At 32.7% G+C, this 71,237-nt stretch overlaps 7 protein-coding genes across 9 annotated transcripts in view; 2 read left to right on the top strand and 5 right to left on the bottom strand.

Annotated features, from left to right (window-relative positions):
- LOC130636582 (nicotinamide N-methyltransferase-like) overlaps positions 1–4,540 on the top strand; it is a 7,041-nt gene extending 2,501 nt beyond the window's left edge. Inside the window, exons 2-4 of one of the 2 annotated variants that reach the window (XM_057446343.1) lie at positions 2,264–2,554; positions 3,079–3,204; positions 4,284–4,540. In XM_057446343.1, the coding sequence (XP_057302326.1) occupies positions 2,264–2,554; positions 3,079–3,204; positions 4,284–4,469 (603 nt within the window). In that variant the 3' untranslated portion in view covers positions 4,470–4,540. Of the gene's footprint in view, positions 1–2,263; positions 2,555–3,078; positions 3,412–4,283 lie in introns of both variants that reach the window. The other variant, XM_057446342.1, reaches the window with a different exon arrangement.
- A 3,589-nt stretch (positions 4,541–8,129) lies between these two features.
- LOC130636579 (leucine-rich repeat-containing protein 40-like) lies at positions 8,130–10,676 on the top strand. Its single transcript, XM_057446340.1, has one exon. It carries the CDS (start codon positions 8,307–8,309, stop codon positions 10,176–10,178), a length of 1,872 nt encoding a protein of 623 aa, XP_057302323.1. The 5' UTR covers positions 8,130–8,306; the 3' UTR covers positions 10,179–10,676.
- Positions 10,677–13,055: 2,379 nt separating this feature from the next.
- Positions 13,056–20,072, bottom strand: LOC130636578 (neurocalcin-delta-like). 2 transcript variants are annotated; one of them, XM_057446338.1, is made up of 3 exons: positions 19,846–20,072; positions 13,913–14,166; positions 13,056–13,581 (listed from the first exon to the last, which is right to left on the bottom strand). In XM_057446338.1, exons 1-3 carry the CDS (start codon positions 19,929–19,931, stop codon positions 13,271–13,273), a joined length of 651 nt encoding a protein of 216 aa, XP_057302321.1. In that variant the 5' UTR covers positions 19,932–20,072; the 3' UTR covers positions 13,056–13,270. The 2 variants fall into 2 exon arrangements, with proteins under 2 accessions (XP_057302321.1, XP_057302322.1); XM_057446339.1 differs by lacking the exon at positions 19,846–20,072 and adding an exon at positions 18,555–18,792.
- Positions 20,073–27,558: 7,486 nt separating this feature from the next.
- On the bottom strand, positions 27,559–51,594 carry LOC130637008 (uncharacterized). Its single transcript, XM_057446862.1, has 28 exons — positions 51,287–51,594; positions 50,014–50,358; positions 47,676–49,328; positions 45,791–45,916; positions 45,463–45,671; positions 44,980–45,130; positions 44,422–44,850; positions 43,348–43,623; positions 43,008–43,265; positions 42,717–42,887; positions 42,286–42,615; positions 41,747–42,085; positions 41,452–41,610; positions 41,190–41,330; positions 40,777–41,067; positions 40,289–40,705; positions 39,569–39,889; positions 38,429–38,842; positions 36,231–36,293; positions 34,587–34,895; positions 33,300–33,617; positions 32,055–32,156; positions 31,407–31,643; positions 31,133–31,262; positions 30,658–30,860; positions 30,280–30,370; positions 29,872–29,943; positions 27,559–27,857 (listed from the first exon to the last, which is right to left on the bottom strand). The coding sequence occupies exons 1-27, from the start codon at positions 51,363–51,365 to the stop codon at positions 29,880–29,882; spliced, it is 7,626 nt and encodes a 2,541-aa protein (XP_057302845.1). The 5' UTR covers positions 51,366–51,594; the 3' UTR covers positions 27,559–27,857; positions 29,872–29,879.
- Positions 51,595–54,215: 2,621 nt separating this feature from the next.
- Positions 54,216–56,023, bottom strand: LOC130635472 (venom protein 164-like). Its single transcript, XM_057444807.1, has 3 exons — positions 55,828–56,023; positions 55,282–55,398; positions 54,216–54,372 (listed from the first exon to the last, which is right to left on the bottom strand). The coding sequence occupies exons 1-3, from the start codon at positions 55,894–55,896 to the stop codon at positions 54,253–54,255; spliced, it is 306 nt and encodes a 101-aa protein (XP_057300790.1). The 5' UTR covers positions 55,897–56,023; the 3' UTR covers positions 54,216–54,252.
- Positions 56,024–56,372: 349 nt separating this feature from the next.
- On the bottom strand, positions 56,373–63,617 carry LOC130636576 (contactin-2-like). Its single transcript, XM_057446336.1, has 8 exons — positions 62,183–63,617; positions 60,909–61,196; positions 60,171–60,503; positions 59,607–59,709; positions 59,261–59,454; positions 58,806–58,944; positions 58,302–58,432; positions 56,373–57,080 (listed from the first exon to the last, which is right to left on the bottom strand). The coding sequence occupies exons 1-8, from the start codon at positions 62,226–62,228 to the stop codon at positions 56,944–56,946; spliced, it is 1,371 nt and encodes a 456-aa protein (XP_057302319.1). The 5' UTR covers positions 62,229–63,617; the 3' UTR covers positions 56,373–56,943.
- Positions 63,618–63,827: 210 nt separating this feature from the next.
- On the bottom strand, positions 63,828–68,253 carry LOC130636577 (NF-kappa-B inhibitor epsilon-like). Its single transcript, XM_057446337.1, has 6 exons — positions 67,556–68,253; positions 66,589–66,697; positions 65,852–66,065; positions 65,671–65,759; positions 65,353–65,601; positions 63,828–65,177 (listed from the first exon to the last, which is right to left on the bottom strand). The coding sequence occupies exons 1-6, from the start codon at positions 68,008–68,010 to the stop codon at positions 65,109–65,111; spliced, it is 1,185 nt and encodes a 394-aa protein (XP_057302320.1). The 5' UTR covers positions 68,011–68,253; the 3' UTR covers positions 63,828–65,108.
- Positions 68,254–71,237: the final 2,984 nt, after the last annotated feature.

Raw genomic sequence — 71,237 nt, 5'->3', positions numbered from 1 at the left:
CCAGGAGCTAATATTGGAGTGCATTTGCTTTTTTCAGCAGAAACAATGATGGTTAAATAATTATTTGTTTATCGTTTGTCCAAAGTGATGATTCCCCTTCAGCAGTGACTGGTGAGTGCAAGTGTTTGCACAAAAGGAAAGAAAATAACGAGTAGAAATATCTATAAAGTTTAACGTTTATGTGTCGAACTGTTCTTTAACACAGAAAAAAAGACTGTAATTTTTATGCAGTTGCTTTTGTAATGTTTTAGAACACCAATTTTTGTGCACCACAAAGACGATGTAATCACGACAAAATATATGTTCACAAATAACATCAAAACCAATTTTTTTATTGTCATACAATTTTCTCACCTGTTGTTTTCTACTTCCATCTGGAACATATGGCACTAATTATCAACCTACAACAGTTGAACCCAGACCCCTTTATCAATTTGTCAACAATTATTGTCGCATCTGCTGTCTATTGCTTTAAATGCAAAATCTTATGTGGAGAAAATGTGCGAGAATTTCTCGGGTATTAGTCAAATTCGCGAAGGTTAATGTTCCCGACATTTTCCAATAAAATCGATTCGCCAAAGTTTATGTTCGCCAAATTCTACTAATTTATGATGAGAAAAAAAGAGTTATACGATGAGAACCAGTAATGAGTGACAAAAACTGAGCGACAATAAGAGACAACAGCTAAGCAAAATATGTAACTACAACTGAACAACAATGAGTGACAACGATACCACATAGGTGACAACGGAACCACAATGAGTGACAACGGAACCACAATGAATGACAACTGAACGAAAATGAGTGACAACTGATCAACGATATGAGTGACAACACCAAAACGACGATAACTGATAACAACGATCCAATATGACGAGTTCAATTATCCCTTCTTTGCGAGGAACCTGGGCGACAGGTTCATTCCCAAATAGATGCTTGCACTCTTCAGCTAGCATTTTTTGTTCCAACTATGTTAACATCAATACATAGACAAAAAAGTTTACAGTTGCAGAATATCACAAAACCACTACTATTCCTCCCTGTCAAAAAAATCTAGAAAGTCCTTCAGATACAGTTGAGCATGAAGCTGTAGTGTGTAATGTTATAGCCGCCATTATGTATGAACACCAAACAAGTGTTCTTTTTAGAGGTTGCCAAATTTAAGTGCATCTGTGAAGGAATTTTGCGTTTTTGTTCATTTCGCCAAATTTTCAGGGTACTTAATTCTTTAACAAATTTCCTTTTAAAATCACTTCCCTCGAAGTATTTTATAACGCTTTTCACTTACTGCCACTCGTTGCCACTCCTGCTGTGACTTGTTCTCATTATGTCTAGTCTGTGTCATTATAAAAAGTATGTCTCATCCGAGTTTAGCTTAAGAAATGATTACATAATTCCAGTTATTTAAGACAAATTCCAAACTTCTTTGTTAAAAATCTCGCCCTACTCATGTCATTCAGGCCAGTTGAGGTAAATATTTTGGTTAGTGACTTGCCTTTATCACGCTTTAGTGGGTATAGTTTTTTAATGTAACTGTTAATAAACTGGCTAATCGAGGTGAAATATGTGCTTGTGCTTAATTAGGAAGCTTAACCAATTACCTACCAGCATCTGGCTATGTGGTATTGTCTATCATTTTGGAGAAGCTATATTTCAAAATATAGATCAGTTTAGATCAGTTTTTCTAAAAGTAGAATGAATTCCCTACAAGATCAAGTGGTTTAGGGCCGTCCTATCTAAATGCGATAACTTTCCGGTAAAGAAAGTGTTAGAATCGCGATACGAAATATATGCATTAAAAATTCCAAATTTTTAACGCCTCCCCTATACATAATTGTTTACAACACTTCAATTCATGATACGTTGCGGTAACAAACAACAGATATAAAATTTAATCCACCCTCGTTCCCAGGGATTTTTGTTGTCTTCCCACATACCATAAAGGCAAAATCCCTGTAAACGAAGGTGAAATTCAATTCAATCGATTTGATTTTATAACCTGTTAGTGCTAACAAAAAAGTGTTATGACTATGAGTATCTAAAAGCAATACTTTTGCGACACACCAGTAAACATTATAAAATCTGAGGCTTTGTCGGCGCATCCTGACAACAAAATCTTAACAAGGCATATGAAAAGAAAAAAAAGGAAAGTTATAGATAATTCCATGGGAACGCCATATCAGTGAGAAATTATGGTGCTAATCAGGATATTTTTACGCCTATAAATATTAAATTTATTTTCTTATTTTTCTTTTATCTTTAGCATTTCAATATGTCTGCTGAGCAAGAGCTGCAAACCTACAAAAATCAATTTAACGTCGAATTAGACGGTATTGAGTTTTTAAAAACGTACTACGATCCGTCGGATAAGCCGACGTACGAGATCAACACACAACATATGAACGACGCCATTGATGTATTAAAACGTCGTGCGGTTCACGGTGGTAGAGTATTAGAAATTGGATGCGGTCCGAATATAATGAATAGCTTGGTAACATGTAGTTTTTTTGATGAAATTTATTTATCGGATTTTAATCTCGGAATGTTGAAACCGGTATGATATAGTTTTATTTTCATTGTTTATAAATAGAGATATAATATAATTATACATAGAGATATCTTTTATTATATCTCTATGGTTTGTATAAGTTTGAGTTATAAACGTTTTGGTGTGTTTCCCGCGGATATCCAAAAGCAGTTTTCCGAACAAAAACATGCTTTTTGTGAAAAAAGTGCTTTTTCGTTTCAACATAATTATTCTGAACTTTTGGGCGAAACTCTTATTGATATATTCCTAGCACAGAAGATCTGACCATGCAAACTGATGTAAAAATCATAATACAAATTACAATACAATATTAAAAAAACGACGTGGACCAAATTCACCCCCCCCCAGCGAGTATTTTAAATATTCTTCTTCTTTGTTGAGTGTAAAAAGGTTTAACAACCTCATTCCTAGTTCCTGTTTAACACTGAAAAGAAAAGAAGCTTGGGGTTGAGGGTCTTGCAATTTCCCAAACGTAATGTTTACCGAGTAGTAAATTGGATTTTTATAACTTTTCTTTTTATTACTACTAGCTAGAAGACTGGGTGAAAGGTAATGTGGTTGGTTTTGACAATTCGTATATGGTCAACTACATAGCGAAGAAGATGAATATTTCGCCGAATGAATTAGAGAAACAAACTCGACTGAAGATAAAAAAGGTACTTCGAAGTGACATCCACCTTGAACAACCCGTTCAAAGTGGACACTTTTTCGATGGAATTATCACGAGGTTTTGTGTTGATTCGTGTTCACCCAATCTTTCATCATACAACAAAGCTATTAAAAATATCACCAATTGCTTAAAAAATGAGGGATATTTTCTACAGATGGGGTTTTTCGATCATGACAGTGAAGGACACACAAAGGTATTCGCGTTTATTTTTGTTAACTATTTTTTGTGGGCCAACTAATGATAGATAAACATAATCAAGGAAACAAAAAAAAAACGCTAAAAGAAATCGCTGTGATCTGCTGGTCTGTGGTGTCATCGTATAGCGTTTCAATGTTATACGTCGCGCATGCCGGGGATTATAAGGTATAAAATATTCCTTTCAGCTTTAAAGTGAACTATTCCTTTTTGCTTAGGCGCTTTGTTTGATTCAGCTGTTGCTGGGCTTGCTTGATTTCAGTAACTCAAATAATTAATTAAAGTTAATTCACTATACCCACTTTTCAAAACCCTCATTCATAAGAATGTCAATACGAAAATGGGGAAAGTTATTCTTAGTTAATATTTGTGCTAAAAATATTAACAATATAATAATAGCCGTCGTCTGTCTGTCTCTACGCAGACCCCCAGCCAAGTTAGAAAATGATGTTACGGAAACACGAATATCAAATGCGATATATTTTTATCCACTTTGTTGCGACAGGTGAATTTGAAGGACGGGCGAACGTGGATTTTTCCACGGGCTAACGACTAGTCTATATTATAATACACGTATACGTCTGTCCGTCCGTGTGTCTGTCACACAAAATGGTAGCTTAGTTGCGCAGGTAGCGGCGACACGCACGCAATGTGGTATAGAAAGGACGGGAAAATCCGTGGATTTTTCCACGGGCTAACGACTAGTAGCAGTAATTTGTTGTATTAGACATGACCAATTTTCATTATTTCTTTTATGCGAAATTGAATCTAGTAAACCATGCAGATTAAAATCTGAGTTGCCATAAAAAACAGCAAAAGGAAAACTTAAGTAAAACAAAATAGATGTTAATATATTTCTATTAAATTCAGGGATACTGGGACATAGGATCTCTACGCGTGGAAGACTTGAGACTAACAAAATCTCAAGTTCGACTGGCTGTAGAGGATGCTGGAATGAAGATTGTCGAATGGAAAGAGCGTATCCATCAACAATCAACAGAATGCGATTTTAAAAACACTTCTTCCTATACTCTTCTTGCCCAAAGAGTGAAGTAGATCTTAGATTATGAATGTATTATTTATTTTTTAATTTTATTTTAATTTAAACAATCAACACTTTCCTTGTATTTATAATTTTGTTTCAGCTAAGGTTAAATTTGCTCAAAATTAATTCTAAAACTTCGCTGACAACTTATGCTGAGAAGGTGCAGGCCTATATTTTTACTGTAGTTGTTGTCCAATTTTAAATCTTCCACAAGAACTTATCCATAAAATTAAAAATGTCGGGAAACTGTTCTTACTAAGATAGGATAGGCTGTATTCTGTATTGGAACCATTTTTGTGAAAAAGGAATTTTTTCGAATAATATAATTCAAAAGATGAGAAGCGTAATCTCAAAATTAGCATTAATTACTTTAGCACTCCCCATCTAAGCCATGACCCCTGCTGGAAATAATAGACAGGGTATACCCCCCGATATTTGTGAGGCCATCCATAAAATATGCACAGCTAAAGTATACCTGTGCTAAGTGCTCCACCCTGGTGTTTATCTGGTTTTAATGGCGGGTAGCCAAGTTAATTAAATTTTCTACTTGCTTTGTCCACTAGTTAGTTATACTAAACTAAACCACAACAACAGTTTAGTTTTGTACCAGCAGATCTGGATCTGGTCTTTTACTCAAGCATCTTTAACCCTATTCGGTCCGGGGTTTTTCGAACATACTATGACGGCGGATTCCGCCCCCCCCCCCCCCCCCCCTCAATAACTTTTCATAAGATTGTTCAAATTGAATCAAACTTGGCACACTTATAGTACGTCATAAAAGGAACAGAATGGTGTCAATAAATTTTTGCTTACGTCAGCACATTTTCTGTGACGTCATCAGAAGCTTGAAAATTGTTAAAAATGCCACTATCTGCTTAAAATATAATTACTTTTGTTCTGGAGCGAATTTTTACATTCTGTTTGAAGTTTCTGAAAGCTAAATAAATTTTTTTTAACATATCTTCCGGTTTTTACATGGATCGAATAAAAAATTGCCAAAAATTGCCCGAAAATCCGTTTTTTTTCCGATTTTCGGGTAAAATCCGACAAAATCGGGAAATCGGATTAGTCACGTGTCAAAATTATTTAAAATGATTCTTCTTGATGAAAAAAAGTTGTGTTGCAAGTTTCAAGTTCTAAGGATAATCCTAACAGGAGTTATTATATTTTCCCCATTATAAGGATTTCATAGAGATTTTAGGGGTAGTTTCGAGTAATGGTCAATATCAAAGCCTCTGAAAGGTATGGGACCTAAAAATTTAGCATGCAGGTGTCTAATAGATAAATGTTGAAACTCAGTAAGTATCATAGCTATATAAGAAAGCAATCAGGAGTTATTAAAAAAAAAACGTAAGGGGGGGGGGGGGGGGGGCGAAATCCGCCCCCCGGACCGAATAGGGTTAAATTTCAATTTAGCGGTGTTCGCGGTTGTTAATCTCCTCCTTTAACTCTGGAATATCGAATACACATTCATGGTAATGTTTTAAACGTTAATATGGTTATCCTGGATATATATGTAACAGAATAATTTCCTCTTTCAGCTACATATTTGCTGCGAGTATTCTCGTCAAAACTTTGAACAGTTCTGACACAAACTGACCCACGTTAAAAAGTACAGACCAGCAAGAAGTTCCAACAGTTCCCTGTGACCAGATTTTTTTAAGTAAATTATCAATAAAAAAGGTTGGCAAAAAAAAAGTCGGTTAAAAATTTGGTGAAATGCACTTTTTACAGACAAAATGTTGCCAAGATTTTTGTGAAAATTAATGGAAAGCAAAAAACACATGCAAAGGAGTTCAGAGAATTCTCCTCTTTATACAACAATCTCAACTATAAATGTAAACTGAAAATATCCAACCTTTGTATCCTCTTATTTTTTAAGGTACATTGATTCTAAAAAAGCAAGAATCGGCAAGAAAAAAGCTCCTGAAAAAAAAATATGTTATGATTCCATTATTCATGGATGTTTTTTTGATTCATCAAATTTGAAAACACTACAACACAGTTAACCTTTATTTCTGCTTGGTATGAAAATGCTATCACGGTTTTTACTAAGCACGTATTCGGATTTTTTGATTCTCGTTCTCCGATTTTTCTAGATTTTTTGTTAAACAAACAAAAAAACCCCGGAATGAAAGAGTGCGTTTAAATATAGAAACTTATAAGATAACTTACGCATGCTGCAAAATGTTTGCTGTTTATACGCTCTATAAGCGAATGCATATTGTATATATGTTTTCCAAAGGCTTATTTTTTCACAATATTATAGTAGCTAGGCATCCTCGTTCCTATAGTTTGTTGCCTATGCCAAAGCCGCCCGTCTTGATGTCAAAAAGGCAAAAAACCCTGGGGACGAGGTTGAGTATCTAGGGCGCATATATCAAAAAGTAAAAAGAAAGCTCTGGGGGTCAAGATTTTACTGTAGGAACTTTTTATAAGATCTTATTTAAACTGTCTATTGGAGGGGAAAAAAGTTCTCTCCATATTTTTCATGGATTTCGCTTGCGAACTGGAACCTGTTCCCACCCTGCAACCCTTTATATATTTATACTAGAAAGCTGAATCATTTTAAAATGAGATTATCTTATCGGTTAAAAATATGTTGGACTTATATTTCGTCAGTTAAAATATTTTGTCGGTCAAAAACTTCGTAACGTGGCCTAAATTTTGTCACTTTTAACCGACGAAATGTTTTAACCAATTGGAAAAAAAAAATTTTTTTTAATTATTTGCTTTAACGTCTTCCCTCACCATTTTCGCTGTTAATTCGTTATTGGTATGTATTTTAGCATCCTCTTCCACTCTCTCAATGTGATGTCGAGATCAATATCGCACTCTTCATCTCTGATGAACTCACGTCATCGTGAAATATTGCCGTAAAGTCAGATGAATAAAAATCTTAGAGACATGAAAAGTTCAACAGTAATAGAACCTCAAGCTCTCCAGAGGGAATAGGCGAAAGCTTGTAATTGACTGATTTGAGAACACCAGTGACACTTCCTTCTTCCTCTTTGATAAAGAAGTGGATATTTCTCTTGGTACACGCTTAACAGTTTTTCAGCCAACAAAATAATCATGCAATTTTTTCTAAGAAAACTAAATATCTTTACTTGAAATGGAAAATCTGATTTTTGTTTTATTATATTTCATCTTCCCTGTCGCAAATCTCACTTAAAATCGCTAATAGTAATATACTAATTTTCATTAAAAAACAATTTAGGTAAAAATTTCGTCAGTTAAAAATATTCGCCAGATAAAAATTTTCGTTGGACTTTTATTTCGTCGGTTAAAATTTTCTTCACCTGTCAAATATTTCGTCACTACTTTCAACCGACATATTTTAAACCAATAATAAAGATAAATCTACAAAAAAATGTAGAAAATTAAAGTTTAAAAAATTAAACAACACAGGTTACTTTATCTTATATAATAAGCATCGTGATTACCACAAATAAAACCAGATATATAGAACTAGCATAAAAGAATAAGGATTGGTGTTCTAGCTTTCCTTAGCTTTACGTCTGGGTCTCTGCAAATGAATTCCTCTGAAGTGAACTTGGAAGAGGATTCCGTAGACGCGAGCCCCGCTATGTAAACGCAGAAGTTTGGGAAATGAAATAAAGAACAAGCGTGTACGGCTTCGGTCTCGTTTATTTTTCAGGGCAGTCGAGGCAAGTAATTCGAAACAGATGCTGGCGCCAATGTTGTTTTTGTTTGGGTGTAGTTCTGGCAATGTCTAGTGCTTACACTTCTTATTTTATTGCTGTCTTAATCAAGTTTGCACTCAACATACAAAACACTTAACATACAGTTTTGTATATATCTATGTTTTCCTGCTAAATTCGAAAATGAACAAAAGACGTATGAACAAAGCTTTTTCAAAAACATTTGGTGGTGAATTTGGCCAGCAGCAAGCTGGTGGAAACGACATTCCTTATGCTCTGCTGAAAGGGGCTCGTCACAATGGACAATTAAATTTATCAAATCGATCTTTAACGTCAGTACCAGAAAAAGTTTGGAAAATAAATACTGAAATTCCAGAGGAAGCTAAAGTTGCTTCTCTAGGGGATTCTGATGAGAGATGGTGGGATCAAGTTGATTTACGGAAGCTTATTTTAGCGTCAAATCAGCTTACAGAAATACCAGATGACGTGAAACTATTGCCAGCACTTACAGTGCTTGACGCTCATGATAATCTCATCAAAACCTTATCAGAAGAGCTCGGAAATCTTACAGAATTAGTAAAATTGCATTTAAGTCACAATAAGATTTCCCAATTTCCTTCAACTTTTTGTAATATTGCAAGTTTAAAGGCCTTATTATTAACTTCTAATGAGATTTCACAGTTACCAGAGGACATAGGATATTTATGCAACATAGAAGAGCTTGATTTAATGCAAAACCAATTAACTATGCTGCCAGAGAGTTTTGGTAACTTAAAACTCCTAAAAAAGTTAAATCTATCAAAAAATCAAATTGAAAGTTTGCCGATTGGTTTTGAAAATTTGACATGCCTTATTGATTTGGATCTAAGTTCAAACAAGTTGAGTGAGCTTCCCACTGGATTTGGAAAACTCACTTCTTTACAAATATTGGAGTGCCGATACAATCAAATTAATAAATTTACAATCTTTTCTGAAGTTGCCAATATCAAACAATTGTTTCTTGGTTACAATCGCATTAAAGAAATTCAGCCAGCTGTTTTGGAGAAACTTCCTTATTTAGTTTCTTTAGATTTACGTGACAATAATATTTCATCTATCCCAGAAAATTTACCAACATTAAAGCTTCTCGAACGCATCGATCTTACCAATAACAATTTATCTGGTTTACCATACGTTATTGGTAACATGCCGTTAAAATCATTGGCTTTGGATGGAAATCCTTTACGTGGTATCAGAAGAGATATTGTTGCAAGGGGTACACAAGCTATTCTTTCATATTTAAAAAGTAGGATGCCAACTCCTGAAACAGAAGAGGCTCCTATCAAAAAGTCGGAAAATAATAATACAATAAGTGAAAGAGAGGTTCTGTCAGAACAGCAGTCAGTGAATGATAGTAATAAGCCAGCTGTTAAGGAACCTAGTAAAGAAGTTGTAGACCAATATCTTATTGCAACAACAAAGGTTTTGAACCATTCTTCTGGAACTGCAGTGATTCCCAATTCTGTTTGGCTGCCTGGTGCACAGGTTACACACATTAACATCTCGAAAAACACAGTGACTGAATTTCCTGCACAAATATTTAATTATGCTGAAACTTTGCATGAACTGGATGCGTCACAAAATAAAATATCTACCATTCCTGCGGAAATTGGAATGTTGACTAAGCTGACTTTCATAGAGCTAAGCAAAAACATGTTGTCAGTTTTGCCAACCGAGATGACACAACTGCTTCATCTATTGCAAATCAATCTCACATTTAATCGCTTTGCTGCAATACCAGCCATACTTTGTAAGCTCCCAAAACTGCAGACAATAATAATAGCAAACAACCAAATTAGTGAAATAAATGTTGACGATTTATTGCAGCTGAAAACTTTGCATACGTTGGATCTTTCGAACAACAATATTGCGCGGATACCGCCACAGCTGGGGAATGTGTCATGGTTAAAATCATTGACTCTTGATGGGAATTCATTTCGAAATCCCCGTCCGCAGATAATGACGAAGGGTACACAGTTTATATTAAGTTATTTAAGAGATCGAATACCAAGATAGACGTAGAACAAATGAGAGGAACTGAACTTTTTATAATATAGTATATATATATACTAAGATATTTTTTTATAATATTTTTTAAGCATCGGCTTAACTGAGTTGAGCTGCAATATTATATGTAATCTCTTGGGTTTTTAGTTAGATTTCTAAAAGAAAATTTTATTGACTTTAAGAAGAATGCCTGTTCTAAATGTTCGTTAGATATATGCTTGAGAAATAGGTTATGCATCAGGTTAGTAAAAACCAAGCAGTGGGTCTTAAAATCTTTAAGCAATTGACCCCTGTGTGGCTGTTGGAAAACCTGCCTTAGTGACACCGGTTTCTTAAAATGTGCATGTCAAATTGTTCGAGAATTTTACTTTATATAAGTATATAAAAAAACTGACATAAAATTATGCAATATAATTTGAAATTATGAAGCTCTATATTAAAGTATTATATATATGAAATTTCTAATTTGTAGTTCTTTAAATATGAAGAAAATTATCCCTATTAATATCTCAACCAGTCTTGCGTAAAAGCACCAATTTTGACTCCTGTTTTCTCAGGCAGAAAATGTTTTGATTTCCAAGTCAAGTTTACCATCTACAGCATAGCCACTCGTACTTCCAATTAAAATTAACCTTTTTAAAGGGATACAAAACCTTAATTTTTGACTTCAGTGACTTTCACTAAAGTGGAGATTATGGTGGGGGGGGGGGAGTTTATGAGCAACGAGGACAAAAACAACATCTTAAGTCATCTTGAGTAACATATTGAGACCCAATACAACTTAAAATGACAGAAAAGTACCTTACAAATATTCAATATCCATAATTTATTTTGTAGAAACGCTTACCTTGCTTTTAGATCAAGTTTTCTGGTAAAAGAAACTTTGAAATATTTTGACTCCGCAATCTCTGTATTTTCCTCTAAATTCTGCACAAGAACGTACCAAATTATTTCATACAAAGTAACAATGTTTTTAGAGGTATTAATTACCTTTAGACTATTTATGATAGCATTTTTAACAAATCAGGTCCTCGTGTTGTCTTTGCTTCCTCACTGAACACACTTACGATTTTATTGTTTAGTATTACCTTAAGGGAAAGAAATTTTTGCAAAACTTTATTTTGTGGAATTAATTTTTGCGGATTTTGCCAGCATCCGCAAAAATTAATCCCGCAGAAGTAAAGAAATTTTAGGCATCCGCAAAAATAAATGCCGCAAAACTTGTGAAATTTTTCATCCGCAAAAATAAATTCCGTAAATTTTTCGAAATACTTTATGCGTAAAGAATCGATCTGTTGACTTTGCTTTGCATTTAAAGGCCTCTTTATCTCTACAACATGAAAGTAAGGAAGGAGTTGAAAAAGGAAGAAGTAAAAATGTAGAAATATTTTCGATATTTTTAGTGACGATATTTGATCCTACATTTGTTACAGCTTAGTATTCTTTTTTTGATATTTTGATGAAAAATAGAGAGATGATATTCCATAAATCGGATGTTTTGTATACACTTAGGTACTAAATTAGGTTTTTCCCGAATTTCGATTTACCAAATTTCTTGCATCTTGCAAAATGTCTCTTTTGAGGTCGCTATTCGCAAAAAATTATTTCGCAAAACCTGCCATTTTTGGGTCACTCATCCGCAAAAATAAATTCCGCACAAATTTCTTCCGCAAATAATTTCTTCCCTTAAGTTATATTTTAAGACCTCTGATAGACAGACAGTATACTGAAAAATGTATGCATAATGTGTATATTTTTACACGGTAGCTAACAAATGCAAACACAACGTACAACAAATAAACCCGTGAAAAATCCACTTCTTAGGCGCAAAAACTAATGAAAAGGTTCGCCATGTCGACACACCGCAATTTAATTTAGAAATTTTCTTGGTCGTTGCTTCTATTTTTTAGAGAAGAGATATTAGGGTTGAAAGTTTTTCCCTGACGTCATCAACTCGTTGGTTCAAATTTGGATAAATTGGCCTGGCTTTGGAGAATTTGACCAATTTTACTCTCAGCTGATCCCTAGTTATTATCGCAGGAGATGACATCAGTTATTTTCACCCGTTTCTAAGATATTTTTTGTCTCCAACTATAAAGTCCGAAGCGATGGCTTCGTTAACTTTACGTATGCTATTGACATTCATTTCACGTGAAATGTGACAATGTCTCAATTGGTAAAAGTAAGTCCATTTTGCCATTTACAGACAGACACATATATTTGTCGTGATTGTATCGGATAAACATGTGCTGAATTCAAAGAAGCCGAAAAAGGCCCTGAAAAAAACTATTAACACATTTCAAGCATTCAACCTACTAAACACGAGGATAAAAATGTCTGAATAAGAGAATCAAAAAGATGTTCCATTTCGCCCGAAGAATGCAGAACTGTTCGAAGAATTAACTAAATGCCGAAATGAAATAATTTAAATCACCTCCAACACGAAAGTTCAAAGATTTTGGTGGCGAGTTAGGTGATCCTTGAGGATTCGGACGGTGAATTCGCCGGTAAAATGTATCTGAGCACGCGCAGTTTTGTTTGTTTTGATTTTGCTTCAATAAATTCGCTTTGCCTTTTAAAGTAGCAGCTTCTACTTTTTAGCAGCGAAATATTTTACTGTAAACTTTAAACGCATTTATTCTTAGAAGGACTTATTACTGGAAGAAAATCAAAATAACAATAACTGTTTTGCTTTTAATACTAAAAAGAGTGCTCACATTCAGTATTTTGAATTCGACACACGTTTTTCGTTTTACGTGTAAATCACAAAGATATTCTCCGTAGAATTCGTCATTCACATTTTGCTTCGTAACCCCCCCCCCCCCCCCTCTACGCATCTCAAATCATTTCTGATGAGGAGAATTGAATAACAATGCAACAACGAAATTTTGTTACCCAAAATTTATCTCCCTAAATAAATTTTACATATACTTCTATTTACATCTTAAAACACTTTACACTATATTCATGTCGCGGGCGCGTCACATGAAATGAATCAGTCACGGGTCGTAAACCTCGTCTCCATGAACATATCTTTTAAACGAATATTTCTCAAAAAAATAACTAATTCAATTTAAAAATTCGACCAACAACAATTTCTGCTAATCGTTACATTGCAACATCTGCACGAACGTTTGATCCTGTTTCGCGCCATTTATAAATTCCTCCAATGACAACATCTGGTCGTGGTTAGTGTCAAACTCACGAAAAATTGTTAATATTTTTTCCTCACTCGCATTTCTATCGTTAATGTAACCCATCATTTTATTAATAGACTTTACTATACACAAGACTTCATTTTTAGTTATAGCTCCGTTACCGTCTATATCGTATACGTCAAACGCCCATCTTAATTTTTCTTCAAATGTGCCTCGTGTTGTTATCGACAGAGAACAAATGAATTCTCGAAAATCTAAAAGGAGTAACAGATAACTGTGTTTATAACAGAGGTAGTATTTATGTTTCTTCGTCGTAAGTTTTTAAAGAACGACAGGCAAGAAAAGCAGGGAAAGATTCATGTAAGTTTTTAATACAAAAACTAGCAAAACTGAGCATTAACAAAAAATTAGAAAAAATTAGCAAAAAATAAAACATGGGTCGTGGAATACAAAAGATTTTGAGATGATGAAACTTTTTAGATCGGAAAAAAAATTAAAATAAATTTTAGTAAAAGCTTTTCAATCAAAGATCTAAAATTTTTTTAACATAATATACTTAAGTCTGTCACTAGTAAATTACCTTACCAATTCTGTTGTCTTGATTCACATCAAATGTACGAAATAGATGCTCGGCAAATCTTTTTGCTTCACTTGTTCCGTAAAATTCACTATATATATTTGTGAACTGCTCTAGTGTTAATCTACCATCAGGACAATCTCGTTTAAATCCATTATACCAATCCTTTAATTCTTGTTCGGTAAAATGTGTCCGTAGTAATAAATCGCGTAATTCTGAAGGTGGTAGTTTGCTGTTCACTTTTCCCATTTGATTACCTCTCCTACATTAATGAAAATTGTGTCAGAAATAATATACGTTGTCATAACAACACAACAATAACAACAAACAACAACAACAGCAACAACAACAACAGCAATAACTGGTGCTAGCAAAAAGAAACTATTAAAAATATCGCATCAACAGATAAGAGAAACACCGAACTACTTAATCTTCTCCAATTGACTGTTTATTTACGAAATAAAACTTTCGCAAGTTCCTTTGTAATTTGCGAAATAAATCTTGGTAATAATTAATTTTACATCGATACCAGCGATAACCTTCATATTCACCAAGGATTTAATTTTTATGGTAACATTTAATACTATGATTATCGATTCGTGAAAACAAATTTAAGCGTAATCTATCAACTTTCGCGGATGAAGCTATTTATAGAAATTGCTGGTCGCAAAAATTTCTAACATATTTAGAGTATATTTTTTGCCTCGTTAGAGATGTACTTGTAATAACCGTGTGGTTTTCAATATAACGCAATTTTGTTCCAATTATTTTTGCATAAAAATAAAAAAATAGAATTAAGCATAAAGGAGATGAATAATTAATTTTAACATAAATATAAGTCGATAAGTAACACAACAAAACATAGACTTTTAAGTAAAAGCAAGACAAAAGGGTAATAAGAACAAATAACTAACAACAAAGATAAGTAAAAACATATTAAAAAAAGAAAGGAATGGAAATACAAGCTGATGAATTCTTCTACCTCTTGTACTAAATGTTCTTTATCAGTTTGGGTACGAGGTTGTAAATTTTAAGTTGTATGGAAAGCCACCCTTAAAAATTGATTATGTTTTTAAATTTCGCCTTTGGGTTTAAGTGTCCACCTAGATCCCAGGGCTCTTTTCTACAGGTTTTTTACAGATTTTTTACAGGTTGGTTCAGTGTTAAATAATTCTACAGATTTGTCGCTAGGCGAAATGTTCCGTGCGAAAAAAAATTAAAAATAATTAAAGATTCTAACGATTGGCTGACAGAACATTCCGACGTCTCTAAAGATAAAAAACAATTCTACTTTCGAGCGGCAGAAATCCTATCAACCAATTGAAATTCATAAGTTTATTCCACTCGGAATATCTCGTCTACAATCCCAGACAAAATATATGTCGAAATTGTGAATTTGCCCCCCTCCCCCCAATATCAGTGCTGTGACAGTGTTGTGAGCCCGGAAGAAGCTTTGATATAGGGGGAGGGGGGGATGTTATGATAGTTGTGTACTTGTTCTGAGTTTTGACGACATATTTTGTCTGGGATTGTAGTGTAAGATAAGCCTTACTGGTATTTCTTTGCTCAGAAAATGTTTCCAAGTTAGCCTGCCTGCGAAGAAAGAAAACAATTTAAAAAGGTCAAAATAGAAGTATTGTTTCCCCTACTACTTTTGCGTGTGCTGGAATTTTTGGGAACTTTAAAAAAATTTCCATTAATTTTTTCTTAAAAACTTTATTCAAAAGCATTATGCGATGTTTGCTTCCAATTTAAAGCAGATAAGGAAAATTTGGGAATGTTTCACATTCTGTTCAACTAGCCGGCTAATTAAAATAATGCGTCAAAATTATTGCATTCCACTCTTTTTTCCAGGGATTTCTTCCTTTTATATCCAAGAGAATGGGAAAAATATTTTTTAACTATTTTTCTATACCAAAAGGTTACAATTTCTGGCAACTCTGAAAGCTCTGGGGACAGGAACGGTCAGCTGGGTATTATAAAACAAAGGGTTCTAAGCATCAAAAAAGTATTCACGTCGGGTCCTCCCCAAAAAGGGAAACTTAAAAACGTTGGGGACAAGATTGGTATTTTCTGTACTTTTAATTGGACAGAATCTTCCGTTGCTGCATGAGAAATGATAGTGGAAGCAAAATATTTCTGAATTGATTAAAAGTTTTAATTGGAACTTCTTTGAGGCTGCACTTGGGAAAAACATAGGAATAAAACTTAGCTACCTTTCTCAAATTCCAGTCCTGAATACTTTTACACCAATAGTCAGCTTGAATGTAGTGCTCGTTCTTGTTATACAGTATAAAATAGCTATATAGAGGTGAACACTGTTTTAAAAGATTAAGAAGTGGACAATAAGAAAATAAAGAAATCGTACATTTCGGACGTCTTAATACTCAGGTAAAAAGAAGTTATTAAAATTTAATATTAAAAATCTTGGATTCCAAATATGTTAATTGAAGAGCAGAAACTAACGCGAGCAGAAACTTTCGCGTTTTGAGAAAAAAACACGAAATTTTTAAGAAACGCTTTTGCGTTTTTGGGGAAAAATTTCGCGGAAAGATCTTCGCGAAACGTTCGTAGTGCATAAATGTGTGTAATAACACAAACGTGAAACAAGATGGTGTACTTCCTTCATGCATCCATTTTATGTATTTTTAAACTTTATTGTCTTGTCCGAAGTTGTCCAGAATTGTAAGATTTTCATCTAAATATGAGGTCATATTGGTTATTGCGCTCGAAAGCCTTCACAAAATGCAGGAGATTAAAAAACGCCATATTGTATGTAAGATGTATTATCAAATTAAGCACTAGTAACATTGAAGCAAAATAAAGATCATGCAGAGAAAAGCTATAGGGCTATAGTGTATGACAACAGCAGCGGAATGCCCCCCCTCTTCAATAACTTTTCATAGGGTTGTTCAAATTGAATAAAACTTGGCACACTTATAGTAAGTCATAAAAAGAACAAAATAGCAGCAATAAATTTTTGCTTGCTCAGCACATTTTCTGTGACGTCATCAGAAGCTTAAAATTTGTTAAAAATGCCATTATCTGCTTAAAATTTAATTACTTTTGTTCCAGAGCGAATTTTTGCATTCTGTTTGAAGTTCCTAAAAGCTAAATAAAAGTTATTTAAAATATTTTCCAGTCTTTACGTGGATCGCATAAAAAATTGCCAAAAATGGCCCAAAAATTCGGTTCTTTCCGATTTTCGGGTATAATCCGACAAAATCGGGAAATAGGATAAATCACGTGTCCAAATTGTGCAAAATTCTTCTTCTTAATAAAACAAAGTTGTGCTGCAAGTTTTAAGTTCGCCCCCGGACCGAAAAGGGTTAAATCCTTCAAAATGGACAGAAGCACTTCGTAAACAACAGCAAGCCTGAAGTACGTAAAAAAATAAACAAACAAACAAGTAAACAAACAAACGAACAAGAATACAAACAAACAAGACTACAAAAGGGATTTCATAAACAGTAATGATTTCTGAAACTGTCCTTATTTTAGAAGTCATGTAAATTAAAAGTTTGATTTTGACTGGTGCTTAATTGTTCAAGCAAACACGTAAATATTTACGTAGGTAGCCTATCCAAGTACGTAGTCAACAAGCAACGAGTAAGAAGTAAGTTAGCAACAGACGAGTCTGTAAAACTACAAAGGTATGAGCAACGTTGAATACTTGACAAACGTTTGCGTTGCTTAATAAATCAAAGAGTGTATAACTGATAAGGTAATTAATTTTCTTCTTTGTTCTGTTACCACTAAAGCTTTTCACCTTTTTACATAACGCTTGCATGCTGAGTTATAAATCGTTAATGTCTCTAATTATATGGATAATTTGTGCCCCTATACCGGAGCTCCAGGTATTATTAAAGCTCTGGTATAAAATATACCTAGAAAAAAATAGGTACAGTAAAGAGTAAAAAAATATCTTTCCAGTCTAATTGACAATAATTAGGGTTATTATGAATGGCATCATCCAAGCTGTCATTATGTCACCAAGGCATCAATTAGAAATAAATTTACAAAATTTAACAAAATTAGCATCACCGATCATATGCTGAATTTCAGCTAAAAGTGACTTAAACGACTAAGATGTGTTACAAAAGTTGTAAGGAATAGTGTGAAAAAGGATATTTTTTTCTACAAGCATCCACAAAATATATTGAGACATATGGTTGACACAAACTTCGAGATCCGTCCTTAAAATTAACTATATAGGTCATTTCATGGAGGTATAAAAGAACTCTTATACCTCTATGGTCATTTCTATACTGTTCACACCATTTCAAAGGACTTAAGATCTCATTTTAGCTAGATCCCAACTCTCAATGATACTGACCACAGTGTAAATACTTTTCCTAAATTTTGACGTGGATTATTCCGTAAAGGGTACGTGATAAAAGGAGCGACTCTACGCATCTAAAAAAGTAGCATTTCCACACCTTGTCGGCTGTGGATTTGCTAGTTGATGCCGTTCGCCAATTTTTCTAAAATTACAAAAGAAGTGCCATTGTCTAAATATTCTTGTGGACGGTTGTAGCCACTACATTGAGAAAAGACAGTATTTTCTTTAAAATCTATTCAGTGTGTTACTTGAAAGGGAATGCGAAGAAAAAATAATAAGTGTTTGAAGTAAGAAAAAAAAGCATTTACTTTTGTCTGAAGTCTCACATCATTTTCTTGCAATTTGGAATTTCTGTTCTTTTTCCTTTGCTCCCTCTCAATTTTTTTTTCTTTATATGAAAAAGAAAGAATCAACAAAAAAAATAATTTTTTTCTTTTCTTTTAATGTTTTCGCTATTTAATTTTAAACACAAAAAATCCTCATTGTTTTATTAAAAAACTTTTATTTCTTTAATTATATATGACTATCCATTTTTAATATTTTTCTTTTACTTTAAAAGCATCCTAGAAAAAAAACATACAAAAAAATTGTAAATAGATTTGTGGGACGCTCAACAAAACAAAATGTAACCAGAGAAAATAATAAACAAAATGTAAAAGTCAATTAAAAACATACAAGCCACTCAACACTAAAATTTTTATTATTCAACCATGCTTCGTATATTACATATTACATATTTTATCTTTTATTATTTTTTTCACATTAACTATAAATGACTCATTCAAAAGTATAGTAAATTATTTATTTCGATTTGTTTACCATTGTTTCACATAATATTTATCAAATATAAAAAAATTGGTCCCTTATTCGGAATGAAGCATCTGGGATTTAAGTTGTGAATGTTCACAGGTACAAGTAAAAGTGCTTTACATGAAACCTTACTGGTTATTTCCAGGAGAGATCTGAAACACGCATTCTCTATCAAAAGCACATATTTCCTACTTGAGCATATTTTCTATCCGAAACGCATATTCACCACCTGAAGCACATATGACCTATCAGAAACACATATTCTCTATCTTAAACACATATTTCCTATTTGAGACACATATTTCCTATCTGAAACACAATTTTTCTATTAGAAACACATATTTCCTATTTTAGACACATATTTCCTACCTGAAACACACATTCTCTATCAGAAACATATATATATATATATCCTATTTAAGACACAAATTTCCTATCTAAAACACATATCCCCTATCTGAAACACATATGACCTATCTGAAACACATATGACGTATCAGAAACTCATATTCTCTTTCAGATACACATATTTCCGTTCTAAAACACATCTTCTGTAGCAGAAACAAATATATCCTATCTGAAACACATGCCCTACTTAAAACAGATATTCTCCTTCCTTTTAAGTTAAAGATAGAGTTCACGGTACAAAAACTTGGCAAATTCTAAAAGTTTAAACAAGAAAGACATGAACAACAACAACAACAACAACAACAAGCAAATAACAACAACAACAACAAGCAAATAACAACAACAACAACAAGCAAATAACTCAAAAAATAATTATTTCACCTTATGCTGCTCAACCTCCTCCATGCTGACAATTTTCTGATCGGTTTGTCAGCGCCAGCCCTTTCTTTATCGACCTTTGCTCCCATAATGCTTTACGTGATCATTGCTCGCTACATGTTAAATTCTTTTTCCAAAACTCCAAAAAATTAGTTATTTTATTGAGTTTTTTATCTGAATAACAAATCAAAAATATATTACATACATTACTTAACTATATAAGTTTTATGTTTAGACTCCCCCTGATCACTTTTTTCATAATAACACTGTTTTAATAAAAATAACAGTTGAAGAAGAGCAATAGACTAAAATTTTACCAATGTTCTATTTTCTTCCTTAAAATCACAACAAAAATGGGGAAATGTTATTTCATGTCAGAATTTTTCGTACAATCAAACTTAAGGACATTTTTTTTATTAAGCCGGGAATGATCTTGTCTGGCAAGCAAGTTATAGCAATGCTTTACGTATCTTTAGTGGGTAATGTAACATAGTTGTCGTAGAAGGGGAAGGAGAACCTGCCGTTAGGGTGGAATATCCGAGGATGTTTAAACTTCCCGTTACTTACTTACTGGCATACTTACTTACATAAAAAAACAAAAACAAAAAAAAACAACAACAAAAGGCAATAGTTAAAGCCAAATTTCTTGGTTTTAACAAAAAAAGCATTAAGGCTTAAGAAGAGTCTGACGACTGGCACAAGGTTAAAATAAAATGATGTACCGGGAATTGTTATATGATCGTCATGCAGGCATGATTCTTTCTAGTCATGGAAAAAAATTTTCAAAGACCTAACTTGGCTTTATTATGTTAGAGGAGCACTACTTACGACCAATCGCATGGAGAACGAGTAACGATAAATAGTAAACCGAAGTCTCCTTAAATCTAAATCCATCTTTTAGTGATTTCAGTTACTACAAAAATAATATTCCGCTAACTGCAGGAGTAAAACCTTGCAAGTGCAATTTCATGATACACGTTAAATTGGTAAAATTTGGTAAAATATTTTTTCTCACAAATTGAAGGGACTACGCAACGGTCAAGTGTAAGACGCCCACATTCTATAAAAAAACCATGTAAAGTAAATTTTGGCGGGAAAATAAATTATGCTAAATATGCACATACCAGTAGCATCATAATATTTGGGTTAATAAGGAAGCAAAGGCAACAAGAGCAGCTGTAATTCCTGCAAAATGTCACATTTACTAATTGTAAAAAGTTAATAAAAAAAGTGAAAAAAGATCATTGGTGTTGTCACAACTGGGTTTATTATTTAGCACGAAAAATCAAACCTGATTGTGTAAGAGAAGAGACGTTACATGTAAAATATGACGCGCTAAATTTTCAGGAGTCTGGGTATGAGATAAAAAAATATTCAAATTTCAAAAATAATTTTGAAAGTTATTAAAACAAAAAAATTACGAGCAAAGATCTAAATGTACGATTCTCGCCCGCAGAGCGATTTGAAATTAAAAAGTTTATATCTAAGAGTTCTGGGGTCAAGAATTGTATATGTAAACAGAGATTTTTTCATTTTTCCGTGTGTGCGTCTGCCTGTCACATGTAATTGCAATTAAATTCTCCACAATTTTTTTCGACGACGGCTATAACAAATCTCTATAAAATGTTCCGTGTTTTATAAAACAAAATTCTAAATTTCATAAAGAAACAACCGTTACTAACTAAATTTATCATGTAATAGTCACGGTTAATTAACTTTTATTGTTTGTTTCCTTTGTTTTTTTACTTTCTCGAATGTTATCTATTTCATCAAAATAATGTGTCAATTATTCCCGCCTCCAATTGAAATTTACTACAAAGTGTAAAGATTTATTTCGTATATCGTTTTTTTTTATAACTTTTCGCATTAATGATAAACTAGTTATGAACCTCGTACAATATGACATATACTTTTCAAGTTCTGACATTTTATCAAGTTATTTTGCGAACCTTTAAGCCATATTCTACTCTGTACCGTGCGATGATTAGTAATTATATACAATGCTACTATGCAAAATTTAAAAATTTCCTAACAGAAAGATTGTTTTAAACTCAAGGTAAGTACTTGTTTAATTATGGATATTAAATATATTTAAAACACTTATATTTCATTTTTATTTATATTTGGAAGCTCAATATGATATCTAAGATATTAAAGATTTTATTATTTGTGTTTAAAAACAATTTCATTAGTTCGGTCCCTTGTGTAAGTTACCCAAATAATAAACAATCCGAAAAGCGAGTTCCACAATAAGTGACGGTGATACATTGTAACAGCAGGGGTTAAAAGTTAATATCTTACAACAATTGACTCACTTAAATAAGGCGTTTTCAACTATTATTATTATTTAATACATCTCTATTACATTTGTTTAGTGTATTAGACACTCGCTGCTATTTTTAATTCTACCTTTGGAAAATATTTCTTTGGTGAATTTTGACTCCCCCCCTTTTTTTAAATTCACGAACATAGTGGCGTTAAGTTCGGAATAAATTTTTTATATAAAATGTGATTAAGTTGCGGAGCAGTTAGTCATCCTTCTGTCCCAAATACGATTTACCATCCACAATGCCTAAATGTTGTCACAAAGAACTAAAATAATGACCTTTTTTGTCGTTTTCACTGGGTTACCAACAATACTTAAAAACTCAAAACAACGAAACACAAATTTTATTTTTCGCGATGCGCTTTTTTTTAAAAAAATAGGAAAAAAGAAAAAGAAAACCAAAAAAATTCTTACGCTTTGTTAAATATGATGAAAATAATAAAATACAAACTTTTCTAAAAGTTTAAAATAAAAAACCGTTCAGAAAACAGATAAAATAGTTCTAGAATCTTCACGATATATTCAAAGATACAACAACATCAACTAAATAAAAATATAAAAATTAATTATTGATTCAAACAATAAACATTTTTGTATTCTATCTTATTCTCTCTTGCAACTAATACAGACCTCTTACACTCACGACACTGATGTATACTCTGTCAGCACCACTATACTTGAATTTATTCAAACCAAGTAGAAAAAAAAAACAAGTTAAAAATCAATATGTTTTTCACATCTTACTAAGTCTACAAGCTGATAATGAACCAAAACAATATCTTCAAGCTGAATATTTTAGCACGTAATAAATTATACATGAATATCTTCCCTTTAATGTCAACAACGCACAATAGAACCAAAATGCTGGACTAGCCCACCTATTTCGAGAAATCTTAAGAAAATTAATTAGCCGATCGAAATTATCAGATTTGCATTGAGTCAATTTGTAAAGTAGTATGAACAACAGAAGTAACCAGATGTGACATACAGAGTTAAATAATACAATATAGAAATGAAATATTGAGGAAAATAGAATGGAAGAAGAAGAAGAAGAAGAAGAAGAAGAAGAAGAAGAAGAAGAAGAAGAAGAAGAAGAAGAAGAAGAAGAAGAAGAAGAAGAAGAAGAAGAAGAAGAAGAAGAAGAAGAAGAAGAAGAAGAAGAAGAAGAAGAAGAAGAAGAAGAAGAAGAAGAAGAAGAAGAAGAAGAAGAAGAAGAAGAAGAAGAAGAAGAAGAAGAAGAAGAAGAAGAAGAAGAAGAAGAAGAAGAAGAAGAAGAAGAAGAAGAAGAAGAAGAAGAAGAAGAAGAAGAAGAAGAAGAAGAAGAAGAAGAAGAAGAAGAAGAAGAAGAAGAAGAAGAAGAAGAAGAAGAAGAAGAAGAAGAAGAAGAAGAAGAAGAAGAAGAAGAAAACAAAAACTGATCAGTTCTGAAAACGTTTCTTTTCTTAAAAAAATTTAAAGAAATAATATTAATGAACAGAGTGTTATTTGCCTTAGAATTTATCATAAATTCTCCATCACATTGCTTATTTAAGAATTCCTAAACATCAATAGAAACAGCTGGGGAGAATCTATGGCTTTTCTTGGCTTTGATTTTTTTAATTTTCCAAAACTAATTTAAAACAATCTTTTAGAACCGTGCAAAGATTTCCTGGGTGTTCATTGTTAAAGCACGAACTGTGTATATGAAAAATAAAATCAGATGAGGGAAATAAATTTCTAGTGTGGAACTTTCAGCCATGTATGATTTTTTGCGTGAGATGGTCAGGCTTGGACATCAGCCAGAAAATATAGTGAAACCTCCCTAAAGAGGATACCGTCAAAGGTGGACACCTCTGTAAGTCAGTCTGTTAGATTTGCCTTCAACAGAATTTTTCAACAACCTCTCAGCGCAATAAAGTGGATTTGCAGACGAAAAATTTTGCACAGCATGTTATTTTTAGGCAAAAAGATGATCAGTGTCTTTGTTTTGTTGTTTTTGTATACTTACCGCTTTCTTATAGCCCTAACCGCTTATATCTGAGAAAATGACTATGCATCAGACTTAGATCATAACCATCCTGCATATAGAGTTTACGTGCTAAGAGAAGAAATTCAGTGGGGATAATTTTTAAAGCAGCTTCTATGCACAATCTCAAACACACTGTCGTAAATTTAGAGCTTGTGCAAGTTCCCCAATGACATGACACAACAAATGGCTCGAAAAGTTGTAACAATAATAGGTTATTCTCATTTCTCCAAACGGCACCCCGTCAGATTACCATAGGCGTAGAAGAGCCTTGGGGACTAGGCACCTGAAATCCCAGTCTGATATTCTTATAAAGTACATTCTTATAAAAAGCATACGACAGACAGAGCGAACCCCTTATTGAAATCAACCAGTTATCACAAAATAATAAAAAAGAAACCCCCAAATCTCGACCAATGGGCACATCTTGTAGATGGGTATTTATAAATATTTCTTCAGAAGAGTGAAAACCGTTGGCCTTTAAAACATCGAAGAAAAAAGGACCACGTGAGCAATTAACAATTGATGTAACCAATCAAAAAGTATATCGTGCATCTATGTTCGCATGAAGTAACGAATTACTTTTTTACAGAAATACATTTGTGACACGTTTATTTTATAACAATATCAAAATTCACAGTAGGCTTATTGTTATCCTAATTCCTTTATTGTTCCAAAAAAAGACCTAATGTTTTTAATCTGAATTTCCAGCCTGATATTCTTATCAAGCATATTCTTCTTTTTAAATAAAAAGCGTGTGTATAATTAGATTTCGTCAGGGAGGGCCAAAAATAACCTTATTTTATGTACTTTTTCTTTTTTCATTTCGTAATCTTTTTTTTTCGTTATCAAAATTCTTCTTTGGAAGTTATGTTAGCATTACTTTGTTCTTGAAATAGTGTTTATTGGAGTTGAAATAGCATTATTAAATAACATAATAGACTTTATATAAGTGATATAATAATCTGTTTATTCACACAAAATTTTCCATCGGCTGTTAAAAAATATTAGGTGAAGAAAGATTAGGCTGCAAAATAAGGTCCGAATTTTTTTCAACTGGATGACAACCTATTTGTAATGTACACCTGAACGTTTGAGGGTAGAAGTGTGAAACACAAAAATCTCTACTTAAGATTCATAGAAATACACCCTAACACCATAGCCCTTGGTATAATTAATAAATACTAATATAAAAATTGATGTAGATAAAATTTTGGTTAAAGTTTCCAACACATTTGATAAACAACTCACAAATATTTAAGATAGCCAGATATATCATATTGTGCAGCTTGAAAAACAAAAACATAAAATTCATCTCCTCTTCCATCATGCAATTCTAATTCAGTAAAACAACTAAATTATTTTTCATGTGACGTTTTATTTTCGATCTTTAACACACACCCTTATGTTTTATCACTGTTGTGTGTACCTCTCATTGAAATGGCTTTGTTGTTCTATCGCTACCTTACATTTCACAACACGGGGTGATAAAGAAAAAAAAATTGTTTGATTAGAAAAGAAAAACAATTGTGAAAGATAAAGTTGAATAAAAAGACATCTGTTTGCAGAAGATTCAAATGAGAAAACAAAGGATATTTATGTGTTAAGAAAGTTGGAATATTCTTTTTTTTTAAACGCTTGTTATTCTCCTTTTTGCGGACAGTAAATTTACGATTAAGCCATACAGCAAGAAATGATCCTTAGCAATCAGGAACAAACTACAGTGATAAATTCGCAGATTTCAACCAATAGATACTTTCATAAGTCTATTGCGACGCAACTTTAGTTTTGTTTATGTAACCCTGGGAATTTCTGCTTACCGTATTCTTTAAAAAAATTGTTGTTTCTATAAAAACAAACGAAGGAAGCGATAAAACTATGTCAACCAATAACAAACAAGCGATCATGCGATAAAGAAAATGTAAACATGAGAAAGAATATACCACACAACCTTTCTCTCACATAATCTTTAAGCTACACGCTTTTTTATAAGAATATGCTTTATAAAAATATCAGGCTGGGATTTTGATTTTGGGTTAAAAACAAAAGGTCTATTGTTTAGAACAATAGAGAAATAAAAATAATGACCAGCCTGATTAGAATTTTGATAATCAAATGAAAAAAACTGAAGATTGTATTCGCGTAAAGTAGCATCCATCTTGTTTATGACGTAATAGGTAAACAAAGACAAATACCTGTGAGAGCCACCATTTTTATTTTGATGATCAAAATTAATAAATCTATTTTTTCATCTTTCTGTAATTTTTTTCTCTAAGAAAAAAAACAAAGACCAACCTCGTTCTTAAGACTCTTCATCCCATTTTTTCAGCAAAACGAGTTGTTCTTATTTAGAAAGTAGGACAAGATTGCAAACGAAGAAGTTTGCAGGGCACACGAAGTGGCATCTTTAATTACAAATTTCTTCTACTCTGGTGCTTGACGGGATTAACACTTGATTTTCAGGCCTTCGTGCTTTTTCACACATCGAACAATCAAATCTTTAATATCAAACAGCGTGATGAAATCATTCAAAATGGCGTCTTATTATCAAGCTGCTATTTCCTGCATCTATTGTATATAGTTCCATAGAAAACAAAAATTTAATGTTAAATATATTATTTGTCAAATAATAATTACACGCAATATTTACAAAACTGTATGCGACAACACTCAATAAACATATGCTACTACTTGTCTCGATTAGTGAAATATAATAATTAGATATTCTAAATAAAAACACAACATTGATCGAGCCAAAATGAACATAACCCTTTGTGCTAAAGGTGCTCCATTTCTTCATACAAAATAATCAAATTATGTGGCAACTATACTCATCCAAATTTGTAACACAAATTTTTAAAAGGGTGACACAATCTGTTTTCAGGATATACGAGAGATTTTATTCTGCACAAAGAGTTACTGGTAAGCATAAAATGTCTCTACCTTAGCAGAAAAAAAAGATACAAAATTGCGTACATAAAAAAGCATACAAAAATACAATCCATTAGTTGGCCACGGACAAATGTAGAGAGTGGCCACACCGGCGCGAAAAAGAAAGAAATATAATTTTTTTTATATTGCACTATAGTACAGTTACGTCATCAACAAAAACGGTATAAATCTTAATATGGTAAAATATAGCGTCGCATTATTTAATTATAATTATTTATATATTACGTCATAATCTATTAACTGCATATATTATTAACTGCATAATTTATTTGCTGCACAATTTGTGTATGTTACTGCCGTAGCAAGGGAGATTCAGTGCGATTAGATTTAAAGGAACAGAATTTCATACAAAGATTACAAAAAGTTCGCTCGATTATTTCTGACTGAATGGTGACTTGTCTTCAGAAAATAAAAAATCTGTTTGAAGAAAAGTCGGGAAAACAAATGATCGGGTTTTTGGTCAGTAACGTGTTGTTTGTCTAATTTTTAAGAGTCAAAGTATATCTGCATGCTTATAATTAATACAAGTCTAAAATTTGCATCAAAATGATGACGTCATCGTTTTTTACTTAAAAAGCACGTCACTTAATAATAGTTTTTTGTGCTTGGTAGGATTTTTTAACAAGCGATTTATCGGCTTGAAGTTGCACAATGTGCTAATATATACTGAGTTCACCATGATTATGGTCTATCAGTATCGGATGTATCTGTCTTCCTTATTTAAGTTGCTCTCTAAAATTAAAAGAAAAAAAGTTAGTAATGACAGGTTAGTCATATTTTTTTTATGTTTGTATGACTTGAAAGTCACCAAACAATATTGTGTTAAATATTGGTGACAGAGAAATCAACTAATTTAACGGGTTTTTTATAAGAAACTCAAGTGTAAAATTTGATTAAAAACAAGAAACTGCAAAATTTCCAATTCATCAAGCAACAAGTTTTTTAAAATAATAATCAACAAGTTAAACAAGACTATTTTAGAATCAGACACTTGACGGACAGTAAAAAATATTAACGAACATTTTCGCAAGCATATATTACCTTGAATGGAGAACTTTTTTTATTTTTAAGAAAAAATTATACTTTAAAGATGAAAAAGCAACATCTTTAAACAAGTCAGATGCCCTTCAATTTTGCTCTGGATGTTCGCAAATCGGACATTTCGCCAACTACTTGGATTGACGAGGCTCATTTCATCAACTGCTAAGTTAAAAGCACGGCCAAGATTATTGTCGAAAATAAATTCCAATCGAAAAAAACTAAAAGGCCTAAATTTGCAAAGAAATTTTTTGAATTTAAAGTACTGCGCGAAAATAAAAGGCGCGCGAAAATAAAAGGCGCGCGAAAATAAAAGGCGCGCGAAAATTAATGGCATTAAGGTAGATAAGCATAATATCAACGCTATCAATGTCTGTCTGAAAAGTCAACATAGCTGTCGCACAGTTAGTCTTATACTAATGTAATAGTTTCATAATACGCTTGAGAAATTTTAGAATGAAAAAAAAAAGAAACTATTCAAAGTGAAATCTTGGCCAAAGTAATAATTGAGGCAAATAGCATTGTTAGAAGACTTGCAGTTTTGTAAATAAAATCATGGTTACTTTAGTGTAAAAATTTTTGAGAGAAGAACTTTTCGCGAACTTGCCATTAATTTGCAAGAATAAATTCTGCGAAATTTTTTAATAGATAGATCGATTCGCCAAAATTTCGTTTGCGAAATACATCAGAAATACCGATAAGCGCAAGTAAATTTTGAAATTTTGACGGATAAAAAAAGCACATTGGTTTATCTTCCTAGTCCATTTTTGAAAATAAAAGTGGAAAAACTGCAAAAAGACAATTTTCTTATGGTTTACGCGAAAAAATGTTCTCTTAAAATTTACCATTTTTTGGACCTTTTCGGTAACACAATACAATAAAACACAAACAAAAACGACAAATTTTTAAACAGATCTACAAATTACATGTTACAACAAAACAAACAATGGATACACTCACCTGGATAAAAAACGACGGCTAAAACATACATGATTAAAAAATAAAATCACAATGTATACAAACACTACAGAAGACAAAACAAACTGCTGGCACAACCAAAACATAACTTTTGCGAACACAGAAGTATAGAAAATTTCTTTAGACATTTCCACGATTCTCCCTGCCTTATGGCAAAATATTCCCCATTTTAATAATTTCAAAATCCTTTACTAGGCCTTAGCTATGCTTTTACTTATTTTTACAGATTCACTATTTTCTCCTACACTTATGATGAAGGCTCATATCCTAAGTACTTGTCATTTTTAAACCCATGGAGTAAATGTATTTCAAACATAACTTAAACCCGCTCTCTATCCGACATTTCTGGTCCTAGTATGGTGGAATCAACGACTTCCAATAACGTATAAAAATATTTTGCTTATAATTCTTTTGGATGTTGGAAATCACCTTCCAGAGGTCGCCACATAAATGAGGGAGTCACGTAAAATCAGGGCGTAATCGTCCAAATTCTGTTAACAGGTGAATTAAAAAATAATTCGTCATTGATAGAAACGATTTAATTATGTTGCACACGAGGAGACTCTTCATAGTATTACCAGCAGATTCTTTTGATATTGTTTTGTTAAAAAATTTGTCATATAAAAAGTTTAGGGTACTTCTTGGATACTCCCACTCCCTTCCTTAGTTGGAACAAGGTGAAGAAAATCTGTAATTCGCTATAGTGTAGATACAACTTTAGAAGCGTTACCTGCTGTGCTATCTGTCCGGTTTGGGATCATCGTCCGTCTGTTGACTTTTGGCGTGGCCATTCGCGTTATACCTAAAAGATATTATTTGGATATTTGGATTTGGATATTTCAGGCGATAAGAAAAAAATCTGTGCTCACAAAATTTTCTGCATTTTCCAGACTGGCACTAGGAGAATACGTCTTACAGAAAATAATTTTCGAAATAATTGTTTTGCAAATTTTGCGATTTTTTAGGCTATTACTGGTTTACCCTACTGCGCAAACACCATGTCTTGGTGAGAGAACGTTATAGCAAAGCCTTACGCAAGTCTATTGCCTAGCACCATGGTCTAGCACAAGCCTCCGATTTCTTAATACGTTATTGACGAGAAACGCTATATTGCATCAACGAACAAAAATTTACTAACCGCCTAACAAAGAACAGCGCGGCCCAAACAAAACCTGTTAAGCATATTGTCATGGTAACCAAACCAATTGCAAGGTATGCAAACATGGTAGCTGTAAAAGAAAACAAAGTAAAGATTAGTAATACCTATGTTATAAAATCTCGAAATTAAGTTTCAGAATTAAATAAAGAGCACTTATAGATTCAATTCTTAATCCATTTATTTAAAACTCAGGGAGAACACTAATCTGCTGTTTTCAGGGTCAGATATTTTTCAGTTTTAAGAATCAACACTTAAAAGTAACCTAAAATTATATTTCTTCCCATTCAACCTAATACCGTGCACTTTGGCTTTATATTCAGCCCCTTGAACTGGAATTAAAAGAAAAACTCGACTTACTTGTTTTCAGCTTTCTTCTTTTGTTTGGTTTCAAAACCTTGGATATTTGAATTAATCTTGTAGTGATTGGTTTCTGTGCATCGTCAATCTGACACAGTTCAGGTGTATAGCATTTCAATCCATAGCATTGCTGTTGGTTGACTAAGTAAGCCATTTCACATTTGTCTGATGCACAACATTTGCTCAGGCAACTGTTAATATCTCTAAAAAGTAATTACAAAAAAAGAGAGTTAAAGAAATTATTCGTTTTTCAGTGGATTTACTCAGGATTTTCAAAAAAGCATTTATTACAAAAGTATAAATAAAATCAATTTTTGAATTACAGTTCCAACCAATTGAAGCAGGTGCTAAATTATTAAAAAGGTGGAAACGTACAAAAAAATATTCTAAAATTAATTTCATTGCTCTAATAAAACAGACAACACCAAATCAGACTGTGAGAGCGAAGCTATTGTAAATCAAAATATTAACTTACTTGACATGCCCCAGAAATGTGAAATTACCAGCTTTCATACCACCAATCAAAGTCTTGTTAGTATAAATAGGGCCATGTTTAACGTTCTTTGCGTTACATTTACCTTCAGAATTCAACGAGAAACCAATACCTACAAAGAGAAAGTAGAGTAAACAATCCCTGGAGGAACATACTCGAAAAAAGGATCAAATAGTGAATGTGGTTCTCACACGCAGTTATATACACTGTCTCTATATAACACACATGCATTTTTCTAATAGAACGTGCAACTTACCGGACGGCATATCATCCAACGAAAGAGCTGCGTTATTTCTAAACTTAGTAACGTACGCCAGCTTGGGACTTAACTTGGATGGTTTAGCAATGACCGCTTGACATTGTGCTTCGTCATAACAGCCCACAGCATAACACTTGTCGGAAAACATAAAAGCCACATCACAGAGTGGAGTGTTGCAACATTTTCCAACGCAATCACGCATTGGGATACCTTCACCCAGCTCTGTAAATTTACCTGGAAATAAAAAAAGTTAAACTTTAGGAAAGAACTTACAAAACAATCAAATAACGCTTTTTCTTTTATAAAAATATACTTTATAAGAATATTAGTGTGGAGTTTAAGGTTAAAAACAATAGGTCTATTGTTTGGAACAATAAAGAAGTACTAATAATTCTTATCAAGAAAAAACGTGTGTTACTTTCATTCTAGTAATTTTACGAAGATTTTTTTTCGCGAATTGACCATTCCGGGAATTTTTGTGCAAAAACCTTGTCGCGAATATAAGGAAATTCAGTAAATTCGCGAAAGTTCATCTTCGCGAAAATTAATCAACTCAGGGTACTATGCATAATCATCACACCCTTGCATTTCAGAATACAACAACAATAACAGAAAAGTCAAATAAATGACACAAAGTTGCAGTACCTGAATGAACTCCTCCTCGTAAGGTGACATTGTAAGTAATAGGACTATCAGCACACATTCCGTCATTGGTTGCACCACTGGTTGTCAGATCTCTACCAAATCCTGCAAACATGAATATACAAGACTTTTAAAGAAAGTGCATAATGTGGAGGCAACACATAGAAGGGGATTTACGAATACACATAATGTCAAATTAAAATGCGTAAAAGACTTTATAAGACTTTAATTTTTTATACCGTATGGGAAGAAATTTTTGCGAAATTTATTCTGGCTATGAAAAATGACCTACAAAATTTTTATTGCGGAACAAACCTTTGCGATTAGAAATTATTTATGCAAAATTCAAAACTTAATTTCGACTCTCAATAAGTAAATGCGAAAAGAATGTTTTGATTGAAACATTTTTTATGAAAAGTATTTTAATTTTGCTTCATGAAAAACTTATAGTATATCAACCCAAAAAAATTAAGATTTTTAGATCCAGTAGGCTAGATTTGGAATCGTTTTTTGCAATTAAACTTTGTCTAATTTTGCATAACTTACCAAACATGGTAAAATGAAATAATCGCTCTAAAAATTGCCAAAACTCAAAACTATTGCGAAACAATATGGATGGGGTGAATAAATGGTCAAAAATTACACAATTCACTTGGCAAGTAATTCGTCAACAACAAACAATTTGCGAAGTCCTAAGTGTAGTTTGTCTGAGATGAAAACTTTTGCAATTTTAATTTACAGTGACAATACTTAAGTATTTGACATTTTAAATAGTTATTAAACAGACAAAGTAGATCAAAGGAAAAGGTAGGATATACATAAATACATAATTTACTGACAAACAATTCCCGCCTGTATCAAGTAAACAATGTTTTTCCCTAAGTAGCTGAATATTGTTTGGGGCAAAGTGCAGAAAATCAATTGTTTATAACAAAAAAATGTATACGATTTGCAATGAAAGGTGCAACTATATAGAGGCTAAAAACGAAAAAAAATGTTCAGAAAGAAACCCTTTTTGTAGTAATTATGTAACAAGTCTCTGCTTTAAAATAATTGTTTCTATCCTTCCCTCTACCACAAAACAGAGTACCTAAATGTAGATCGAGTGTTCGACATATTATTTTTTCATATCAGATTTTTCAATTATCTTCGCGATATAAAGGCAGATTGCACCCACCCGTTACTAGAAGTGATCTCTCGCGGCATACAGCCGAATAGAATATACTAATATACACCAAAAAAGCTTACCTGCACTGATGACAATTTTAGATTTACTATGTGCTTTTTGGTTTGTTGCGGTTTTACTTGTAACTGTTTCAGTCGTTGTCGTCACATTTGCATTAGTAGTAGTAGTAGTAGTGGTAGTAGTAGTCAATGAGTCGTTTGTAATTGGCTTGGTTGTAATATGAGTTAGGCTATCGTTAGAAATCAGTTTTTTCTTAAAATTAGTGGCTTTGTTTTGACGAAGTTTTTGCGAAGCTGTTAAATTTTTGATCACGTGTTGTATTAGGTCATCAGTGTCAATGGTTTGGTCAAACACGCTGTCAAGAATATCTTTATCGTTTTCTATGAAATTAATACAATGTAGTGAGAAAATAAGGAAAGTTGAAAGCAGCGTATTTGAGACCTCTTTATAACTTCAAAGCATCCGATATAGTAAAGCCTTTTTTGCTCAAAAAAAAAATCAAAAAAAACCGGGCAGTTATTCAGCGTAAGTGCATGTAAAAAAAAATTGTGTTATTAATAATTACAAATAAACAAACTACAAATCACGTATTTATGCCATTTGATATCCCTAATGTGGAAACAAAAGAGTGCTGACAACATGGACGATGATGACGATGAGATCTGAAATGAAGCTAGTAATAAACAAAGGTTGTGAATGAACAATGTTATATACAACATATATATGTATGGTATACAATTTAAACCAATGGTAACAATTTTATCCAAGATTTTTAAGTGGACAGGTATGTGGTCGGTGTGTGTGTGTGTGTGTTTGCAAATGATGTATTGTATTGTATTGTAGAAGTCACATTGTATGAAGAACTATAACGTCAATGAATGGTGTCAGTTATGTTGTATAAACAGTAAAATATTTAAAAGACTAAATTTTTGCGAAAGTTAAAATTCGCGATTTTGCGATTTTTTTGGGCAAATTCCCGAAATGTTAAATTTTCAGAAACAAGTCACTAAATTTTGTTCTCGTGAAACTTATAATTTTTTGCCATTGTTATTTTAAAGGAGTTTCGTTTTAATAAAATTGTGTCTCCAATTTCTCGTTATTTTCCTGCTTTGAACTGTTATTCACTTTTCATTATTTTCCAAAACAAACGAATGGATTTAAAAGAGTAACAGTAGTTATTAAATCTTTATCATATGCAAAAATTAGTTCTTCAGAAAAATTTAATTAATAATCATTAGCATGTAATTATCGCAAATAATAAGCCTTTTAAGATTATATGTAATGATATTTATAAATCGACTTGAAATTAAATTGACCTTTAATGTTGGATGTATTGAACCAGTACATACCTTGCGAAATAGACGGAACCGAATCTTTATTTAAGAAAGATATTGCAGGGTTTAAATTCAAACTGGTGATATCAGAGTACATCGCAGGCGATGGTTTGCACATTTCCTTTGTTTTGCATTTAACAGCGAAACAGAAAGGTCCCAACATATATGCAACGTCAGCGTTCGAAGATCGACAACACCTTTCTATGCAATCATCCATTGCTTTGACACGTCCGAGTTTGGTAAACAATCCGGAATGCATACCAAGACGTAAAGTGGCATTATATATAATCGGCTCTGCTTTACATGAATGATTCTGAGGATCACCTGAAATTAATTGCAATTTGTTATTGATACTAGCTTGCTTTTGGAAACGCCAATAGGAATGGAGAAAATACAATTTAATATTTCTGGTGTTAGGCGTAGTCTCAAGCATTTTTGACTCTAACTGGTAAGACAAAAAAACCGAAATTATTTAGTAGGAAAAATACGAGAAGAAACATTTTTTAACACATATTCAAGCACAACATTTATAATCTTATCGCATCTTTTTAAATAAATAAATAAAAAAAAATAAAATAAAAAAAATAAATAAATAAACAAACAATATATATCAGAACACGTGACAACAAAAGCTACTCATTTTAGCTCAAGTAAAAACTGTTTTGTTAACAACGAGAAAAAGAGGAAAAAACAGGTATAATAAAGGGGTTGCTTTAACCTCATTTATATTTTCCACCTAATAACATAAGCATTTTTACATCTTATAAATATTTTATTTACCAGCTATTTAATCCTTTGGTAGAATTCACCTTAACATTTTTTTAAAAATTTGTGATTTGTAGCAGAAGACGGTTTGTAGTTAATTTCATTATCGTTGCGAAAAAAAGGTTTTAAAAAAAACTCTTGGAAGAATCCACTAAAAAACATTTAACATAAAATGTTAAATGTTTTTTACTTGTTAAATTAAAAAATGTTAAATTCATTTAACATAAAAACATAAAAAAACATTTATTTTGTGCTTTATCACAAAATGATTTGTTGTCAATTTCATTCTAAAAAGACACGAACAATCAATTAAAACATTTGAACGAAATGGTCACCAAAAAGCACCAGCCACGGTAAATTTAAATTAGCATGCAATAAAATTCCTAGCTAAATCATTTTATTTTATCACTTTTTTAGGCAATCACCGTTACATAATAAAAAAATTATAAAATGGAGAACATTTTTACAGAGGTGTTTTGTATGCACTTTTAAAGGAAATTGTAGAAAACACAATCGACTTTGCTTGTTACAAACAGTCACACGCAATTTCCGTATTATTATAAGAGGCTGGTTATTTATACCCGTGAAAGAGCCACCTAAAAAAATGTCATCGTGCTTATCACAAAACGGTGTTTCTTAATTTCATTAAAAAGACTGCAAAGAAAATCTTTTAAACGGAATAGACAACGTAACCGTGACTTTGCCGCACATTATTTTTAACAATGTAATTATATTCCCTGTGGTTTTAAAATCCGTCACGGTAAATTTAAATTAGCGTACAATATAATGTAACGCTCAGATAATCGTTTTTTAAAGTTTTTATAAGCAATTAAAAAATGTAAACAATAAATTTAAAATAATACAGAATAAAGATTTGCTGACATATGAACTTACCAAAACTTGGAGTGGCTTGCGCGGATGGTTGGAGTGACACGCTGCTCGAAGATGGCGTGGTACCTGCAACATAACAAAGAAGGCGTTTAACTTTTTTCTTAAATTGATGATGACATTGTTTATCCTTACTGCAGAATACAATTGTCCAGTCATGTGGTACCTATCTTCTTTCTGTTTTCCTTTTTACTGCATATACATTTAAAACCGCCTATATACTTTAAGGGGACTAGTTTTCACGGGTTAAAACTTTATTTCGCGGAAATTAATTTATTAATTTTTTTTTGCGAATTAAACAGAGTCTTATTCTTGGGTGAATTAATTTTCGCAGTTACTTAATTTCAAACAGACAAACAAATACTTTGGAGAAATTATTAAAACCGCAAAAATCGAAGTATCCCTAACAAAAATGACCTTTTTTCAGTATTTTCAACAGTATAAATAGTAGTTTTCTCGCCAATTCAGTTGATAAAAGAATTTCTAGGGAGCTTCTTGTATGCGCGAAAGTTAAGTGCCCTGAAATATTTTGCAGTCATTAAATTTCACTACATGGACAAAGTGACACAACATCTCCTCGCGAAAATTAGTTTTTTTAAGATATAGCTATCTCACAAAAAAATTTCTATCGTCTATCTGCTTCTAAGCATTAAATTTCTAAAACTAACTAAACTTGCTTTTAGGAATATATCAGATGTGATAAGAAAACCTGTTCTCAATATGCATTGTATACTATTTTTATTAAAGTTGTTTTAATGAGACATTAGTCTACTTTAAACTTTTTGGGTGGGAAACAGAAAATTTTTAATTTACAAGGAGATCAGACACGTGTTAAAGATAGGAAATGTTTGGGGTGCAAGAGACAGCTATTGTTCAAAGTCCATAAGTTTTCCTACACATCTAATTTATTCCTAGCTTATACTTACTTGATTGTGGTTTGGGTATTACAGTACGTGTTTTGTATGTGGATGAAATTTGTAAAGTTGGTTGATGTGTCGGTATAGTGGGTGTAGTACTAAGTCCTCTGTATAAAATATTAAAAGGTTTTTCTAAACCATCTTTATCAGTCGTTAGTTCGGTTACTGTGTCTTGTACGAAGTCAATGGCATCACTGATACCTGTGCAATTATGTATGTGATTTGTTAAAAAATTAAACAGAGAAAACTAATTACAGCATTAAATATATAGTTTATAATGAAGGAATTAGGCAACGAAAATTATGTCACAGTGCTACGGAAAGAGGTTAAGATGTATGTTGAATTGGCAGTTTATAAAAAAATGTCTTGATATATCTGAAAAGTAAAATTACATAAAAAGTGTGTAAGATGTCGCATTGGTGAAAAACAAATCATGCATGTACATCTAATCGTCTATGTATATATACTTCACTAAATCACTGAGTTGTTGTAGCAATAAATTCCTGTACTAATTGGCATACAGCTAGTCATATAAAACAGTTACATGCATCTTATTACTAATTCGGTAAATAAGGCAACATGTACATTAACAAGGAAATATTGCCCTGTGTTAATAATGTTAAAAGTAAAAAGATTTGTTATATCAGTTCATTAGATTGTTTTTTCGTTAACATTGTGTGGCTTATTTTATCAAGTGTCGACTCATTTTGTATAGTTGGTCAGGTGTATTTGCATCAGTTTTTGTATTCGGAACTATGTTCATTATATGCATCAAAAAAGGTGGATTAGTTTTTAGTTTTGTATTTTTAGGTATGTTCAGTATATTAGCAGTTCAGTCTATGAATTATTCTATTTGCATGTTTCCTGTTTTCGTAATGGCGGTATTCTTTGTTTTGGTTCTGTATTTTTGTAAAGTTTCTTGTTTGGGTGTAATTCAAAAATCTCAAAAACCATGATACCCTACCATTCAGAAAACTTTTGAATAGTTCCGGAAAATGGTCCAAATAAATTTGAGACTTGTTCTTAGTTTTGTTGTTGTTAACTGACGTAGCATTGTAGGCATCAGGAAGGGCCAGTAAAACTGATTTAAATGCAGCATATGCTAATTCAGCAGTTTCATTTTCTGGTGTGGGTTTCCCTCTTAGTAGCAGCAATTCAGATAAATTAGATTTATCGATGACTAGAACACAAGGACAAGCACATATAAACACAAACACATGACAAGCTCTTATTTGCTTTCAACTAATTTAAACAAGATCCATCGTGTGTTATGGTACACAGACTTACCAAACTTTGAAGATTTTTTGAAAGCTATTTGTGGTATAAATGTTGTTGGTTTCGCGATTCTGGTTTTACATAAACTTGGACTATAACACCGAACAGTATAACAGTCTTTGTCTATCATGAAACTGAGATCACAGTCCTTCTCATTGCAACAGTAGCCCATACACTCTGTCATTGTATCTGCTTGTCCATGGTCTCTAAAATCACCAGCATTGATGCCACCAATTAGTGTTTCATTGGTTATTATGGATTTATCCCAAGCATCATCAGAGCATTGATTAACTGGTTCTTTGGATGGCGTGGGAGAACGACTAACACCAGTAAAAGTTGGCACTTTGCTTGCAGGAGATGATGGCGCATTTGCAAGTGTTGCTGTCGACACTGCGACAGATGGGGCAGCTTTGGATGCTTCTGATTCTATTATTGCAAAGCAGATATTTGAATTTTATCATAGTTTTGTCTTCTGTATATCTGCGTATGTGTCGTTTGTTGTCGTTGTAGTTGGTGACATACTCACATGAATAATACATTCACATCCCTCTATACTTTGGTTAAAGTGGTGATTAAGTGAATAGAAATGTAGTCAACTTTGTAGAATTAAAAAAGACGGTAAATGCGCAGTTGTCATGTTTGTGGATTGGGTAAATAAAAAAGTGTCAATGACGTCATAGTACAAAAGTTAATGTGCATTTCTTATCTTTCTGTAAAGGCTGTTGAAAATCAGTCCATTGCACCAGCTACATAAACTCTTTTATGTCAAAATGTCTTCAGTTTGGTCACAGTCGCAATGATTAATTAAACATTACATTTTCATGATTTAGAAACTATAATTTCAAAAAACTACCCATCAAAAACATCACACTTCAGTGCTAACTTAAATTTTTTTCTTTCTTTTTTAGAAGCCAGTGTTTAACTTTTTTCCAATTATATGCCTCACTCGTTTTCTATTTATTAGGTGCACACCATGCACTTAAATACCTTATGTTTTAAGTAGTTTAATCTAATTTTTAAAGCCCCAATTTTATGTGAGAAATAGTAAATTTAAGACAAAAAACACATGCAAAGGACAAGACGTGTAAAATTAACATGCATGAAATGTGAATGCAATTAATGTATATATGTATTAAGTAGGAGTTGACTTACTTTGCTGCAATGCCTCGTCAGCTGCATCTTCTATTGGTCTAAGCATAGCTAACATAGGCATAAACAAATTCGAATTCTTCGCAAGCCTTGTGCGACAGCTATCTTTACTGTAACAACGTACACCATAGCAGTCACTTTGAATTTTAAAAGCTATGTTACATTTTTTGTCCTGACAGCATCTAGCTTTGCAGTCTTCCATGTTATCGACCTGACCCATATCAGAAAAATTTCCAGAGTTGATTCCATTGATAAATGTCATGTTTTGGGCCTCAGAAATTGGAGTACAAGTATTTTTGATAGGAGCGGTTACTGTAGGTTGTGCTAAAGTGAAATACGTTGCACATAAACCTTTTAATCCTAGAATATTTTTTTTTAGAAGCAGAATATAATTACTTAATAAAAAAGCTTAAATTTTGTGGGGATTAAAAGTCCCAAATTTTCTGTCCATTTATATCTATGTTTAAAAGAGACAAAACAAATACATCTTTATTTTTCTGTTTTTTATAAACCTGAAAAAGTTGCTATTTTACTTTTACTTTTGGTACTTTTCTTTTTCTTCTAAGGTACTTCATTAGTGAAACTCAATCTCCTCAAAACAACTAAATTTAACATGGAGAGCCAACCAAACTAATTACATACTGAAAAATTAAATTCTCTTGAAGCAAATAGGCATGTGATAAGTGGAATACAATAAAGTTGAAACTCTTAAAATAACCTTACTTGTATTTCGGGCCTTTCGTATCACTCTATGTTTGATAAACGCTAGCTGTGGTTTGTAATAAGTTGAGAAAGCCGGTTTGATTTTGCATGTATCATCTGAAAAACAATGCACATTAAAGCATTGTGAACTTAATAAAAATGCAACGTTACAATCTTTTGATTCACCACAAGTTTTCACACAATCTGACATTTTCTCAACTTTTCCTTTATCTTCAAATGTACCAGCATTGATAGCAGAGGCTAATGTGACATTATCAATTGGAGTATCTGCTTTGTAAACATATTTGACATATTCATTTCCAGCAATTTCTTCTTTGTATACTGTTTCTCCATCTTCAATATCTTCACTTTTAAATGCAGTTAGTAAAGATGTATTGGTGTTCAAGTGATCAATGTTTTCCGCAGTCTCAGTAAAATCTAATAAAAATGATAGAAGGTAAAACTATGTCACTTACAATGTCCAAAAGTTAAGGGAAAAACAGCCTTACTTTTCTTCAACATGTAAACATCATTTGCCATTTGTCCTCCTAAGCCGTATTTACATTTCCGCGATGGAGAATATTTATCATACGTTGCTTTATTTTGTTTTGCAACAAAACACTGTCCTCCCTTTTGAAGTGCAAAGTACTTCATTTTCATCTTTTCAGCTACTTTTGCACAGATTCCAATAGGATCGGAACGACTATCAAATGGTTTGGATAGTAAAGGATCATTCTTCTCCATCCTTCTAAAAGCACGATCTTGCAAGTCTGCCCAGCAACCAAGAGCAATCACAGAGCCTAAGATAGCAAATTGATAAAACATTTTAAAATTTAGTTATTACATATTAATTATTGCTGGATTTGGATAACACCTGATATTTATCTAATTAAGAATTTATTCACTACAAAAATTCACCTACCATCATCAAATGATTTGTAAACACTGTTTGCAAATGGTCCACCTTTACCTCCTTTGCATGCCTCAGATTTACCGTATCTTTTATATGTTTGTTCTGACAAAGGACCACTGAAACAAGCTCCACCATTTTGAATAGCAAAAACTAAAATCAATTAATAAACAAAACATATAGACAAAAAGTAATTACACAAAAAATATAGAATAAAGGTTTAAGTTACCACTATTTAATTAGAAATTTTTATGTAAAAATCACCATTACTTACCTTTATACCCTCTGGCTTGTGACACACTGGAACAATCATTTACAGGATCACTACGCTTCTTATAAGGATCCATAAGTTTAGGATCTGTTCCTTCTAACAGGGGCAGTGCAAATGCAGTGATATCAAAGTCTCTCCAACACCCCTTATACGAATATGGCACTAAATATAAGGTATTAAATTTAGACACAGACAAAGATTTCGCTTGACATATTATAATTATATAAAGAGTCTTTTATTCACAATAGTGGAAATATTAAGATACTACTTTAGATTTGAGTATCTATTATGAACATACCAGTTTCACCTAAATCATCTTTTGGTGGATTCCAATTAATGTATGCTATCTTAGGACTGTAATACTCTGAAACTGCAGATTTAAGTGCACAATCATCATAAGAACTACACTTCACAGTAAAGCAAGTGTCCTTGATAACAAAGGCAACATTGCATGTATCTGTTCCACAACATTTGTTTATGCATTCATCCATTGATGTGACATGACCCTTATCTGTAAAATCCCCTGAACTAATGCCTCCCTTCAGTGTGACATCATGGTAAATTTTAGACACTCTGACATCTTTACAACTTGAAGGTTTTGTTGTGATTAGAGCTTTCGTATCACCTGTCTGTTCATCTACGAATGAGAAAATTAAAAGCTTTTTAATGAAATCCAAACTAATTTCTTTTTAAATATATTGCAAATGTGATAATGACAAAAAGTGACAGTGCAGGCATCTATTTTTAATAAATATGTTCTAACTTTGCTTTTGTCTGAAAATGCTCAGTACTTCTGGTGTACTTCAAAAATATCTTTAAAATTAAAATTTTGCTTACTTTTAGGTTCTGGACGATATCTGTTCAGAAATGCTACCATAGGATGATACGGAGATGGTTTTGCTTGTCTGGTATCACACAATCTATCGTTCGCACATTGGAGAGAAAAACATGTATGCTTCACCATAAATGCTGCATCGCAATCTTTCAAACTGCAACAATGGCTCAAACATTCATTAAAGTTTTCAACAAGACCATGCGATGTGAAATTACCTGCCTTTATACCTCCAACCAGAGTAGCATTCAGCAGTACTGGATTATGAGGACACACATCTGAACCTGTGGTGATTTGTTTGTTGCTTTCATCTATGCTATCAGGTACTGGTACACCTAAATATGTTACAATTGTTACGAAAAATACAGTTATATGAAATAAAATAATGATTATAGTATTATCATCAATTACTTCAAAACAAATAGAAAATACATACGATCACCAAATCCTCTTCTAATAAATGCAAGCTGTGGATTTAAATTTGAAGATTTTGCTTTGCGTATACGACATAAATCCTTATTAATACATTTAACAGCATAACAGTTCTCATCAAGCATAAATGCAATTTCACATTCATCCATATTGCAACATCTATGAAGATTACAAATCATAATTAAAAATCATAAATGCTAATTCACTGAAACGAATCATCATTAGTAACTAAAAACAAGAAGATATATATGTACCGCTGTTTACAATCTTCCATATCAGTAGCGTAACCAAGGTCAGTAAAATTGCCTGCTTTTGCTCCCCCAAGAGCCACAGTATGACCCAATAAGAGCATCTGTTTCTGAATCACGAACTTCTAAATTTGCTTTACCACAGTCGTTTTTATAACCAAGCTTAAATTGTTTCATGTCCAGTACAATAACTTCGCCAAACTTTCCTTCTATATTCCACACACATTGCACAGGGCCATCTAGTGTATCAGGATAAATGGGACTCACAATTGTGCCAGAAGGTTGTGCTAATGTTGAACCACAATCTAAATTAGAAATGTGTTTAATTGCATACAAAACTTGAAGATTGTTTTATTCCATTAACTTTCAGTGAAATAAATAACCTACAGTATTTTGTAAAATCACATTGAGCAGCCAAATCTTCTATTTCACTGATTCCAAGAGCTTTATCATAAATCTTAAAATTATCAATCTGTCCATTGAGAAAACGAACACCTTTATGTCGACCAATACCAACTCTTTGATCCCAATCTTTTGATATTAAACCCTGACCTTTCTCTCTAACTCTTTCAGTTCCATTTACCAATATAATAGCATCCCCTGTTACTGAGTCATATGTAGCAGCAATATGATTCCACTCATTTGGTTTAATCAACTTTTTTTCTGAAATTGCAAAGTTCAATTGCTTAAGAATACCTTTTTGATAAATGAACACTGATCACAGAGCATTCTCTGTGATCAGTGTTCATTTATCAGAATAATTTTTTTGCTGCAGTAACTTTAAACTGTAACTTTAAAGGGAAATTTCATCACTACAAAAAATTATAAACTGTGTGGCCAAAGACATACCAAAGATCATTAAATGTGTATTTTTTTGAAAAAAATTTATTGAGAAAAGGCTTACTTTTAAAATATTTGATAGCATTTTTATTTCATTCCAGAAATTTTTTTGCTTAAAAATCTAACTACACATGCAAAATAGTATATACTATTAATACAAATAGATAATATAAATAATCTAGCTATTTAAAAACACTTTAGTGAAAGAAAAAAACCAAGAGTTCTGCAAACAGCTTTATTAAAACCTCCAATATTTATTACCGCAGAATATGTTGCTAAATTCAGTGACCAGGACACCATTTTTGTAAAATAGAATGGTCCCACATAAAAACAAATTTGATTGTATTATTTTAGATTTATTGAGATAATTATTTATTTAGATTAACTGTCCACAAGAAAGGTTAAAATGATTTCAATTTCAATTTCAATTTGGATCAGAACAGAACCATCAACCAATCAGCTTCCAGAAATCACAATTGTCTGTTCCCGTCCATTTTATTTTGTTTTTAGGTGGAAATTCACCTTAAGATCAATGTTGGGTACAATCATGTACAAAACATGAGCAAACACACAAAAGTACTTTACATGGTTAGTTTATTTTAGAAGATAAAAAATTCATACCTGTGATGACGTTAAAGATTATGTCTTCAGTTTCATTTCTGTGAAACCACCGTACATCTCCTCCAACAATTTCAAAATGAAATTGACCGAGATCATGCTTTGAATGTTCACCAACTGTATCAAATAACGAATGCACACCTTCTACTTTATTCAGTTGTACCCAAGCAGCTATAGTAATGGCTTCACGTGGACGTACTTTCATAATGCTTCCATCTATGACAATATCTCCTCCTGGCGGTATTTTAACAGCATGGCGACAAGAACTATGTGAGTCATACAATTTTGCTCCCCCAGCTAGGAAGCCGTTATTTCCAAAGGAAGATCTATCTAAACTAACAGCACCATCCATTTTTTCAAAATCTAAGTCATCAATAAGTCCAACATGCCCTTTGGGAATAGCTGAGCGAGATTGTGGTTTCTCTTTCAAAACTAAAAATAAGTAAAAATGAACAACATGTAGCAATTATTTGGTCATAGTAACACGCAGTTGCTTTGTATTATTTAGGGGTAGCTAGCTCAAAAAAACATGTTGGCTACCTAAACAGGAGCACTACTTACATTGATCAAGAGAGGTGTTGAAAAGCTCTACTCGCATGCATGGAGTTATGCCAGACCAACTTATAGGTATAAACCTAACAAAACGACTTAAAATTGGATTCTTTAAAGTCTTGTACGTTGTATCTAGCCCATCTTCATTTCCAACAAATATCTAAAACAAAAATTTAACGTAGTGGAATTTCACTTCATAGAAAACAGTAGATAAATCCTCGACAAGTAAAGTCGCTTCTCATCTGTTCGGTCAATCGCTTTCGTTTTCTTCGGGCACGTGTAAAGAGTTTTTGTTTTGATCTCACTTACCCAGATCTTTAGGTCGAACTTGATTATTAAAAAAAAACAGCCCCACCCAAGCTCGTTCCTAGGCATTTTTCCATGTTGATAAAGAAGTTGATAGCGAGACACTCTGCAATAACGGCTCAGGGGCCACAATACCCTGGGGACGAGGTTGAGCCCCACCGGCATTAACACCGTTTTCATACTAACCTTTTCTTTTCCATCTTCACGATATGGCTCCCAATGTCGCTCATCGTCACTAAATTGAAGTTTGAATCTTTTCACCCACGATCGCATGCTGATGTCACCTTGAGTAGCTATCCTGCAAAACATGTGTCTGTTACCAATATCAATCTGAAGAAAAGGTTGTTTTCCTGCTAAGGTTTTGTTGACATCAGCGCACCACGAACCAGCATAACCTGAGTAAGAAAAAGTAAAGAAGTCAGTGTGCACAGCAAATTACCTTAAGGTGGAATTCCACAAAGAGATTGGAACAGCAACAACAATAACAAAAGCAATAACAAACCATCTCGCTTACCTTCACCTTTTTCTTTGATTCGCAATCTACCTCGGGAAGGAGCAAAGTTATCCATCGACGAAGAAGCTTTCATCCGATCATCTTTGATGATACTCGAGTCACTAATTCCAATTGGACTCATGCATCCTTTAAAAAGTAAGCAACATTGAAGTATATATTCATATCATGAGTAAATAAAAAATACTCTCCACTTTTTCGAAAGAAAAATTATTATAAATCATAGGGCAAAACAATGCAGCTACTAATTATAGTGGTTTAAGAATTTAACTAAATGTGTACAATTTAACGTGTGTGCAGTACAGAAAAGTCAGTGGTGGCTGTTGTGGTAAAGTCTGTTGTCTGCCGCATACTTGGAGGTAAAAAGTTCTTGTGCGGTGTCATTTCTTAACGGTAAAAAAACACAATACTTACCTGTTTTTAAAAAGCAGAGAGATGGTTTATCAACCGTCTTACTTAGTTGTGTCGTGTTTGTTGAATAGTTAGTATTAATTACAATTTTTTGAAATTAATTGGAAAATTTTTTGGTTACTAAATCGATTAAATAATGCAGAAAAATGTGATCAGCTAGTGACATTATTGATGTTTCTAAATCAGTTATGGTTAAGTGTGGTATGGTTATTGTCGTCGTTAATATTGTGATTATTGTTATTGTTGTTATTGATTTTGTCTTTGTTGTTTTTGTTAATCTTGTTATAGTTATATGTGAAACAGCAGGGTTAATTAAGCGTATAAAGATTTAGCGAGCGAAGCAATTATTGATTGAGCTTATAAGAGTTGTGGTATTAATTATGTTTATAAAGTCATAAATTTTTGTTGAAGTGGTTTAGCAACCAAGTAAGTATTGTCAAGTGGTCATCACCTGTCCTAGTCTTCACCGTCAATGTGATGGTTCTTGTTTTTTTCATGCTAAATAAAGAATATTTACCAGAGTTTTCTACGATAAATGTGTTGTTTGGTGTAAATGCAAGGCTATTCGAGGTGCTGACACTTGACACATTGTTAGCTACCATTTTGGAGTTTTTCTTTTCATTTTTTAACGGAATGGTGGTTAAGTTAGAATTTGACTTGTTTTTAAAAATTAATGTAGGTTGAGTAGAAACATTTTTTGATTTGTCAGGAGATGTATGATCCTGTGGATTGGAATTGTTAGTTGAGTTGTTCATATTAAAGTGCAAAAGAGTTTCCATGTCTTTACTAAATGCTGATTTGCTCTGATTGGGTGCAGATAAATTGGGTGCAGATAAATTGGCTGCAAAAGATTCTAAAATATTATTTATTAAAGAGGAGTTCGACGCGTGTATTCCAGGAGAAGTTGAGTTGGCTGAAGTAGTTGCCTGACTACTTTGATTGGTTGAGTTATGCTCTTCCAACAAACTCTCAACTTGTGTTTTTAATTCCACGATTTCGTGGATGGCTTTTTTTACATCCTCTGGCGACGGTTTGACAACAAGTTTTGTATCTGTTTCATTTTCGAAATTATTAGTCAAATTTTTATCCGTAAATTGTGACTCTTTTACAGTCGATTGGTTTTGGCTTGGAGTGGAAATCTTATCATAGGAACTTGATTCGGTTATTGGAACGTAGGTGTTGAGATACCTTAATTGACCCTGCTTTTCACGATTGCTATCTGCTTTAGAAACATCAATAATCTCAATATCTGAATCTTTTGGTTCATCCACCATAGAACTGAAATATTCTACAGGTTCCTTACTTTCTAAAATCATATTTTGGTATGTTTTGCGTTGTATAGTAGAAAATGGATACATGAGGGAGTAAAAGTTGCGAGTTGCGTCGTTTGGGTGTGATTGAATGTGTGATGTGCGTTGTTGCTGTGCGTTGTCTGTGACATACTGTCGCACAACAGATTGAGGATAGTTTAACAAACCTCTGGTGAGCGATTCTGATTTAGGCAATTGGATATGCGCTGGGAACGGCACATCCACGAGGCTGTCCTTTGTGGCAATAACATTTTCTTGGGTGGTTTCTAACTCCTCTGGATGAGGAATCTGATCTTTTTCATCCATAAAGCGAAAATCCTTATCTGTGGAAAACTCTTTAAGCGGTTGGATATCAGCATTGAACGTTTTCTCTATTGCTTTAACTGGCTTAGCTGCTGGAATAACACTCTTTTGTGGCAATAACGAAGTTTTCTTTTGTGTATTCGATTTTTTTGGTTGTGCAATATTTATAGCAGGAGTGTGGACAAAACTTTTCTGTAAAACTGTATTTCGGTTAATTTTCGGTGTCATTTCTATACTATTTTGCTGAGACATCTTAGTAGTCGTTGTTTGAAGAACATTTCTTTGTTGCAACACAGCAGCTGGTTTTCCAGGATACACTGAACTTCTTTGTTGTATATTATTATTATTATTATTCAACGAATTCATTGGTTGTTGTTGTGGCACAACTCTGTATGGAATTATAGGGATTTTATTTTCCTTTACAGCATTGGTAATTGTCGTAGTCAATGGTGTTTGTATTGTCGAAGTTACCAAAGCTGGTTTGGACATCTGCGCAGATTTCTTGACAGGAGCTACAATAGTTAGATTTTGAGCAACGTTTTTTAGTGGAATATTGGTAAAGCTTTGAAGATTTGGAATTCGATTAACTGTAGACTTCCTTTCAACGATTGGAACTGTAGCAGGAGTAGGATTTGGTAACGCGAATGAATTCAAGTTAGAAATTTGCTGAGTGTAACCACCTAGATATGTGTTGGGATTTATTAATCCCTTAGATGCGACATTTACTGAAGTCAACGAATTGGCCTGAGATGGTACGTTTGTGATCATATTCTTCTGCATTGTTGAAAGCAAGTCGTCGTTTTGTTGTTGCGAATATAGAGGTGGTAATAACGACTGATCGTATATATTACTTCTCGGACTTACAATACTACCTATATCCCCTTGATTTGTGTCAATACTATTCACGTCCAAAACTGGTTGGAATGAGGCCATACTCCCTATAGTTCGCTTGGATGATAATGAATCTTCCTGGGCTTGTTCAGCCAAAAGTTTATCCATCAATGCACGATCTGAAGCCGAATCTTTCAATAATTTTGCGTATGCCACCCCTAACTCATCATTTGGGTGGTTATTATACAAAAATGGATAGTCCCTAGAGTATCTATGTTTTGAAGTTCTCCCTTTGGGTTTTTTTTTACTGTGTTTGTTGTGATGTGTCTTCCTCCTTTTCTTATGCTTCCTGTGTAATTGTGGTTTATTTTTAGTTGAGTGTTGTATAGAAGATGAAGTATTTTGAAAGCTAAAAGTCACATTATGTGGCAGGGTTAAAATTGTTTTTGTACCAGCCAAACTGAACGTCACTTTGTTTGCCGTTACATTATTATTTCTAATGTTCTCCGGTGTAAAATAACGTGTGGAATTCTTTTTGCGTTTATGACTGTTTCGTATATGTCTCTTTTGATGATATCGAGTTAAATTATTACTGTTAGTATTATTGTAGGTTTTTATCTTTTGTTTAAGTTTTTTAATGTATCTTTCTTTAACTTGTGTCATCTGTAATGGTCTCGCTTGTTTACCTAAAATGTTTACCATAAATCAATTACTTAATAGAACAGGTAGAAGAATTAAATACTGACATTTTCTTTGCCAGGCTAACCTTATCACCGCCCCTTATCGCCGTAATATTGGCGTTATATTTCAAGTGTTTACGGTTAAGCTACCGTGATTTACATTAAATACATACAATTGGCATATATCAATCCAGTCACAAAAGTAGCACTAGAATTTTATGTCATAAACTGAATTACGTTGCAAACGACTATCAAAATTTAACTTCTTTATAGACAATAAAAAATGGAAAGTATTGTTGCTTAGTTCGGTTAAAATGACAATGTCGTTCTTGATTCTTTCCTGCAGAATACTTACACTCTGATATACTGTTTCAATTTAATTACAGGCAAAAACAGACAAACTAGTTAAAGAAACCGATATGCACGAATTAAATGTTCACCAAATTGTAATTGAGTGGACTTCATATCTCTTCACGACTTTTTACTTCATTTTTCTACCGTTTATTCTCATGTAAATCAGGTTTTTGATGAATATAAAATTTTTTATTTAACTATATTCCTAATATATCTGTGGCTAGTTATTCTAACGTTAAAACAGGAAAACCTAATCTTATTGTAAAACAGGGAAGCATCTCTTCAGCAATTTATTAAGCAACTTGAAGATCCTAAAGATCATGCATTTTTATCTTACGTATATTTTTTCTATGTTTTCTTCTCCTCCTTTTCATCTTTTTCTTGACAGCTATTTGGTCATTTCTTTGAACAAATGGTCTCAAAATTTTAAATATGGTATAGTCTGCATTTCCATCACGCAACAAGTTGCATCTGCGATCTTTATCGCCAATACATTTGATACCGTAACATTTAATACCATCAAATAAACCAACTGAAAATGTCTCGTTTCTGCAACACAACTCATTGCAAAGTTCTAAATTATCTGCTTGTCCTAACGACTTCACATTGTCTTGATTTAAGCCATGCTTTAGAGCATAACCGCGTTTTATATTGTCTATCTGACATCTTGATGCCTTCGTCCCTAAAAGAAAAAAAATCGGCTTTTACAGTATATAACAGAAAAATGATTTTTCCTAGAAAAAGGTTCTTCAGGGAAGGTTCATCAGTTTAATTAAAATTCATTGTCAATGCTCTGAAGAGATTTCAAAATTCAATGGGATTTTGGGCTATGAAATCTAGTTCTTCATTTGAGCAAATGTAGGTACTAAAATGAAATTGTATATTTGTCTAAAACGGCAGCTTAACATTAAGTTTATAACAATGTTTTTGAAGAAACAAATATGTTCAAAAGCTATGAAATACATGTTCTTTCTGCAGTTAACTAAGACATGTGTAACCAGGCGTGCAAGATGGCAGAGGAGCTGCATATAGTGCTTTTGCATTCGATCTAAATCATATATTTATACATACTTTTTTAGTTTTGTTTTGCTGAAAAATTGAACAGTGGGTATTTAAATAACTAATAATTTAAGTCTCCTTTTATTTCAAACCATCACTGGTTGTGAATCAAGCAAAACTTAAAAAAATTAATGAAAGTTTGCTTTTAAAAAAGCTGGCTTTTAATGATAATGCATTTCCAGTATTTGCCTTCCAATGTTATCCAAAAGTGGTAAAGACAAAAATGCATAATAAACTTTGATAAACTGAGATAAATCATTGCATAAGAATATGAGTCTGTGCTGAAAAGTTTGCTGCAAATGTTGTCCTTCCGCAAATGAGTTGTCTTCGTTTCAAAGTGTGCAGAGAACTGCAGCATCATTTTTAGACTACACATTCAAATCAGATATATAAAATCAGGTGTATATATAACTACATTTATATGCAATGCAATGCATTGCTTATTTAGTTCGCACAGAAATACTATCCAAGATAGATAAGTTTTGCACCTAATATTTATTTTTATTTCTCAAATGCAATTTTAAAGGAAATATTCTAAGCAAGCAGCTTACCTTTTTGTATGAAAATTGCGATAAACACTGCAATATAAATGCAACAAGATATTAATCTTGTATTGTCCCAAACGATCATAGCGTAAATTCTCTATCCTGCATATCATCAGTGCATCAATGCAACTCAATAAAATACAAATAAAACCATGCTATAAATCTTTCCATTGGTTATGCACTCCTTTTTTTTAACTGCATATTTTTTATATTTCTTTCAAAAACATTAGCATATTTTGCAAAATTTATGTTTCTAACGTTTGTGTTTTAAAAACTATATTTTCATGCTCATCGATTTTGCTGCGCTGCACATTGAGTAGATAGTGTTAGTGAAAAGGTCTGACTTACGTCAAAAAATGGCGACCCCATACAAAGAATTTAATGACCCTGTATTGTTACTGTTTATTCGGAAATTACACATTGTCCCTGCTTCGTTTAATTCATATTCTACTAAATTCATCAGAAACTATACGCTATGGACATGTGCACAACAAAAGCAATAGCGCGTATCGCTATAATGATTTATCGTATCGATATCTCATGGCGCGAAATTTCTTTTTACGCTTAAATAAATTTCATGCAGCTAACTGCACCGGTTGATGTCAATTTAATTAAAACAACTGTGTTCGATTAGTTTAAAAAATACATATTTTTTTTTATGCTCAAAAAGATATGTTCAAGATAATTAACTCAAGATACAAATAATTTTTGAGTATGTTAAACAAACACATGTGCTGTTAAGGGTTTGTTAAAGCATAAACCAGTATTAGGCTTTGTCGAAACTTACGTTATTTTTGTTTGATTTGCGCTGTTCTGCGTATTTTTTACTTTATTTTTATATATCTGAGAAAGTGAAGTTATACAATATAAAACAGATATTTTGCATTCTTTTCAGTTTTTTTGAGAATAATACTTTCAGTAAGGAGTTTTTATTTATAACGAAGACTGCGTTCTGATTGGTTGAAAGTTTACAGTGATATATTACTCCGTTAAAAAGTAGGAACTTACTTTATTTGCTTTTTGGCGAAGCAAATTTATTCAAGTAAAATCGAAATAAACAAAACTCCGAACGCTCAGCTACATTTAGCCTGCACATTCGCGTTCAATTCGCTTTATAAAAATCCCTTTTGCATTTTCAAAAGAAGAATGCACAATAATTTGCGGTAGGGCTGTTCCGAAACCGCTTGATCTTGTAAGAACTTCAGACCAATTTCAAAAAAATGATCTACAAATGAGAAAAAGGCTTTTTTAATTTTTGTCAAACAGTCAAAGTGCTACAGCCGGCAGACTGCAAAGTCGCAACTTTTGCACATACGTAGTCCAGATAGACAGCATGGAAAAGTTAGTCACATTCTCTAGCACTCGCGCTCACGTCGGGGCCGACGAAGGCCCCAAAATTCGTGAAAAAGGCCATCAGATTTAAAGAATTTAAATCTGAATTTTAATTTTAACCAACTCTGAACATTCAAAGATAAACTTTGATAAGTTCGAAATGTGTAAATTTAATGTAGAAATAGCCTACGCAATTATTTGTGACGAGGAAATTCAAAATTAGCTGACTTGTCTAAACATATTTTAACCAAGATTGTAAGAGTCCAATGGTTCCTAGATAGGGTATCTGGTGTCTTTCCCAAAGTAGTAACCACGATCACACGTGCTGCAGGTGAAGGTTTAGACAAAAAAGAGGTTATACATATGACTAAAAAAGTTTTTTTGACTTGAAACTGTTCAATTTCTATCCCGAATAGATCTTCATGCAGTATCAAGTTGTTCCAAAAACTTTTTATTCTTTAAGAGTATTTCAATTTTGCTGCATTTTGTTTGTTTCTCGTGGAAATCAAAATAAAAAATTCACAGTTAACAAGTCACCGAATTCGCCGGTCACAATTCGTGAAAATCTCTATTAACGTACACTTTTTTGTGATGATTTTCTAGTATTTGCGCGAAAAAGTTTGCCAGTGAGAGAAATTTAGAACCGGAATTACATGCAAAAATGTTTTCCCCAAAATACAAACAATGGCGTACATTGTTTGTTGTTTAATTCCCCTAATTTTACTATTCTTTTTTGTTGTTTGTGGGGTATTTTCAATTTGCGTGAAAAGTACTACGCGCAAAATACGTTCATAATGGGTATTACTTAAGGCATGAAAAAGCTTTTTTTTACTATTTGAAGATTAGTGCAATTAAAAGGTATGGAGTTTATCAAGGCTAAATCATAATATTACTACCAACTATTTCCATAGTCACAAAAGATAATAAGTGAATAAAATCCTCAAATTTTCGTGAAACCAGTATCCTGGGATTAGCTATATTTTTATACAAATATTTGGCTGGGATTTACTCACAAATCGTAAGAGTAATATTCAGGCTAATGTTCCAGAGAAAAGAGAATATAACAATCATCGGTAGAAGAAAATTTTAATTAGGGAATTAGTTAGGGAATTAATTTTCGCAAGAAGTTTTTTAAAATAAAATAATATTTTCGCGAGACATAATTTTTGAGAAGCGGGTAACTCTTAATATTTTGTGCAAAAAAAAATATTTGATGACGTTTTGTTTCTTAATTTATACCGTTTTTCAAGGGCTTTTATGTAAAAAAGCAAGTAAGTAAATCAGATGAAAGAAATTTAGTATAAATTGTTTTTAAACAGGAAAAATTTTTCCAGTAAATTTGTTTTCGCAAATAATGAGTTTTCCAATAAATTTCCAAACAAACAGAAAACAAAGGAAAGAATAACACCATAGCAATCTGCATTTATTTCACTTTTAGGTGTTATAAAGGTGTTTACTTACTTTCATTAAAAAAAAAGATTTCGCGAATGTAACAAACGTACTTAGATAGCTAGCAGTATCTTTAATGGAAGTAGGAAAGACCAATTTGATTGGAACAAAAGTTAAAGAATGGAAGGGATTATTACACATCAAAAAACACACATGAACTCATTTTATCATTATTTTAAAATGATTTCCATTTAGCTAGTTGGTGTTTTCTTGCACTGATAGACTTTGTACAAACCAGCCAAGGTCCTAACATGGGTACATGATAAGCCATTTCCACATGGGCACCTCTTGTGAATTTTGTCAACAACACTCTATGAATATAAAAACAAGTCATACAGTGAAATAGACCAAAATCACACATATATTGTACTTTAGAGATATAATTATCTCTTTTATAACATGTCTATGATTATATTGTGGGGAGTATATCTCCATGATTGTACAGACCTATTATATGCCATTGTTAATACTGTTGATTTTGCGTACAGAAAAAGTTGATATACACTTTTGTTATAAGAATATATTCTATAAGAATATTAAAGATGAAATTGGACAAAAAGTAAAGCATATTCTAAGAATATGCTCTCTAAATGTAACATAAGCTAAAAACAACATTTAAAATTGTATCCTTTAATTGTTGTTAAATGTATTTTCTTAGGTTTCATGTAAAGTATTCCCCCCCTACAAAATTTAGTTGTCTGTCTGTCAGTTGAATCAATGGTGATTTTTACATCAGTTTTCACCTTTTAATTTTAACTGTGTTAAGAATATGCTAAAAATATATCAGGATGATTTTTGCCTAAAAGCTCATAATATTCATATGTTGAAACGAAGGAGCACTGTTCTTCTTGTACGGACGTAAAGAAAATATCTTGATTGAGCTAACAATAAAGTAACTATAAAAACTTATTTTTTTGCTTTTTATTGTCTATATCAGAAGCAAAACATTATCAGTTATTGTTAAAATTTTAAGTTCTGTAGAAAATGGTTGGTCAGCAAGTACCAGAATCAGTAAAAAATTTGAGTCGGTAGAAAGTATTAGTCAGTAAACCAACGTTAGTTTTCTTCCGTCATAAATATTTCTTAAACCGGTATTTCGTGGATTTTTTTCACCTGTTAGCACAAAGTAATAAAATTACTCCGCAGGGGGTCCTAAATAAAGCTGCAGGGCGGCCATTTTGAATACAAATATTCTTATAGAGATACAATCCAACACTTACCTCAGTAACAGTTTTACACATTGTACCTTCTTTTAAGTTCCATCGGCATCTGTTACCAAGTAAGGCCATCTTAGTACAACATTCATCAGGTCCACAGTCACTATCAGAAGTACATTTCTAGAAATATATGAAATTAAAAACAACAGTAACAAAAAAAGGTTTTCTCCTCTTAACACTAGCTATAAAGTACAAAACGTATCATCCACATTAAAATGGTGTTGACTAAGAGATTTCCAGTTTCAGTAAGGTCATTTTGATCAACAATTTTCATCCTTCTATATTCCTCCTGATCTTTAAGCAATTCTTGACCAATAAAAGGCCCGTCAAAGAATCCCCTGGCCCGCTTGTTATGAGATTTACACGGTTGAACATATCTTCGCACATCCGTATTTCGTAGAATTTTATCCACCTGTTAACACAAAGTAATTATATTACTCTGTGGTGTTGGAAAATAAAGCTGCGGCCAGGAAGAAGCTGCCCGTACCCATTTTGAACACGCAAAAACGGCTTTTATCATAGAGGCTATTGCTAGAATATGCTGCTTACCTTCCAGACGATACCGTCCCCGCATACGGCGGCTACAGCCAGAGCTAAAAGTACAAGCACAATCTTCATATTGGTACCAATTCTCTATGTAATGTCTTTGCTGATGGATGTGGTTATATATAAGCTCGAATGGTCGGAGTTTCGAAGTGCTATTAGTTTTAGAACACGGGGTGAAGAGATTAGAGCAAATACTAAAAATATGTTTAATACTCCGACATGTATACTCTGCAAAAGAGCAGTTATTGTGTTTTTGTCCAAGAAATAATGCTCTTATGTATTAGGTACAACGTATGAGTTCAGATGTTCTTTAAAAAACATTAATTAATGGCCTAGAACGCGTAACATAACGAAAATAGAGAGAAAAACGACACCCCGGGAAGGATAAAACACCTGTTTAAGTATTTATTCAAAGCTAAAGCTTGTGAAATATGATATCGAGATGTATGTAACAAGGCTGTGTAAATATAAAACAGACAATGAGGTGTATCAATGGCACCATTTAGTTAATCGAGGCATAGTAATAATGACGGATAGTGGAGTTTTTTCCTCGGGTCTTCATATTCCTGTTTATTATTTTACGTTTTTTAAGTTTTAGGTTTTTTTGTACAACGCCTGCATATTATTAACAGGACCAAAACAGTAAAAGGAAAAGAAGAAAAGAAACTATTTTAACAAAATTTATTGTATTTATATTTCTTCTCTTTGCACAAAGGAAGAAAAATAATCACGGCTCGTTACATTTATAATAAACAAAAATGTATAAGTGTATAAGGGAAAAAATACACATAAATTATATATATATATATACATAATGAGATCACGTGGTTTAAAGTTGCAATAAGATTGCAGGCGAAAAACTTTTTTACAGGAAACATAAGGATCAGATTGTCAACTGCTAACATACAAAAAATTAAAACCGAAAACTTAACATCCAGCTGCAAATTTTATTCAGTTAGCTACATTTGAAGGCTAATAATTTCGCTTTTTTTTTTGTTTAGGCTACAGTCAAAAATTACTGGCTTAATCAGAGACTCTTGTCTTTTTCAATCTTGCTATAACGTCATTGCTAATAGATTAATGTATTTTTATTTAATAGACAATTAAAAGTAGTTTCAATCAATGCAGAAAGTGATAAATAACAAACGATGATATTGCAAACACTGTCAGACATCCCCCACCAATCAAAACATAATATCCAAAATGTAGTTTATCCTCATCGCCTTCACCAGGACGATTAGTCGGTATGACAGAACCTAAAAACAATCGTATGTTTAAAATAAATGAATAAACGTAACCACAATAGCTGACACGTAAAAGAAGTGTATAGTTTGAAAATCAGTTCTTTGCTCATTTTTAATTCCAAACGCATTTTTGATTTTTGCAGATAATATTTTCTGACTTTAAACTAAAAGTTTTGATGAGTCTAAACTCTATGTCATCAAAATGGATTATGTGAAATAGGTTACTTATTGTAAAAAAATACAAGTTGGATTCATATGAAAAAGCTTGAAAAATTATCTATGGTTCTTTTAGGTTTTATTTTGAAAAATCTTGATCGGTTCTTAAGATATTTGACTTAGAAGGTTTGATAATTATGCGAATTAATGCATGACGTCATGTATTTGACATAAACGAGGTGCTGCTTTAAAGGTTTATCAAGGTATGTGGTGATGTAAATACGTTTTTGCCTTTTTAGTTTAATATTTTAAACATATTTAAATAAATATTAATATTTAGTTATCCTGATTATCATTCATACCAGCAATTGTTTCTCAGCATCATCTAACTTATGATGTCACAATTCCGCATAACTACTGGAAACCAAAAAAAAAAAAATTTGCAAAAAGATATAAAGATTAAAGAGAAAACTGAAAGATTTTTTGTAGAAAACAAGCCTGTTCTTTCACGCGATTTAAAATACAGTAAAGCTAAGTCTGTTTCTTTAAGTTCACTTTAAGGATATCAAAGCCTTTAGATAGACTCACTGTAATTCGAACTCACAGGGGACCAAAAAAAAGTTCATAAACTTTTGTGAAATTTCGTCCAAAAATCAGGGTTGGTGGTAGTAAATAGACTTCATAGATACATCTATATATATATCTTGAGAATTATATCTCCTATATTACTTCAGACGTATTTCTTATTTTGCAAAAAAGTCATGAATAGTGGTTTGCTTTTTGCAGTGTTGTTCCTCCTTATTGACAAAACGATCAAGCATATTCAACGGTCCCATCATTTGCTCGCCAAATCGAGAAAACAAACTAAACTTTTCTAAAATCTCAATAGCATTCCGGACGTATCTCAATAGCATTCCGGACGTATTCGAAGAGGTATTCGAATTATGATGGTCCGAATTAGGGGAAGTGAATCATGAGAGTTTGTTAATGGATTTTGACGGGACCAGAAGATTTGTTCGAATTAAGAACAAGCTGAAAAATTTAATAACCTAGATAGGTAAATATAGGAGTTGTTACCTCTAACATTTAGGAAAGCACTGGATGCAATTTCACCATGTTCGTTTTTCGCAAAGCATTGCACCATTCCAAAATCATTTCGTCCAATATTCTTTATATTGAGAAGCCCGCCATTTACAGTGTATGATGAACTAAAAAAACAGGGAATTCACCTTACCTTACTAAAAATAGTTCTGCAGATAGAGAAAACAGAATGAAAAGATATTCCTAAGCTAAAAATAACCGAGGTTAAAAAGAAAAATTATTCGAAATACTATTCAAAAATACTAAGTTGTTATTTTGTTGGTTTGTGTCCTGTTTTATGTAGACAAATCATGCTATACAAGTGATAGAAAATGCCGTGGTTACTTCTAAAGAGCAATGATACCTCTTTAGGGAAAAATGCCTAATTTTTCACTACTTCCATAATAGATTTACAATTCCATTTGTAAAATATATGATGTCCGAAATAATTTTGGCAGAGTTTCTGCTCATAAAGGATCAAATCGAAATATGTATTCATACTTTGTTCTGTCAATGAGATTTCCATTTTTTAACCAAGTATATGTTATGATTCCTGAGCCAGCGGAACGACAGGAGAATGATGCATTTCTTCTTTCCTCTACAGTCTTATCTCTCAGTTCAGTGCGCCAGCTTGGAGGATCTAAATACGTACTAAACCATTTCATGCCACTGTTGCAATAAAGAACCGAAAGGGGATTAAAGGAGGCGTTTAACCACGTTGGAGAAAGGCGCTGTTAATTGCACAAAAGACCGGAGAGATACCTTCCCAAAGATAGTTAAACTACCTCATGATAGGCAGTGGTTAACGTTGAAATTTCTAAGCTAATTTGCAGCCATTAAGCAAAGACATAAGTTGTGGAGAAACCAGTCAAGCAGAAATTCCTTCCACTTTGACGTGAGTGCACTTTAACTAGGTAACCTGATTTAAAATTTTTAAATCATAAATCCAAAATTACCTTCGACAACCAAGTTCCCTTGGGTAGAAGCCTTCCCTGCACGGTTGGTTACCTCGCACCTGTAGCTTCCAGCATATCTTTGAAACACTGACCTGATGGTTAGTCTGTTCTTAGTAGGTGAGATAGTATACGCAGTATCTGTTGCAGAGATAACTCTTCCATCAGGCTGATACCAAGTTATGCTTGGTGTTGGTCTAATGACAAATAAGCAAAAAGTAGTTTTCTATCCATATTTGAGCATCTCTACACCATACTGCTTTAGATGATTTATTAAAAGTCATCTAAGAATATTGTGAGTATCAGAATAATGTCTACTTATACACATCAAAAAAAGAAGGAACCATACTTGCCAGCTCCTGAGCAATAAAATGAAAATTCTGCGCCAGTCTTTACTCTGTTTGTGGTAGAAATCCCTTCTTTAATAATAGGTGCAACATCGGAAGTCCAAGCTGTAACGATCACAATATACTGATTGCATAATTTTCAAAGGACATTTAACAGCCAATCAAGTATAAAGAAATAAACATTTAAATAAGCTAAGAGATGAAAGTGGAAGAAAGAAAAATGCAAAATTTGAGTTTAAATTACACATTTTTTATGCAAGGAGTGACAATCTTTTGCATATTTTGTATTTTTATTATTTTCGTTTCAAATCAGTATAAAATTTAGGTCGCACTTAGAATATATGTAAAACAATAGTAATAATATATTTAAGGTTACCAATTCGCTATCCTTATTTTAACTTTTAATGAAATGCGTACACTCGCAATTTTGTGTTCTTCATTTTGCATTATTTTCGAAGTCCTATTAGCATATTAAAATACTGCAGTCTATTTTCTGCAGTTTTTTCTTCCCTTAAGGCATTTTTTATTAAACAAGGGAGGATAAGGTAGCAGACAAAAGATCTTACTTCCAGCATTGGTAAGTTTGTGGCGAACAGATTGTTTAAAGGGTCCATTGTGATATAAAAAGCAAGACACTCCACCCAATTGTACATTGATTTCGTTGATGTCACCAAATTCTACATTAGTAAAGAACAAATCTCCATTGGATAATTTGAAGCGTCTTTGATTTTCACTTAATAACCTAGGCTGACCAGAAGTTGGTGCATTTCCCCAAAGAACATTTCGCGGGTAGGAATAAGTATAAGATGGACATGGAAGTTGGAAAGCTTTCCCAATGATCACTTCTTCCTTCTTCTCTGGGTCGGTTAACCTTCCAGGAAATTGAAACTGACCAAGGACTAAAAAACAAAATAAAGAAGCACTTTTTTTAAAAAGATGAAAAATTAAATTTATAAATTTCTAAACCGCTAACTATGGCCAAAATTATTTGGAACATTTTAACAGAAAAATGGTGGTTGAAATTGGTATTGCTAAGGTATAAGAAGTTTGATTGGCCATATCACCATCTTTAAATGTAAAAGAATTTTTAAAAGTCTTCTATTAAAATCCTCACTGAATAAATAAAAACTAAATCAGAAATTAATAAGGTATTACATTCATGTTCTCATTTTCTTTTTATAATTATATTACGAGGTATATAAATAGAAATTAATTAGCTGCTTATGACAACATCATTTTAAAACGAATTGGCTAACACCATTGTTTAAAACGAAGAATTATAACATTTATTTAAATTTTCTTACCTGCAATTTTGATGTCAATAGCAATACTAAGAACCGATCCTTTATTATTTATCGCAATGCAGCGATAAGATCCATCATCCTTTGCGTAGTCTAGATTTGTTATCGATAACGTATTTCCTCTTTGTATCATTCGGCCATCAACAGTTCGCGCCAATAGTTTACCATCTTTGCGAAACTCGACTTTTGTAGTAAATAAAGTGCGACAAACTAATTGTAGTTTTTCTCGTTGACGCGGTTGAAACTTTCCAATCGGGGAAGATGTAAAACTGAGAATCTTTGGAGAAGATGCTGGAGAATTTAATAAAAATGAATTTTTAAAAAACATTAATAATTATCAGTTGGGTATATTTATGCCTTTTTAGCAAAACAAGCATCTTATACTAACAAAAAACTTTTGACTTTAATTGTAAAGTCGTTTTTTGTCCGTCAGTACGGTTGTTAGGGAGAGAGAAGATGTTAAAAATTGTAGCCAACAGTTTTGAATGCCTTTTTTTCCTTTTTAACTTAATATCCACCTCTCGGCCTACGATTTTGGGCCCGCAGAAGCAAATATCTTTTAATATGGAAACTAAAGCATTATTCTAATTCAAAACCGGTCTTTCCATCGGTTATTATTATCGCTTTTAAACGTTTACTCGATACGTGAATAATCACTAAACGGTTACGGGTGTTTTACGTAAAACGCCCGTTACATTAAACGCCCTCAAAAATGCTGACGCAGCGTATATGGGCAGTTGAACAAGTCTTTTATATCATAATTTTTAAAAAATGTCCGCTACATATACGTTTTAATGCCATTTAATTACATTAGTTGTTTTATTGCAACAGGATGTTCTGATGACAAAGTAGTTGCCAGGACAACGATCATAATTTAATTCTTAGATAGAAAATCGTGGATGCAAAATTCGTGTTAGGTAGCTACCAAGATTAATTCCCGGGAAACCCTTACGCTGGTGAAAATCGTTTGTAACAAAAAAATAATAATTTTAAGATTTTCTTTATCTTGTTTTTGAAACTAAAATACATATGGTATACATGCTGTTATTTTAATATAAATTCATCTGGTGTGAAATTTTAAAGCTCTTCTTTCGTCCCCGGAAATTAGCGCTTTTTATTAGGGGCGCGTAATATTAGAAGCTAGTTTTACGCTATTTACTTCTGACAGAATGCATTTGGAATTGTTGTATTCAAACAACATGACATAAACTTACAAAACAAAAAAATAAAAATCAACAAAAATATAAAAGAAAGAAAAAAGAAGAAGCGTCACTTACCATACGTCAGGACACAAAAGAAACTGAAGAGGAAATACTTTAGCATTGTGATAAATTATTCCTAATTTACACTTTATCAGAGATGCTTTTCCGTTTAACAGGTTTACAAAAATAATCTAGATTATTTTAAAGTCTCAGTTAACTTGGTCTCCTTACATGTACCGCATAGGTAAAATGTACGAACAATAACCAGTTTTACGCATGATCGATCAATCAATTTCCACCGTGTAACTTTCCCACCATTAGGATAGTGCGTTTATCTATTTCGATCAGTAAAATGACTACATGCAAGGAATGATGGCATTTAAATGGTGCAATTACATCTTCGTAAAGATCAATTTTTAATTTTTAGTGATGGGAAAATGTATTTTAAATTACGTTTTAACTATCCCTTCTAATGGAATATCAATATGAAACAGCATGTACAAACATGGTTCTTGATGCGTTTTTGGCACATATATGGTAATATTCGAGATCTCGATTTATTGTGCTCGGTAATTAGTTTGTGTTTAGTTATCTTAAAATTTAAACCAATCAAAATAAAACATAAGGTTCTAAACAATGAAATGAAATCGACAATTAGTTATGTTGGAAAAAAGAACCAATCGTACAACATTCGAGAATCGCAGGCTTTTTTTGTGCTAAAAACAATACAAATCATGAAGTATTACAAAATCAGTCAATTAAAACCCTGTCAAATTAAATTTGAAATAAACCTGCTTGAGATTTGAAATTGGCTAGGTACGGATAAATAACACATTGATCACTAAAGCAGGTTCATGTTGGGAATGGAACTGCTACAAATTAAAAATGGTTGTCTTCACATATAAAGTAATACAACAACCTGGCTATAAACAGTGTCACTAGCTCGTGTCTGTGTGTTGATTTGATTTTCTTAAGTCTCGTCCCTCTTGTCACGTTGATCCGCACTAATTCGCTGTTTGCCGACATTCACTGTAAGAATTTTTCTTCATAATTACATACGTAATTTATTTTCATATGTACACCAAATAGGTATGCTGTTTTTAAAAGAGTTATTTGTTTAAATGACTAAACTCTTAGATTTAATCAAAGTTATTTGGCATGAAACATAACTCTAGAAAACAAGTTACTTAGAGCTGGCTATTTTCTATCTTTAATTTCTTTTTCGTACTACTTTTAAGTTTTCAGTTTTTGAACAACCTAAAGCTAAAAACGCCTTTTTTATTACCTATGTTAAATAACAAACTTTATGAATCATTAGGAAAACACCGTCTTTTCTAATTGTTGTGAAAACAGAAAAAGAAAGAAAGAAGGGAAGAAAGACATTTTCGTGACTACCAACATTTTGCTAATAAGTAACTACATTATTATTAATGCCGGTGAAAAACACTGAAAATCTCAAAGTAAAAAACGCTTTGCGAAAGAAATGATTGCAGTCTTAAATTTTGTGAGTAGGATTTCGAGATTTATCCTCCCTTATGGTATCACAAACTTAGAATAAAAAAAATATTATTTTATATATAGATGTTCAATACATTTTGGGTATATATGTCTTTGTGTGTGACGAAGCTGAGGTAGAGCACAACTGCACGTTAGCTTCCCAACATCTGTATTATATTATAAGTTTTCACTCGTAACATTACCCCGATCGAGCAAGCCTTGATGAAAAGAGATAAAATATATTTATCTACATTCATCTGGAATGTATAAAACTATTATGAAAAATAAACAATAAAAAACGTAGGGAATTTCCCGTGTTAGTAATAAAAAAAATAACGTTTAACCTGAAAGTATTGATGAGTAATTGACAATTTCGGACAAAAATATTAAGACAAAAGTAGTTTTTTTCATATCTTAAATATGGATAAAAGTAACAAAAAGTCAATGCTATACACTCGGCAGGTTGCAACGGCGATACTTTTGCACACACGTAGGCCAAGCATAAAGTGTTTGATGCTTGCTAGTGGCATTTTCTAGCACGTCCATACAACGAATTAATTGACGTCAGAGCATACGATTTAACGAAATAACCTAAGTTCAATTTTCGAGCTTCGAAGTAATTTTGACGTTAATTAAGTTTCGCGAAATTGAGAAAAATTCGCGAAATTTGCAAATATTAATTCCATCGAGGGTTATTAAAAACTAATTCCAACTCTTTTACTTCTTTTGTATTAAAAATATTTTTTGTAGTTTTATTCACTTATATTCACCAGTAAAAATTTCATCAATCTTTTTTATTTATGAAGTTTAAAGAATACGCCATCATATATATATTGTTTCACCAAAGTTCTGAAAATTGCATCTCTTTGAATGAGCGCCCTGGGTTAATTTCTTTTTTTATCAGTTATTTACTGCTGTAATTGGTTTAAAACGCATGTAGCGCGTTACCATAAAATTTAATGAATACAAAAACAAAATAGCGATTTTGATGGCTGTTACAAACAAATTTTGGATTCCTAACATATAATTCAACGTAACATAAAAATGGAACGACAATTCGGGTAGACATTTATATGAAGATTAGAAGGCTGATGTGGGTGTTGGGTTAGTACAGGCAATTTTCCGTCAATAAGATCAAGATTATGTTTAAGAAAATAGATATATAAGAAAAATGAAAATTAAAAAATAATGTTTTTCTACAGAGTGGTTATTGATACTTCTGAAAATCTGTGTCTATTGACTCATCATATATTTAATGGTTTTTGTTTGTGTAAGTAAGTATTTTTTCACACTGTGTTCCAAAAATGGTAGCTGCGAGAAACAACGGATAAATCCCAGGTAAATAATAATAAATAATAAGAAAAAACAATAATAAAAAATTTAAAATTAAGTTAAAATTAGTTAACTTCAATATATTTAGAGGGCGCTATCCAAGTGTAATTTATAATTTTATTTCTAAATTTCATCCATTGTTGTAAGATACTCGATGGGTTTGGTGAATTAATCAGAAGGGTTGCGAACCATGTCTCTTCCTTCTCTTCCTTCGGTATGCGCTTTCTAGTATATTTTTTAACTAAAATTAAAAAATATTGGATACATTTAGATTTAAATTACAAGAATAGCTATCCCTAAGTAACCTTTTTAAAATAGTGAATTTATCTGCACCAATACACGCCTGTCTCAGTTCAACATGAGCATATTGGGCTTAGTTTTTTGTTACAGACGGGACATGAAGGAACAAAACGTACCTCAGGCGTTGTCGCTAAATCTTTTTCAGATTTTAGCTCAACTGTTTTATTCCCTACAGTGGATCCAGCTTCTAAAAGACTTGTAACCATTTCTATATTGTTTTCTACGCATGCGTAGTGAAGTGGAAAGAAACCCGAAAAAGTAGGAATGTTGACATCAGCAGAGAAGTCGTGTATGAACATCTTTGCAATGGTTTTGTTAGACTTTTCTAATGCTATCACTAAACTGGTTTTTCCTGATCGACATTCCTAAATAATATGAGAATAAATAACAATAACAATAACAACAACAATAAAAACAACAACAACAACACTCACTTGTATGTTTACGTCAGCACCATTTTTAAATAAGATTTTTAAAATTAATATATTTCCTTTGATTGTTGCAATATGAATCGGAGCCAAGCCTATGCATGAATTAAAAAAAAGCTGGGACAGTAAGAAGAAGATCAATCAATAATCACGAATCTAATGTAAAATGTCAATTTAAACCACTCACCCGCAGAGTTTTTTATATTAACCATATCTTTTCTTGATTTTCTATCGGTAGTATACCTTAATAACGCTTTAACAAATTCTTCTCTATTTTTCTCACACGCAATGTGTATTGGGATGTTTCCAGAACAGTCAAAAATACATGTTTGAGCGCTATGTTTGAGAAGACATTTTGTAACATCTAGCATTTCTTGGTACAACGCTAAATGCAACGCCGTCTAAACAATAAGTATTTTGTGTTAATCTCGCGCTTTATGTTTATCATTTACATTGTTCTTCTCCTAGAACACCCTTCAACAAGTCATGTCCAAAATTAGCACTGACAATGGAATTGAAACACACTCCAAATTAAGTAATGAATCAAAACTTTTGAAAAGCGAGGTGTGATATATTTTGATTAGAATTGAAAGGCGTAGCTATTTCGAATAGAGAGGTAACAGAAGGTCATTCTACCGATTTTTTTTTAAAGCTTACCTCCTGCGAAAAAATGTCATATGACAGAGCTTGAAAATTTGTCTATGAATCATTTTATTTTTTTGAAAAATCTCCATCGTTTCTAAAGATTTTTGAGCTAGAAGTTTTGATAATTATGTTAATTAATGCATGACATCATCGATTAGAAATAAGGGGGTTCTGTTTCAAGGGTCTATCAAGGTATGTGGTGATGTAAATGTGGTAAGTGGTAATCCTACTCTAAAACGTGAAAGTTATACAACGAACAGGGGTATTTTAAATTCTTACCTGGCCCGTGTTATTAACAGCGTCGATTCCTTTCCGTCCCGAGGTGCATTTTGGGATGCACTGCAGAGTTCTTTCTTCATCTTTCTTCGCCACAAGAATGTGTAGAATGCTATGAAAAGGTAAACACTAAGGTGTTAACCGGATTATGTCAGTTTTCGATACCTTAAGGGAATATATTTTTAGCCGAACTTACTTTGCCAAGCAAAAATTACAATCACAAAGTTACACAAATTTTTCATGTTAATTCTTTTTCTCTTTTATTTTTTATTACGACTTTCTACGGTTGTGCGTTATTGTTGGTGTCCCTTCGCCGAAACAAAACAACGCAAAAATACACCATAAACAGAATATATCCCCTAATTTAAATCTTAATTTATGGAGTAATACAAAATGCGTGTTTAAGGTTAGGGCGGAAAAGCACCTAAATTCTTGTTCAGAATTAATTAAATTCGTATTTTTCCCTAAACGTCATATAATAGGTAGTAGAGGAGTCTTTTCCGTAGGTTAGCAGATGTCGGAGACTAAACCTCCCCTTCCTCTCTCTGATATCATCACAACAGCAATATTAAAGGCCATTTGATAACAACCGACCCGAGCTGTTTTTAGCGTGTTATCCCCTATTTGAAGCGAGAAGAAAATACGAGAAAATCCTCCCCTATCTCTTCTTATTAAAGTGTTCCTTTTTTAAAAGTATTTTCGTTGTATTTTCGTTCTGTCTATTTATCCAAGAAAATTTAAGCTGGACAAACAGAAAACATTATAAAACTTTTACAACTTTCACTTTCTCCACAAAAACCTGAAGAAGGACTTTCAATTTTAACTGCACCCATTTTTTAATCGTTAACTTTCATCACCACATTTTCTTCTTATGACCATTGCCATCCTTCTTCATAAATATTTCAATATTTTAGTATTTTTTCTCATTTCCTTTTGCAAAATAGAAATAACATATGCACATTTTTCTTACGTGTCTCCATCTTTATCTTGGTGCAGGGGCATCCTTTGTGAGTTTGCACTAGTGCTTTGTTCTGGTGGTGTGTTTAAAGTGTGACTTTGGCAAGGAACATATGTAGTACTATCCTTTTGGACTGTTAAGGTATCGCTAAAAAATAAACTGCTTTCTTCGTCACTGGAATTGTCTTGTAGACAGGAGATACTATCTCCTTTTGGTAAACTTCCAATTGCAGGGGCTGCTATATTTAATGGTTGTTTAACGGAACTTAAATCTATAAACGTTCTCATTTCAGTTAGATGTTCACTACTGTATATATCGTTCATATCAGAACTCCTTGCAATGTTTTCTGATGATTCTTTTAACTCTTCTTTGATGAGTTCCACACAAGAAAAGTCTATACATTCGTCTCCATATGGATTATTTTTGCCATCCTTAATCACGACATCACCACTTTGCAAGTTGTGCATGTTGGAAAATCTCTCACTGCGTTCACATTTATAGAAAACGTTGAAAATGAAAAAAGAATATTGCTCTTACGTCGTAAATAGATGAAATTCATAAACTCATACTAACATAGACGACTTTTTTCACGTGCCTAAATCATCTTTGCAAGTTTTTTATGTAGTTCTTTCATAAACTTTCGACTTAAACTTTTCTTATCGTTAGCTAAAGTTATCATAGGTTAAACTATATTGAAAATGTTCACGATGTTCTCTTGGTATTTCTTAAAAATCAGGGAAATAACCGCCGGCCATAGATAGTTAAAATCGGTTATCGTATATTCTTTAAATAAAGTTTGACTTTAAAATTTAAATTGTAGCATGGAATAAAAAATTGGTCTAAATCTTGCGTGCATTTAACTGCTAAAAATACATAACAAATAAACAAAATCTTCACCAGCATAACTCCCCTTTGTATTGGATAACTAATTACTGGCTATTGATAATAGCTAGCTACCTACTCTTCAAAATTTAAGCCTAGAGATAGATAATAGTTAGACTGCTTAGCTCTTGGTAAAAAGCGAAAACTAAAACAAGACAAACAAACAAAAACAAACAAACAAACAAAAACAAACAAACAAAAAGCTAAACGCACTATTTTTTATTTTAACTGTTACGCATCAATCCCATGAAAAAGCCGCTCTAATGCTTACTGCACCAAAAAAATTCTTCATTACAATGTTAAAGTATTTTTGGGTTTGTTTTTGTTATGTCGTGACAAATTTTATCCTTCTGTTTTTGTTTATTTGTTTGTTAAGGAAAGATACAAAGAGAAAGAAAGAATTATCTCCATTAGACAACACACCTTAACGTATTAATTCCTAAACGGTCAGCCCAATTAGCCTTAAAAACTTACTTAAAAGTCTAGGATTTTTCTAGTAGTTTCGGGAACGGCTTCATGTTTAAAGAATTAAATTCTGTCGTTATATTAATAACTTTCTTTTGTGGAGAAGACAAATAAATTTCACTCAGCAAACTATTATCTCCACCATGTGCAAATTGAATGTTGACAATCATAATTTAGTTTTACCAAAATATTGTCGCACAAAAACACGTGTTAATTAAAAAGGAAAAACTAGTTATTGAAACCCGTGAAAGTGTCCATTAAGAATGTTTTTAATATTTGTGCCTATTGCTGAAAGTTTTGTTGTTACTTTGGTCAAAATGACTGGGAATACACGTTACCCTGAATGTACTTGGAGGGACGGAATCCGTCGGCTTTTTTTAACAACTCTTTTTTTGGTATACTGCTTTGCTATGATACTTACTGAGCTTTTTTTATTTATCTATTAGATACAAAATTTTGAGGTCTTTTACCCCTTTTAGAGTCTTACATATTAGCCCATTACTTGCAACGCCCATTACCTTAAATTTCTATGAAATCCTTAAAATCTGGAAAATTTATAACCTTTTGTATGGCTATTAATAGATCTTAAAACCCAAAACACAACTTTATTTCACCAAGAATAATTATTTTGCAAAGTTTGGACACGTGATTAACCCGATTTCCAATTTCCCAATTTCGGATCTTGCATGGAAATCATAAATATTGGATTTTTGAGTAATTGTTTTACGTGAATTATGTAACGACCCTAAATTATGTTATAACATGTTATAAAATTTTTATTTGACTACCAGAAACTTGAAACAATAGTAAAGTTCGTAGAACTAAAGTATTATAACTTTAAAACATGGAGGTGAAGGTATTCAATCCTCTTTGAGTCTCGAATGTGTTTAAGCCAGAGTAGTTGACGAGATAGCCAGTGAGTGCTTTTAATTCGCGATATCTTGACTTCTGCGTTGCTACATTCTCATCGTTGCTGCATTTTCCATCATTCTACAAAAGCAGGCAGCGCATCCACTGAGCGCTGCTCGCCTTTGCGTTTGATATGCGCTTTCCTTTCTTCTCGTCGTATCACTTTGTGCAGAAACACACCTTGCAAACTTCTCCGTCCATCTTTTCTCCACAAAAAGCGCACGTCGTGTACCAATCGTCTACTCTCCACCTTTTAGCGTTGCAGTATTGCCTATCGACCTCATTCTAATAAAGTTCGTAAAAGTTGTAGCATCGACTTATCATTATCTGCCCATTGACTTACAGATGGCACTTGTGTTTATACGAAACGATGCTTCTGCACACAAACGTAATGCTGCTCATTTCTCTGTGTAGCGTGACCGCCGCGAGGATCTTGATCTTGTATGTGCTAGAGTATACTCTGACGGCTGGCTTTGCGACTTCGATAGTGATTTAACCATTTTTATGGAATGGTAGAAATATGTGTTTTTGAAACACGCTAAACTCAGGCGTATTGTACTCAGCGTACTAGGGTACAAGGAACCCGACAATTAACGTGAGTACGCTGTTATCTTGTTCTTTTGATGGCTGATAAAACTCAGAAAGCTTTGGGACCTTGTTGAGCTTGACGATTTAGTACTTTTCCATGCTGTTCTTCAACTCGGTGAGGTCCGTACCTGCCTGTCTCTGACATTCTCTTTCCTCCTGGAACCAGCCTGATTTTGCTTGTCTATTTTTCTCCCATTGCGCTTGTGCTACCTGTAGTTGTTCGACGGTTTTATTGTGTCTTCTACCTTCTTTCTTTCCATTCAGGAATGCTAACTGAACAGGTAGTTAGTCCCTAAAAAGGCCAGCGCGTTGATAAGTGCAGCGCCTACGATTACTGCTGTAGTTGCCATTTATACAGAGATGCCTGGGAGGGCTTTGTAAGCCTGTTAAGATACCCTAGCTTGGGTGGCTGTTTTTTCTTTTTCGGGATAATGGAAGCAGAGATGTTCCACCCCGTCTTAACATCCCTCTCACAAGTTACTCTGTCGGGTTCAAAACATTTTCCATGTCCATCTAGCGCTGAGCCTTGTAACACCCCATATCTTGTTTCTTACAAGGGCGTGGCGAAAGTAAACCCCAGTTACCACGGTCTCGGTTAGCAAAATGCTTGTACACAGTAATGACACTATAAGAAATATATTAATTTACTGAGCGTTATTAAACCGTACATTAAGTTTTAGTTATAAATTTACTAGCAAATAGCAAAATACAAATGTATTGACATCATTCTAAAAAACGTGGCTAGATTAGGTTTAGCTAGTAAACATATACCAATAGATAGCTACCCACTTAAAATCTAAAAAATCCTATTCTTTTGTCACACTACCACTACTAATATATTCTTTATTTT

This window comes from Hydractinia symbiolongicarpus, chromosome 3 (genome assembly GCF_029227915.1).
Source record: "Hydractinia symbiolongicarpus strain clone_291-10 chromosome 3, HSymV2.1, whole genome shotgun sequence".
Lineage (NCBI taxonomy): Eukaryota > Metazoa > Cnidaria > Hydrozoa > Anthoathecata > Hydractiniidae > Hydractinia > Hydractinia symbiolongicarpus.
This window is presented reverse-complemented; position numbering and strand designations above follow the sequence as displayed.

Bases quoted from the DNA above. Each gene is read 5' to 3' on its own strand.
- LOC130636579 (XM_057446340.1), top strand. From the start codon at position 8,307: ATGAACAAAAGACGTATGAACAAAGCTTTTTCAAAAACATTTGGTGGT.
- LOC130636578 (XM_057446338.1), bottom strand. From the start codon at position 19,931: ATGGGAGCAAAGGTCGATAAAGAAAGGGCTGGCGCTGACAAACCGATC. The intron at 14,167-19,845 runs GTGAAATAATTA...TCATTAATGTAG, and splicing joins AGGAGGTTGAGCAGCATAAG to GAGAGGTAATCAAATGGGAA. The intron at 13,582-13,912 runs GTAAGGTAATTT...TACTCCTTTTAG, and splicing joins GAATCAAGACAACAGAATTG to ATTTTCGAGAATTCATTTGT.
- LOC130637008 (XM_057446862.1), bottom strand. From the start codon at position 51,365: ATGATCGTTTGGGACAATACAAGATTAATATCTTGTTGCATTTATATT. The intron at 42,616-42,716 runs GTATGTATTTTC...TAACATATTTAG, and splicing joins TAGAAGAGGATTTGGTGATC to GTGTACCAGTACCTGATAGC. The intron at 41,611-41,746 runs GTATGTTCATAA...CCTTATATTTAG, and splicing joins AGATGATTTAGGTGAAACTG to TGCCATATTCGTATAAGGGG.
- LOC130635472 (XM_057444807.1), bottom strand. From the start codon at position 55,896: ATGAAGATTGTGCTTGTACTTTTAGCTCTGGCTGTAGCCGCCGTATGC. The intron at 55,399-55,827 runs GTAAGCAGCATA...ATATATTTCTAG, and splicing joins GGGACGGTATCGTCTGGAAG to AAATGTACTTCTGATAGTGA. The intron at 54,373-55,281 runs GTAAGTGTTGGA...TTATATTCATAG, and splicing joins TGTGTAAAACTGTTACTGAG to AGTGTTGTTGACAAAATTCA.
- LOC130636576 (XM_057446336.1), bottom strand. From the start codon at position 62,228: ATGCTAAAGTATTTCCTCTTCAGTTTCTTTTGTGTCCTGACGTATG. The intron at 61,197-62,182 runs GTAAGTGACGCT...TAAATTCTCCAG, and splicing joins CTTTTGTGTCCTGACGTATG to CATCTTCTCCAAAGATTCTC. The intron at 60,504-60,908 runs GTAAGAAAATTT...TTTGTTTTTTAG, and splicing joins TATTGACATCAAAATTGCAG to TCCTTGGTCAGTTTCAATTT.
- LOC130636577 (XM_057446337.1), bottom strand. From the start codon at position 68,010: ATGCACAACTTGCAAAGTGGTGATGTCGTGATTAAGGATGGCAAAAAT. The intron at 65,602-65,670 runs GTGAGTGTTGTT...CATATTATTTAG, and splicing joins GTGCTGACGTAAACATACAA to GAATGTCGATCAGGAAAAAC. The intron at 65,178-65,352 runs GTACGTTTTGTT...TTTTAATTTTAG, and splicing joins ATTTAGCGACAACGCCTGAG to TTAAAAAATATACTAGAAAG.